General features: G+C 37.8%; 1 protein-coding gene across 1 annotated transcript; it reads left to right on the top strand.

The window, feature by feature from the left end:
- The first annotated feature begins 17,202 nt into the window (after positions 1-17,202).
- Positions 17,203-55,117, top strand: FHDC1 (FH2 domain containing 1). The gene is given in 12 exon segments (XM_026698156.2): positions 17,203-17,537; positions 17,540-17,805; positions 28,933-28,994; positions 29,646-29,745; positions 36,339-36,424; positions 36,511-36,611; positions 40,280-40,350; positions 40,458-40,565; positions 41,457-41,527; positions 42,071-42,188; positions 46,129-46,293; positions 51,101-55,117. Coding segments are annotated over 12 exon segments (3,330 nt in total). The 5' UTR covers positions 17,203-17,332; the 3' UTR covers positions 53,078-55,117.
- The last annotated feature ends 16,972 nt before the right edge of the window (positions 55,118-72,089 follow it).

The following is a 72,089-nucleotide window of genomic DNA, read 5'->3' as shown; positions in this document are numbered from 1 at the left end:
CCAATAAAAAAATGCACCATTAGTTGCTTTCTAAAAACTATTTCTACAAGTAAAACTAGTCTTAAGCTAGCATGTTGTACAAATCAAGAAAAATTGTTTAATTAATCAAAGTATGATTTTAAATATTGGTCATTTTAAATAACTTGGGTACAGTAATACATGGTGTATTGCATTGTTTGCATTGTGTCATGGGTTAGGTGCATCCTTTTAACTGAAATACTGAGCCGTGATGAGAATGCTTAGAGTTGTAATCCAAACAAATCTGCCAGCGGATCAATCACCTTTAGGAAGGTTGACAATAAACAGCCAGTTGCATTGAACAGCCCTGGATTCAGAAAAGTCACTACTACAGATGATTCAAATATGGCAGATGTGAGATTAAAATTATTCAAAATAAAATCCCTTTTGGTTGTACTCAAGTGTTATATTCAGTCCTACTTAATAAATCAGAGTTAGCTAGCTTTCTTCACAAATCAAAATAGTTGCATTTTACATAACACATAGGACAAAAACACATTAACAGTAAACATTGTCTTAATTTCCTAACCAGATCTCCATTGCCTTAGTTCTCTATATGCAATAAAGATTTATAAGGGTTTATAAGGATACTTATTAAGCATACAAATAGCCCCATTTGATAGTGATCCCCATCTGAAGGAAGAAAGGATGTTTTACTGCTTTTAGTAAGAATAATATTTATAAGTTTCCACATCAGAATAGTGAAGCCCCTGGTTTTCACACACTACACGCTACCAAAATCTCTTTCCCAAAATTCTCTTCCAAAGCTGTTATTAAGCAAGACCAAATCTCACATGAAGACAATGAAAGGAGAAAAAGAAAAAGAAGGTTAAGATGCAACAAAGGACAAATACTTAGTGAAAACAATGTTTGAAAACGGCAGGAAGAAAACCTCAGCCAGGAACAGAACTTGTACAATAGTCTGTTTCAGATCATCTTCGATGTAGACCCATAGACCGGTTGTAGTAGAAAAGTCTTCCTCTACAAGGAATTGGCCTCTGGCTCAAGTTTGTCTAATGATCCCTTTGTACAAGAGTAGCCAGTATATTTCAAAGGCATGTATTTTATGGATGTATAAATATGATCGAGTAAAAAGTGTGGAATGTCAGGAATGTAACTTAATTAGAATTTAAATTGTTGCTCAACTGCAGTATTAGCAGGTATCAAAAGACACAATCTTCACATTAGGCAATTTTTAATCTGTTATGTTTGTTTACTTTGGGGAAATTAATTTTTCTCCTTTACATTCAAATCCTTCCTTTTGAGTTTTTTTGCCTCTTTTGCTTTCTTCTTGTAGAGTAATTGTCACTTTTGCCTAGTTATTCTTAAATGCTGGACAGCTCAATGCCACAACTGGTTAGGGCATTTGAGAAGTTGAAAACCAATCCTGCTGGTGGCTACAAAAAAAATTTTTTTTCCTGATGAAAGTATTTCTTGGTATGTTTTCAAGAGTTGTCTTTTTGAAGTACCCATTAAAGAAAATTCAGCAGCAGTAATAGATTCATCTCTGTCTTATATGTACAAATAAGCAGAGTGGATTCTGACCATACAAATATGTAAAGAGGATGGTGGATTTCTTTTATTCATATCCAAATCGAGTCCAAATAGGTGCAAAATGGTTTATTATATCTGGGCCCTCAAATCAGAAGCTTTAATCTAGATTATCAGGTAAACTTTACTGCCCCTTGTGTGAATATAGTCCCTGTTTGCTTGGGGTGGGTAACCAATGTGACATGCTAACCATGGTTGCTTTAGCGTTATAGATACTACTACAGAATATTAGACTAGATGAGATAGAATATTTCTTAGATCGAGCATTGATTCAATTCAAATGGCTCTCCAGGCTCCTATGTTGCATTTATATTGCATTATTAAGCCATAATGTAATACATTTAGATTTGGCTTAGTGTAATATGTGATTCTATTTATTATGAATTGTTGAACAAGCCATTATTTTAACTGACCAGCAATTGGCTTTTTATATTACATCGAAGCAGTATTTTCACAAAATGTTAACCCTTAATAGCTGTTATTCCATGGAATTAAGCTGGTTCTGCAGGTAACTGAACCAAACCATTTAGGCTTAATATTAGGCTAAAGCCTGTGGCAAAAACAAACTTCATTATACCTTGGCATAACATGAGATTCCTGCCTATTGTCTATTACACAGTGCATTTAGAATAGAATAGTTTATTGGCAAAGTGTGATTGGACACACAAGAAATTTGTCTTGGTGTAAATGCTCTCCGTATACATAAAGAAAAGGTACATTCATTAAGAATCTAGAATCATAATGTACAACAATGAATGATAGTCACAGGGTACAATCAACAATCAAATCATACTAGGAAACAGTCAATATAAATCGTAAGGATACAAGCGACAAAGTTACAGTCTTACAATCACAAGTGGGAGAGGATGGGTGATAAGAAGTGATGAGAAGATTAACAGTAATAGTAGTGTACACTTTGTAAATAGCTGAACAGTGTTGAGGGCAAACAGTCCCACTAACCAAACAGCTGTGTTAGCATGTTGTGCAAATCCAGAATCTTTTAATATTAACTAAAGGGGGTCACAGAAGACTTGTTTTCCCAGAGAGACTTGATCTTTGTGTACTATTTTTTTGTATCCCCATCCCCCACCTCTTAGAGAAAGTTTAGATCAGGGGTCCCCAAACTTGGCAACTTTAAGACTTGTGGACTTTTACTCCCAGAATTCTCCAGCCAGCAGAGCTGGTGAATCTCCAGTCAGCTGGCTGGTGAATTCTGGGAGTTGAAGTCCACAAGTCTTAAAGTTGACAAGTTTGGAAATCTCTGGTTTAGATGAATGTTCACAAAAGGGATTTGAGGACACCCAGACTGTTCTCCAATCTTTGAGGTTCCAAGCCTGCTCTTTGTCCCAGGCCCTTTTAAAGGTTTAATGACAAGTTGTTCCTTGGTCTCACTTTATCCAACAGCACTTGCATATTATTCCCCCCCCCCCCATTTTTTTTTGTTTGTTCATGGAAGTCAGTGGTCCAGGAGCCGGGAGTCTGTGGGAAGGGGGGAAATATAAGATACTTAATAAATTCCTAGGAACTTAGTCTTACTGCCTTGAATAAAAAAAAATGCTTCATCAATTCCCTTAAAATATCAAAAAAACAGTTAACATGGGGATTCCTCCTCCCCGTATCTGCCAGGATCCACTTTGTTTTTTTTGTGCACATCACAGGCAGGCTGTGCATAACACAAAGGAATAAACCTTCCTCGCTTGGAACCAACTTACAACCACAATGGGCCCCAAAATGTATGTTGCCAAGTAAGAAATTGGTTGAGTTTTGCTCCATTTTATGACATTTCTCGCCACACTTGTTAAGTGACTCCCTGCCACTCTTAAATTAGTAACACGGTTGTTAAGTGATCTGGTTGTTAAGTAATCTGTTTTCCCCCCTTGACTTCGCTGGTCAGAAGGTTGCAAAAGGGGATCACATGACTGCAAGACACACAAAAGGGGAATCACACGACTGCGGGAGACCGCAACCGTCATAAATATGAGTTGGTTGTCAAGCATCCAAATGTAAATCAAAGCTATAGGGCCCTTTACACCAGAACAACTAGACCCAAGGACAGATTTTTCCCGAATGCCATCACTCTGCTAAACAACTAATTCCCACAACACTGTCAACATATTTACTAAGACTGTATTACTTTTTTATTATTAAATATTATTATTCTCATCCTTCGTAGTAACTATCTCTTCCCACTTATGACTATAACCGTGTTGCTTGTATCTTTACAATGTATATTGTTTTATTTGTTTCCTAGTATGATTTGATTGCTTATTAGTAACCTATGACTATCACTGTTATATCTTATGATTCTTGACCAATGTAATTATTTTTCCTTTATGTACACTGAGAGCATATGCCCCAAAGACAAATTCCTTGTGTGTCCAGTCACACTTGGCCAATAAAGAATAAAAAAAAACATTTAAAAAGACCATGGAGATGCTGCAGCCGCCATAAGTGTGAAACCTGGTCATCATAGGTCACTTTTTTTTCCAGTGCCATCGTCCGAACGGTCACTAAATGAGTTGTTGTAAGTGGAGGACTACCTGAGGGAGCGTGGGCGGGAGGGCAGGTGCAGTACAATTCTCGACGGGAAGCTCTTCGGGGTTTAATGGGATTACTCTCCAAGCGTCCGTGGTTGCTGCTGCTGGGAAAAGGCGCCGCCTGGGCTGATTCGGTACCTCCCAGCTCCTCGGTTCGCGGCGACAAGAGCGGGGAACGAAGGTAGAGGCCGTGAGGGGGGGCCGTGAGGCTCTAAAAACACCCCCAAACCTCGAGAGCGAAGGCGACCAGCTCTTCGCCTCTCCGCCTTAATTGCTACTTGGCGAGCAGGCTCGGGCCCCCGCCGCCGCTGCTGCTGCTGCTACCTGAAACAGCCCCGCCTAAAGCTGCGCCTGCGCAGCGCCTCCGCCTTGTCCAGGCTTAATCTTGGCAGCGAAAGAGGGTGGCGGGCGACGGCAGCAGCAGCAGCAGCAGCGGTGGCGTCCGGTGGGTTGAGGAATCTTGCCTGCTCGGCGTCCGGACGCTGCGGGTTCGCTCGCGGAGCCCCGGGTGGCAGGCAGGGAGGTAGGTTAGTCGATCCAAGTTTGTTTCTGGTTTTTCCGGACTCGGATTTAGCTTCCCTCGGCTCGGTGTGTGGTGAAAGTGCAACTCCCGGTGTTTCTATCTAGACCATGGGTCTTCCAACCTTGGCCACTTTAAGCCTGGAGGACTTCAACTGGCTGGGGAATTCTGGGAGTTGAAGTCCTCCAGGCTTAAAGTGGCCAAGGTTGGAAGACCCCTGGTCTAGACTACAGTTCCCACCAGGCGCAGCTGGAGCGGCTGCTGGCAGGGAGTCGCCGTCCTCCCAACAGGTCGGAGCTCTGGGTCAGATGGGCTTGATATTCTGGAGGTCAGCGAAGACTTTAGACGTCCCTTTCCTTCTTCGAGAGCCCAGCACTGGGATGTGGGGGCGGGGGGTTGTCCTCGGGCCGCGGCTCCCTTCGGCGTTTGCTTGGAGGGCAAAAGGGAGGCTGATTGGGAGAGGGACCCGCCAGCCGGCTTTCTCGGCATCCGATTTCCCTCTCTCTCCCCTCGCTTTGCCAGGCGTCCCTTCCAGTTAATAGAAAACGTCGCGCTCGGTACTCGTTTATCTACGCGTTGGACTACAGTTCCCATCCTCCGAGGCAGCAGGTGTAACTAACTAATGGGGGCCTTGGAAAGGATGTCCGGAGAGCCCTGTCTCGGGGAAAGCTAAGCCATTGGGAAGCGGAGGGCGGGGAAGGGAGGAATGGAAGTGGATTTCGGAAGGAAGAAGGCAGTTGTGTGTTTGTTTCGAATGAAAAGGGATCTAGGATCCATTGGCTTCGGTTAGATTTCTCCTCTCCCCCCACCGCCGGTGAAATTAAGACAAATTCTCGTCAGTCCGGCATCTTTTAGCATCTTTGCCTTTGTGTGTGTGTGTGTGTGTGTGTGTGTGTGTGTGTCGATAGATAGATAGATAGATAGATAGATAGATAGATAGATAGATAGATAGATAGATAGATAGATAGATAGATAGAAAGAATTATATTGAAAACCGGGAATTATTCTCTGAAACTCGCCTATTCTTCCATCTCTCTCTTTCTCTTCTCTCTCCCTCTTCTCTCTCTCCTCTCTCTCTCTCTCTCTCTCTCTCTCTCTCTCTTTCTGTCTCTCTCCTCTCTCTCTCCTCTCTCTCTCTCTTTTTCTCTCTCTCTTCTCTCTCTCTCTCTCTCTCACACACACACACAGAGGTTTTCAGGTAGACATTCACGACCTAACAGCCGGCGTCGTTTTCTTCTTCTTCTTCGGTGTGGCGGCTTCCGAAAGACTTGAATTCCCACAGAAGTTGTAGGTAGACTCACCTGGACCTTGGCCGAAGCGGTACTTAGGGCTTAGCCTGAGGGAGGGGGGGATGCCTGGGGGGGGGGAAGGAGCTGTGTCTGGTAAAGCGATGACTTCTCCCCCTCTCCCCGGGAGTACGGAGGAGGAAAGAAGAAGCGCCCTTCAGTCTCTCCTTTTCTCCTCACATATTCTAGGACAGGGGTCTCCAACCTTGGCCATTTTAAACCTGGCGGACTTCAACTCCCAGAATTCCCTAGCCAGAAGCTTCTGGCTGGGGAATTGTGGGAGTTAAAGTCCGCCAGGCTTAAAGTGGCCAAGGTTGGAGACCCCTGTATCTTAGGAAAAACCGAAGGGTAGATCTGGATCGCTAGGCTGAAGCCGAAAGGCAGCCTTAGCCCCTCTCTTGCTCCGGGAAAGTAAAAGCGGGGTTAGCAGGGAGGGTAAGGGAGGGAGGGAGGGAGCGGGGCGCTGAGTGCGAAAAAAAGCTTGGGGTGGGAATCGCTGGGTATCCCCGGATAGTTGGCCGCCGCCGCCGCCCCGTCAGCGTTCCCCTTGGACTGCGGGTGGAAACGGGCAACGCCGCCTCCTCCGATTACAAAGAGTGGCAGGAGCGTTAATAACCTTCCCGCCGTCACAGCAACCCCTCCCGGGAGGTGTCGCAAGGTGCCCGCGGGAGCCCCGAGCGCTTTCGGCGGAGACGGAGAGAGTCTCTTGTGGCAGCGGCCGAGAAGCAAGCGAAGCGCAGCCATGGAAACAATGGGCTTTCTTGGTGCCGAAGCTGCTCTGAGGGGGCCGGCCGGTGAGAGGGAAAGCGTGGCCTCGTGCCCCGCAGGAAGGAGGAGGCCGGGCAGGTGGGAGTCAGGGAAGGGGGTTGGGACCGGAGTCCTTCGAAAACGTCTCCTATTGTGTGGTGGGGGAAGAGACCCCTTATCGCCACATCCACCAACTCTGCTGCTGTTTCTGCCACTGCAGTCGGCAGGCGGGTGGCTCTGGCGTCAGAATCTGTCTCTCTCTCTCTCTCTCCTTTTGGGGCGGAGGAGGCGATCTTCGCTGCAGCCCACAGCGCCTCGCCCTTACGGTATCTAGAGGGACGACTGCCTCTGATCTCACTTCGACTCTGGCTGTGTTAGTCAGCTTGTTATTTTTTAATTGGTGGTCTCCCCATGTTTTTAGGATTTGTCCAGAAACAAAGCAAGCAGCTTAATAGGATGATGATGATGATGATGATGATGATGATGATAAAAAATACAGCAATAGCATCAGCTAGCTAGCGCCTAGGAGAGTGATAAAAGTGAGGGCATTTCACATTGTCACCATTGGTGTGAGATGGATATGCAACCTACAGGGACTATGTTCCTGCAGGATTCTCCGCATAGTTTCCTTTGGGGTCTTTTAATCAGACAGACTTCAACTATAAGATGCCTGCTATCTTAAGTTTTTAATTTCAAATAGAGTTAATCGAATGGGAACCAGAACAAATTTAGATTAACTTCTTTTTTAAATGATCAGCTTGCTGTAGCATAGGGGACAGCCCCCGCTTGGGTGGTCTCGTAAGCAGCAGGCACTTTTATTATTCCAAATTTACATGTGCCTACTCCCACATTTTTAAAAAAAAACTTAGGCAGCAAACCTCTTAAGCTTGGAAAATGAGGACTGGAAAAAAAAAAGATTGTTTTCCTAATCTGTAAAGAGTTTAAGGCTTTAAGGATATTTTAAAATTGCATTTTGGCTGTTAGTAGGGCATTAAGTTTAATTATCAAGATGCATTGTTGCATGCTTGGTTTAATTTATAAAAAATGTTCAGAAACAACTTTTTCATGTTCTGGTGAAATTTATCAAGCTTGTTCTAGATGACTAAAATTTCTCCTGCCTGAATGGCTGAGCACCGCTCTCCCTGTCAGGCACTAATGATACATAATTTAAATTCAGCCATAAAAGGAGAGAAATGGTTTAGCTTCTATCCAGTATTGACCATTCACTAGTTGGGATATAAGAGAGAGAGTGAGCCCAAAGTTTACAATTGTAAGATATGTGTCATTGTGGCTATCAAGTCGTAACTCGAAAAACAACAGAGTGCCCATTCCAGTCTCCTTGTATATATATATCCCTGCTTTATTTTCAGTTATGTTAGCTGATGTAAAAACAAGTTCTGTTTGGCAGAGAACCCAGTATTTTGATTTAAGGGCTGAAGAAATTGTAAGTCTCAGCAATGGATTGGATACTAGCTATGAATATTGTGATTACAAAGGAGAAGCAGCAAACTGCCACATTGCATGTTCTGCATTAAAGGGAAAGCTAATTCTTAGAAATAATTTAGGTTTCCTAAAAATATGAAAGGACTATGTTTTTGTGTTTCAAATACAATAAGCACCCATGTTTGCTTTGTTAAGGAAAGCAAAAGATCCTTTCGAATGCCTTCCACACACCAGAATTTGCTGCTGTAGTATTTGTGGTTAGTTGTTCAGTCTCCCCTTTTTGTAGGGGAATTACTGTATAGATATTAAAACATTTAATATCTGTGTGGATATTAAAACATTTGAGCATTGTGCTGAAAGCTTGTAGCATGTGAAAACTAGCAGCATCACTATTCTGATATAGAAATTTGTCTTAGAATGTGAATTCCAGTCAATTATATTTGTTATCCTTTTGTGATGATATCTGTTATTTTATTATCATGGATGTGAGTGTGGATTTCTTAGAAATGTACTGTTTTAGATAAGACTGGATTATTATAGTGTTACTTGTAAATTACTTGAATTTCTGAAAATTTCAAATAGTTAAACCATAGCAGCTACTGTATTATTTATATTTAGAAATATCTCTGTTTGCCTGTGGATCCCTGGTGGGCTTGTTGTTGGAGACTCCAGATGAATTTACACTTCAGCAGCTATTCTTGTGATTGTATTTCTAGAGACATTCTGATATTGTTTCTTCACCTTTCTGTTGGATTCACATTTTCGCAGAGAAAACATCAGGATGTGGAAAGGGCTGACTCTGTTTGTACTTCTGGTACATGCATAAAAAGATCTGTACCTCTCAAGGACTTTATACTGACACATCTACTTTTCTATGTAAAGTAACTTGCAGTGTTAGTTTGTGCACAACACAGGTGCATAGCTTATTTATACAATGGGGTTGTGAGAGTATGCCTTAGGCGTACACATTTATTCATTCACACCCTTTCTTGTGAATCAGGGTCTATCGGCAGCTCAGTGCCACACCCCATCCATACCCTGTGTAACTTGAACACCAAGATTGTGTGGGAACCGGCCCTAAGACCTCTTCAGATTAAAACACTAGTTTCCTTCAGACTAGTTGTTCAGGATGTAATCCCACATCCAGCAAAATGTGTGGTAATAGCCTCCAGTTTTATTCTTCCACTAAACTGGAGACATCTGCTGAAGCAAATTGAGCAATAGCTTTTCAGACACTCGTGTGATATGTCTTGTTTTAATAAGTAGGGACTGTATGTGAATATGCCTTAAAGGTGAGCTCTTGGTCAGAAGACAGCATCCAAAAAAGCCCATTTAATTTCTTTCCCAATTGTTGGGTTTCCATCCATTGCCAAGGTGAAGTGTACACCCTCGCTTGAAGCAGAGGCAATAAGAAGGGAGTAGATAGCTGAGGGGGAAGCGACAACGAACAACAGAAATTTCTTTCCCACAAAGAAACCTGTCCAACATAAAATTGACCTGAATTGAACTATAGTCTAAATAAAATTTGGAGTCCTACTGATTTGATGGCATTAAAACTATTCAATTCTTCCTTTTCCTATAAATGGGTATCTTAGTCTTTAATGTGAGAGGCAACGATACTCATCCCCCAAATTTTTATTGAGATTTTAATCTAGATTTAAAAATATATAATTTTTCTTCAAATTTGAAACATGCAAGTATGAAGCTGGCGTGATTTAGGGATCTAAAACTGGAAACATTAAACAAAGTTTAGTAATATTGATATTTAATCCCAGTGTTTGGATATTACATTATCATTGCTTAGAATTCTGACTGATTATCAGTAGCAATCTTGATAATCCATATAAGATTAAGTTATATATTCTAATTCACTTCTCTTTTGATGGCCATACCTCGTCATCAGCCATGGAGTCATGCCCAACCTTCGACCACTCTATGGAGCAGCATTCTCCAAGCTCCTCTGTCTCACACAGCCTCTTTCAGATCTGCCATAGTCATCCCAGTGTCATCCTTTATAGTGTCCAGCCAGAGGGTCCTAGGGCAGCCCCTTCTCCTTTTTTCCCCTGATCACTCCCAGCATGATTGACTTTTCAAGAGAGACATTTCTCATGACATGACTAAAGTGTGACATTCTCTGTTTGGCGATCTTGGCTTTAAGTGATATTTTTGGTGAGGCTCAGTCTAGGACTTCTTTGTTTCTTTTTGCAGTCCATGGGAATGTGTAATAGTCGCCTCCAGCACGACAGTTCAAAGGCTTCTGGAAAAAAAAAAAGGACAAAACATTTCCGGAAAATCATCATTTGTTTGTTGCAGGTGTCTGGTTAACCATTCTGGAAACAGAATGCTGGCTTAAATGGTCTTTGGGTTTATGCACCCTGATTCTTATTCAGTGTAAATGGTGATGTGGCACCCTGCTGAATCTCTGTAAGCCATGGAGCCTCTGTCAACTGGAACAAGTTTCTTGGTGCAAAGTTAGATGTGTTCATCTACACCTGAGATCTTCCTGAAATATTTTAATTCTGCAGTTAATATACAGAGAAAAAGGGTGATGGTGACAAGGCATTTTCCTGACAGTTATGCTTCTTTCCAATAACACTTAAGACCCCTTGGTGTGGTTTTCCTCTTTGTACATATTTTATCTCCTAGATGGGGAAGTGTATTGTTATAGGTGATATCTTTGGCTCTGTCTATTTTCTCATATTTTTGTGTTTAATTTTTCCTAAGTTCTCTTAATTTTTCTACACAGCTTTCCCAAACTCAGGACTTTGCACTTGTTTGGTCTTTGGCTCCTATCCCCTCAAACAGCATGGCTGTTTCTGATCCAGTTATTGTAAGATAGCTACACCTGTCCTTCCTGAGAGGCATCAGCCTGAGACAAGGTTGCTGTAGGCACAAAGTGATACTGACTTCAGCAGAATCTATTCACAGTTGTATTGATTACTTCTCATTTCACTTAAATCAGGACCACTTGCATGTATAAAATGTTTCACTTATCTTGCTTCACCCCTTCTTGAAGCAATTCTGCTAAAACAACTGTTCCATATCTCTTCTTTTCCTTATACGTCCACTCACTGTCCCCAAAAGGGTATTGCAAGAATGTATTAATCACTTCCTTTTGGGCCACTCATTACCTGCTTTCTTAACTGATGGCTAAAAGAGAGACCAGCTCGTAGCGTTCATGTTTACCTTGGATATAAGTGGCAATTTGGGATTACTGAGCTTTTGTGAATGTTATGCATGCACTTGGTGCGTTTGGAATTGTTACTTCCTAAGAAATATCTTCAGTGTTTTAAAACTGGTTGGTCCAGTGCACAAGAACTTCACATATACAGTTTTTCCTTTAGTAAGAAAATATATTTCAAATTAGATGTATTATTCTGAGCATGGGTTTATCGTCTCCTGAATAAGCTGTCAAACATACTTGTTTTTTTTTAAAGGTTTGTGATTAATTCAGTATCAGCTGGATCATAAACACCCAGTTTAATTATGTAAATTATATTCTGGAATTGGCATTTCTCTTGCTGTTAATTGCCAAGTTATTTGATCTATTGATACAACTAAAGTTCCTCTGCAACTAAAGTTCTTTTATTTTTTTATAATGCTGAAAACCAATTTGTTTATAATAAGAGAAAATATTGTTTTTTGAATTGCTTAATCAACATCAATCCATAATAAATGTCAATCTGCCACACTTTGGATAGCACTGTTCCTTGTCATGAAGATAGATAGTTAAACATTTCCTTTTCTAAGAACCGTATTTGAAAGCTTACTAGTCTTTGTATTTCTTTAACAAAAGGGTATATTGTTCTGACAATACAATTTAGTTGTATAATTTTCTCTGTCAGATTTTGTCACTGACTTTATTTGCCTTTCTGTGTTGCAATAGCTGCATTTTTTAATTCAGCACAATATGAATTTAATTGTAAACTTACACCTCTTCCTTAGGCAATACACACACACACACACACACACACACACACACATATATACATACACACACACACACACACACACACACACACACACACACATATCCATATCCATATCCATATCCATATTTCATTATATGTTGGATTTGAATGTTGGCTTTAATTCCATAGGACAGGGGTGTCAACGTGAATTTCTTCTAGGGCTAGATTAGCAATGTAGTTATCCTCTATGGGCTGGCTGCGGGGGGAGAGAGACGGGATGGTGGGAGATGGGACAGATTCCTCTGGCAACAACCTGCTGGCCAAAATGGGGCACGGGAGGGCCACAGGGAGCCACGTGTGTCCCATTTTCGGCCTGGATGGCGTCCTGCAACACACTACTCACCAAACCGGGGAGCACGTTTCCCCCAAGACCCCCCAAAATGTTGCCCCATTTTGGCCAACAGGGTGCTGCATGAGACCGTCCAGGCTGAAAATGGGGCATGTGTGGCCCCCTTGCAGCCCCCCGATTCCCATTTTGACTGGCAGGGTGCTGCAGGAGGCCGTCCAGGCCAAAAATAGGGCATGGGGGCCTCATGCAGAGGCACTGTGGGCTGGTCCTTTGCTATTTCCAGGCTGGCCCCACAGGCCAGATCTAAGCACCCCGTGGGCCGGATTCAGCCCATGGGCCTTAAGTTTGCCATAGGATAAGGACTCTAGCTATATTTTATTTCTTCAATATCATATTCCACTAAACTTCAAACAAGTTTCTTTTTTAAAAAATGTTTTGTTCACCCTATATTGTGAGCCACCCAAAGTTGTGTTTTAAGATAGGTTGCCATACAAATCTTTTAAATGAATGAATGAATGAACAAATGAATGAATGTTGATTTCAAGCTCCCTAATCCTTTGGGCAACATCAATTTGGAGAAAGCTTCCATATCATGTCTTCTTTCACATGAAGTTTTCCTTCAGGAAAACAAAATGAATAATGAAACTTGGAGAGTAAAGGGAAAAGAAAGAAATTGCTGTGATAACTTTTGATATTGATAGAAAAAGAGAGATGTATTAAAGATCTATAACTCAGCATTATAGGATCATGTAATAAAATTATTCTTGTGGTAGTTTGAATGAGTAGTTAATTTGATTTGTTATTGTCCCTATCTCAATATCTGCCAATAATAAAGCCAGAGGCCAATAAAGAACAAATGATTGAACAGAAGAATTAGCAAGAGAGAGCAATGTGGCTTTCTTTCAATTAAGTCAAAAAGTGTGTCTTCTACCTGAGATCAATGCTTAAGTTTTTACATGTTTCTCTTGATCTTTAATAGAAGTGTATCTTGAAGCCTTGACTACAACTTTAGGGTGTATGTGTAAATTATGTGATATCCATCATTCTGTATGTGTTACAACATATTCTAGCAAGAAAAAGCTCAGCTGTATCCAATATGTATAAATCTTTACTTTGCTAAAATCTCAGGACACTTATAAAATGTATTAGACTTTATGGAGTAGTGAAACTGATTGAAGTTCTTAGATGTCTCATACCTAAATCGGCTATATAATTTGATATTGTGCCATTAGGCTTCAATCCTAACCTCTCACTTTCTTAATCTTTCTTTTTACCATATACTGAGAGCAGAAATGATCTCTTGTCTTTTAAAATATGACTGGTCAATATATTCCACACATATGCTGATACCTATTTTTTTTCCTAAATAATTTTCTGTGCACTATTTTAAAAATTTGTGGGTTTTTTATGTTTTGTTATATTGTTTACAACTACCCTGTAATTTAGATGTGCCAGTTATAAAACTTTTTTTCTATTAATCATTTGAATCTAGCTAGGCTTTGCTGCAAGCACTTTAAAAAAAAACATTTGTTCACTTAGAACAGGGGTATCAAACTCAAGGCCTATGGGGTGTTTAGACTTGGCCTGCGGTGATGGCCTGGAAACAGCAAAGGACTGGCCCGCAATGTTCCTTGGCCAGCGAAAATGGAGCTTGAGCTCCGTTTTCACTGGCATAGGGCTGCAGGACATTGAGCTGGCCACGCCCACCCTGGCCATGCCCACTCAGCCCCCAAGGTCAAACACAACCCAGTGCGACCCTTAAAGAAATCAAGTTTGACACCTTGAGTGAGGTCTTGGTCAGGGGTTTTTAACTTAGATTTTGAAAACTGCATTTCAAAAAGTGATATCTGAAATAGTTGCTGTCTGTGTTGTATTTATTTACTGATGATAAAAATGCAATTATACAGTGGCTCTTCTAGCTTTTAAAGTACCCATCATCCCAGTATGAGATAATCTGGACATACCGGTTTGCCTATGTAAATACTTAGCTTTGCACATTTGCATAGTTATGCATCCTCTTCATTGTTTATGCTTGTTACAATACTAACCCAAGGAGTCCAACTTAAAGTATCTGTCTGTATTGCAACCAAAAGAAATGATGTTCTGACATATTTGGTAAACAAATTTAGTTTATATTTTCAAATTCTGTGATATAGATGAGATTAATTAGATGTTCTGAATCTTTTGATGTAAAATTAAAGTATATTTGATGTATTTATCAGCAATTTAAAAATTGCTTCAACTATGATGTTTAATGTTAAAGTTCCACAAAATGTGATAATTCAGTAAAAGTTTATATTAATTTTAGAGACTACAATTTGTGGTACTGCACATATGCACAGAAGAAGTACTTAAAGATATTTTTTTATATTCCACACAACTATCAGTTTGAAAAAATATATGACACATCACAATAAACCATGATGATGTCGGTGTGATTTAATGTGATATATGAAACACATTGGTTGTGCCTTATTAATTAATAAAGGCATTTGGTTAAGCCATCCAGAGTCACCTTGTGGGGGAGACGGTCAGCATAAAAAAAATTAAGAAATAAATAAAATAATTAAATGGGTGTGATTAAAATCAATATATTGAGTTTACATAGCATGCTTATTAATAATAAACATACTGTGTCATCACAATAGAGTAAACTGATTTTAATCTAGATTGCTCACATTTTATTTTTCTATTCTGATATAAGATATAAAATATTAATATCAAATAGCAGGTAGTGAATTTATTTATCAAATGTAGAGAATGTATTGATGGGTACATGCATAATTGTCTCCCAGCATAAAAGCCAAAGTAAACCAAACTAATAAAAAATATGGTTTGATTGAATGAGTTGTTTGGTACCATGCAAGTTGAAGGAAGAATTATGTGTTGTATTCCTTCAAACATAGCTACCTTTTAAAAAGACTTATGTCTCAATCTTGTTCAGAGGAACAAGCAGAGTTCCTGTTTCACACATAATATTGAATAAACAATGACTGGAACTATGAAGGATTGCTTAGCCATTAAAGTGAAATAATATAGGTCCACAATAAGTCAAAATTATTTATAATATAGTTAACGAACTATATCAAAGTAGCTACTGTTTTCTTTCGTCACTAACCTCCTATAGCAAACTTTTGAGAAGCAGTTGGGTGAATTTTAATTGTTTGTTTGTTTGTTTATTTGATTTGTCAATCGCTTACAAAATAATAGGTATAAGTATAAACATGAGTAAGAATACAGAAAATAGGTACGATTAAGTGGGGACAATAGGACAGAGACGGGAGACATGATGGTGCGCTTATACACGCCCCTTATTTTTTGTGTGTGCTACTCAGAATCATAGGCAAGTCAGATGGGAGGTGGGTTATATAAATTCAATAAATTGAATGTGTCATCAAGTACTTTTTGACTCCTAGTGTATAAAATTGAATTGAAGGGTAGAAATTAAAAATAGCACAAGATAATAAGTAAAGCATGTGTTGCTATGTATTCTGATGCTTACTGAGATAATGATAATCGATTTAATCTAAAGTCATGTAATGATACCAAAACTTGTGATGCAGCCCAAGTAAAATTTTAAATATTGGTGTGATTGATTTGGCCAGAAGCCTAAATCAAATGTTTTACATTGGCTCAATTTAAATCCTTTCTAGCCTTCACTTGCCTCCTATGCATAAATGAAGCTGACTTAAGAAACCCGTTTCTGGATTTCAACTCACTTCCTCAACTTTGTTCACCATGATGGCCTGATGTTCTAACAGATTTAACAGATAATCAGAGTTGGAAGGGACCTTGTAGGTCATCAAGTCCAACTCCCCGCCCAAGCGGGAGACCCTATACCATTTCTGACAAATGGCAGTCCGATCTCTTCTTGAAAGTCTCAAGTGATGGTGCTCCCACAACTTCTGGCTGGACCATAGTTAATTCTGCATCTTTCTTTCCTTCCCATATAGCAAAATATGTGCCAATTGCTTTCCCTTCTGCAGGCACATATTTGGAGACCTGGGGTGAAGGAAGTATTAATAGTTTTGCTCTACTCTCTGTCCCCTTGTCTTCAAGGGGAAACAACAAAATTCTTGCTGATTTCAGTTTTTCATCCTTCTGCTGAACCTATTATAAACAAGCAAAAAACAGCCAGCATTTCACGGTTCCACTATTAAACCTGGAACAAAATATAAAAACAAAATAAAGACCTATTCTTTCATGGCAGGCAGCCAAGCAGCCCAAGACAAAGGGTCATTGAAGTCACAGAATCGGGACTATTGGAATTGCCTGCCAGAATACACACACACACACACACACACACACACACACACACAAAGAGGCCACCTGGAGTGGAGTTGTGTAAGATGAAATGAGGTGCAGCAAGGGACTAGTTTGATTCATTAGCAGAGGAAAAGAAACCACTATTTTTGATGCAGACTAAGAATCCTCAGTTAGGGAACACTTTTTGAGATGCTTTGTGATGGGCTAATAAGGATGACACCATCCATTCCTGCCTTAGCAAAATTCTATCTTCACACTGGAGGTGTGGATCAGCCCTAGAAGTTATTCTTAGGTTGTCATTAAATTAGGTCTACAAGCAGGTAGTTCAGTTTTAAATACTTTGGGCATGATTATAAACAATGGCTTCTGACTATGTTGTTTACAAAGCTTACTCAGGTTGTATGTTGCATTGCAAGAGTTATAAAAAGGAGTTAGTAATTGGTATGTCTGGATTGGTGGAATTATTTGAATACAGACTGGTGCTCTGGCCATACCTTTTCCCATATTTGCAAAAACACTGACCTAGTCTTCTTGTTCTTCTGTTACAGATTTCAGCGGTGAACACGTTCAAAATCTCTTGAATTTCATTGATGGATGGTAAACCAAAATTTTGATGAGCAAGTCATATGTTGTTCAGCTGCTAATAAACATTATATGCACATCCACAGAACTAAGTCTGTCTCTCCACGGAGAGAGATTATAAAATGCATGTTATGAATTGTGTCTCCTTGGTCAATGATAAAGAAAATGGAGCAATTTCAGCCGAAGCTGGATTAATGATTGGTGATACCAACGAACCAGAAGACCGACCCCCTCCACCTCCACCTCTTCCTCCGCCATGCTTTTCCATAGAAGCTGGATTGTTGCCTTCATCATCAGGAGTGCCGCCACCGCCACCCCCTCCTCCCCCAATCTAAGCAGATCTTCAGTATCACAGCTGTTGAATGGACATGGCCACTTGAGCAGCAAAAAGAAACGAATACGTAGTTTCTTTTGGAAAACGATCCCTGAAGAACAAGTCCGTGGTAAAAACAATATCTGGACTATTGGTGCTAAGCAGAACTATCAGATTGACACAAAGACAATTGAGGAATTCTTTGGTCAGCAAGAAGAACCTGCGCCATTAGAATCTAGAAGCAGATCCTTAAGAAGGTCATTTAAAGATTCCAGACAAGAGGTAAGCATGAACGTGGAAAGAAGCATCTTATTTTTGAATTTTTTTTATTAAAGGCAGCCTATTGGCTAAGATATGAGCACATAATAGTTGTCTCCCATGCCTTCTAGAGGTGCTGGGTTGCCATTCTCATCATCATCAACTAGCCATGATTCTTGCTCGTCAGCAACGATTGGGGTGGTTGTACAACAGAGCTTAGAGGGCACACATTTGTGCAAGCTTGGTTTAATTACTTATGCTCATTTTAGCTTACTTGTAATATAATCTCATTCTGATGGAGAACAAAATGGACTTTATCTAAATGTAATGCATGTCAAATAACAGCAATAATCACACACAAAGTTTATGGCAATGAAGTAAGATGTTATGATTTGTGTAACTTTCTATTGTCTTCAGTAACCTTTTGAAAACATAACAGTAGAAGATTTTGTAGAGCATACAGGTAGCCAAATTTGTCTTTAATGTTTTTAAACTGAAGTGACATTCTCTATGTAAGAAAAAGTTGCCTTTTTTCAAGTTATCGGATGTTATTAATGTATAACTATTGCAAAATGTTTTGTTATCGCAAATTTTAAAGTGGTCATCTGTTTGCACACCCATACTGTAACTGGGCATTTGGGGGGAAAACATGCCTTTCATGTACTAGAAATATGCTCCCTATAATCTTTTTAGGACTATATTTAAACTTTTCTGCTGAACAAAATATTTGCAAGCTTAAAAGGTATCTTCCTGCTAAAAAGACAAGCTTCTAGTCCTCATGAGTGCAGAGACTGTTTTATGGAATTATTAGACCTTGCACTAGACCTTGCAAAGTAAAGAAAGAGTTTTGTCTTTGAACTGCCTGTTGCTACATCTCAGAAATGTAGAGTGATGTTATCAACATGAACTTTTCTGTCTGTAAGCTTGGGCTGAGATGCCAGAGAACAAACCCTTCAACAATATTTCCAAGTTAGGATAGGGGACGGTTTCTGCATTGTTTCTGTTTTCTAGTTTCCTTTATTAGAAGGCTGTTGAGCAAAGGTTTCTGTAGCCTGAATTCCAGCCTGGCCCAAATACAAACTAACTACACAATTCCATCTCTCCTTTTTAGCACTGTCTTGGAAATAGTTGGTATTGTTTTGTTGTTGCTTTGTCCAGCAAGCATAAAACCAAAATAAATCTCAAACACTATGATGTACAAGTCAAGTATAATTTTAAAATAAAAACCTCACTGGGTTTTCATTCTTTCTTGTCATTTTAATTGTAGTTAAGAAAAAGACCAGCCTTGTCTTGCTCACTAGAAACTGTCCTTCCGTTTTTTTCACATAAAGTAGAATAAGAATATGGCAACTGAATCCTGTTGTAGCCTTGCCTACAAAATTATCCTGTCTATATTCTTCTTTCTGTCCTTTTATTTCTTGCCCCATCATAGTGAAACTTGGCTTTTTAAAATGCAATACAGTGCTTATGCACTATGTATTAGATCTGGCATATCTTTTTATAGAGATACTGCTTTAATATGGACTTGGGTTTATTTTTAAATATTTTTATTTTTCTCTCTTAAATGACAATCCTAACTGATTGGATTCCTTTGAGCTCAGTGAATTTGCTTTCCAACTAAACACAATGAGGTTCTAATAACATGGAGGAAAATGGATATATCTAAAACATTAAATTTAATCACTTTAATCATCAAATAGATATAAAGCAATTTGAGATAAACATGTACATTTAAAAGACAAACACCAAAAACGTCCATTTTGGAAAGAGGGAAGAAGGGAATCCCAATGTGTTATCAAATGTGTTATCATAGATTTTTACCATAAATATTCATGGGAGCTATAAAAGATTTAAAAAACTAATATGTTTACACTGTACATTTTAAAGTTTTCCCTTCTTTCTATTTCAACATGATAGTAATGCTTGCATTTACCCTCTGCTAATGTTTTCTCAGGATTTGCATCTTCAGGAAACTGTTATCATGTGGTTTGGGAAAAGCATCCAAGATTGTGTGCAAGCATAATTTAAAAAAATATGTGGGTTCTTAGAAAAGGCATGTTTAAACATATAAGAATAAATGAGGGGAGTGCTTCTAAACCTAGAAGTATTTTTTTAAAAAAATTCAGAAGTAGTGATTGCTGATATATAGCAATTAATTATTAAAGGATAAAGGAATCAATATAGTTTAAGCTCATACTTTGGTTAAGACTGAGACATCAAAAAATTAATGTATAAGTATGCTGTCATTGAGATGTGTAAAACTTTCAACCACTATTTATTAAGAGACAGATACCTAAGTGCTTTTAATTGAGTTTAGGAAATACCATCAAAGTACTTAATTGTGGATTAGGTCTATAAATGTCATACAATATTATGTCAGTTGACTGTGTTATCTAGGGAATTATAAGTATTGACATTCAATGTCTCTGGAAAACATCAGATAGGAAAGCTGTATTCATATATGTGGACTGATTCATTGTATTGATATTTCAATTGTAATGTAAGAACTAAGCTATAAAAATGGTTGCATAATTGGCTGACTTAGTACAACACATTAAGAATGAACTTTGGCTCGCAATAATTCTATCTAAAGTAATGTCCTAATAATAGTTTACTGACTTAGCATTTCTCTGGTTGGAAATTGTAAGCCATGCTTTATATTGAAGGTGTTGAATTAACTTAGATAGTTACGGTTTATTGAAAAACATAAACCATGGCTTACCATGACTTTACTATAGCAATAGCACTTAGACTTATTGTATATACCACTTCACAGTGTTTTACAGCCCTCTCTAAGTTGTTTACAGAATCAGCATATTGCCCCAACAATCTGGGTCTCATTTTACCAACCTTGGAAGGATGGAAGGCTGAATCAACCTTGAGCCAATCAGGATCAAACTCCTGGCAGTAAGCAGAATTAGCAATATTGCATTCTAACTACTGGACCACCATGGCTCCTATAACTAGTATTTCAGGCTGTTTCTGAAATATCAAACCTTTGAGGCTAAAATAGAAGTTAGATGTATATTTCAATAGGTCTTTCTAGAAAGTATTTATATTGTACCTTAGCAGTCTGAGAAAAGCGGCTGCAACAGAATTCTGCTGGGCTTGGTCAGTCACAATCCTCCTTATTTCTGTTCCCTAGAAAATGTTTCTATAAGATAATAAATTCTATAAGATAATAAATATCTAGTGATATTTTAAATTCCTAGCTAAGAGTATTCTCATAGGAAAAGCTAGAACATTATAAAGGATGAACCAACCTGGCAAAAGGAAGAAACAAACAAACAAAAAATTATATAAGCTATCCTAAGAAGTAAAGTTTTTAAAATAGTGGCCTTATCCGTTGTTTATCCATTAAACTATGCTCAGTGATTAGTGAAGGTATGGTCCAAATTAAGGCTCCAAGAGTTTAATGAATTGATTACAACATAAGTTATATTTGTGCAGAAGAAGAAAACTTACCGTAATGAAGGTGTAATTAGGCTAACAATGAAATCTCACACTATTCTGATAAAAATGCGTACTGCACACGAGAAAGACTGCTGACAGATATCTTTTTTATGGAGAAATGCTATTTCAGATTTTGCTACCTGGGGAAATGCATGTTTGTATTCTGGAACTAAAGATCTGTCTTACAATTTTATGAAACACAGTTCTAAAGTGGCTCATGACAATGCAAAAAAACCCAGAAACACTAAAATAAAAAATACGGTCTCTAATCCTTCAAGCAAAGCAATTCTCAGACTCCAGCTGCAACTTATAAGGTGAAAACACATAAAGTGAAAAAACAGCCCTTTATGGGTTTCAAGAAGGGGGCTTATCAGATTCCAGGGGGGAAAGTGTTCCACATGACCAGAGCTCCTACAGAAAGGTGAACCCACTAGATTATAGTATTTAAGGGAAGGGACCCTACTTGACCTAGTATGGAGTTGGAGTGGGAGAGACAGTCCTACAAGTAAGGTCTTGAAGATAATTAGCAGTTTTAAAAGGCCTTAAAGAAGATAAATAGCACATCTAATTACCTGGTGAAAAAACTGGAAAGTCAGTGTAGTTTATGCAACAGTGGTGTGATATGGGCAAACTGAAAGGAGCGCAAAACACTGTACGTCATCACATTCTGGATCAGCTATAACTTCCAGGATGGTTTCCAAGAGTAGCCCCATGAGGAGCACATTGTAGTACTCCAACAGGATGTCCATAAGATGTATCTGAACAAGCCCTTTGCCATATTTGCCACCTGATCCTCCAGGAGCCACAACTGTGGAAGGATCACCATATTATGTACCTATTCTGGATAGTTCTTTCCTATCGATACTCAGAGAAAACACATCACCATTCCCAGGAGATCCAAAACCCAAAGCCACCTCTATCTTGCTTGGGTTGAGTTAGAGCTGGTTTGTCCACATCCAGACCACCACAGCCTCCAGGCCCTGGGTCAGCACTGAAGTAGCATCACCTGCTCAGCCATGGGTGGAGTAATATAACTGGGTATCATCAGCATACTGGTGATACTGCACTCCTTGCCGTTGAATGATCTCGCCCAGCAGTTTCATGTACATGTACAATGGTGAAAGACCTGAACCCCAAGGCACTCCACATTGCAAGATCCTAGGGCAAGGTCTCTGTCCCAACCTTCCAACACCTGCAACCAGCTACAGAAGAAAGAGGACAACCACTGCAAAACAGTGCCTCCCAGTCCCTGAAACTACTCTAGGGTGATGCTATGGTCAAGGGTAGCAAAAGCTGTCAACAGACCCAGAAAGCCCAGAGTGGTTGCACCACTTTTGAGCCCTCTAGAGTAATCCACAAGTGTGACCAATGCAGTCTCTATACTATACTGCGCTCTCCATATTTCAACCCAACCTGAACCCAGCTATAAAAAAATTAAAATAATTCATTCAAGGTTCTCTGCAGAAGAGCCACTCGTCTCTCAACAACCTTTCCTTGAAACTGGATGAAAATAATGTAACACTGTTGTGTTCATCGTTTCTTAAGAAGGGGGCACACTACTGTCTTGTTCAAGGCAAGCAGAACTGCATCCTCCTATAGAGAAGCATTAACTGCTGCTTGGACCAACCAAAAAACAATTCCCATTAGGCCTTGTGCAATTGGGGAGCAGGAGTGCAGAATACAGGTGGCTCAGCTCACAGCTAGAAGACCCCAGTCTATTTCCTTAAGCTCAACTGGCTGAGACTCTTCCCAGATAACTAATGTCAGGTGGTTATCAGAATGTAAGATGCTAGCAAGAAGCACATGAAATATGGCTCTTGGTAAATCAAAAAACTTTGGTGAATCAAAAGAGAAGATGAGTCCAACTTTTTAAGAAGTGGGAGAAGTGAAATCGGAACAGGTAGACTCTGAGTTTGGCTTTAAAAATACAGGAAAAGTGTAGTGGAAAACATAACTTGAATTTTCAGGCAGTGCATTTTCTCTGCCAGAAATTTAAAAAAGGGTTTGATGGATTAGTTGGCAGATTTAAGTAAAATCAAATTTTGCTTCATATTTAATAGACATGGCTGTTTGTTTGATATAATTTTATCTTGGTTCATTGTGCATGGTTTATTTAGAAGATAAAACATGCTTTAAAAACTGTTTCTGGACTTTAAATCATAGTTGTCAAGGAAGCTAAACAGAATTTCAACATAAATTCTGGCATCTATCTAAAAGGACAGATTATAATTGCTATATATTTTACAGGATAATTTAACAGGTTTTAATGTATGTCTTTGCTTGTCTCATTCTTTTCTCTGCTCCTTTAGGTTGGGTGCTTAGTGGTTCCCAACTTTTGCTATTTAATACTGGCAGTATTCAGACAGAATATTTGATGGTAGACTTTTTGTGGATAAGCAAAATAGTTACAAGTCCCCATTAGTGCAAGTGTGGTAAATATAATGGCTCCTTTTCTTCTTCTCCTCACATAAGTCTGTTGCCACTTTTTCATGATCAGATTATAGATACAAATTTACTAAAGAGAAGATGTACACACCAAAGTGAGTGTGAGAGGGAGAATGAAAAAAGAGAGAGATTGTGTGGTTATTTCTTTGCATGCATAAATGTTCTGCTACTTTTAAAATTTGCATTGAGTATTCCTACTTTTTAAATATTGGGCTCTGGTATTTTAATGAAATATTTTAATAGCTAACTTGTCTGGAGGGTGCATCTCTGTGATGGGGGTAGAGATATCCCAGGGAGATTCCCCTATGAATGTGCATGTTTTAGTGTGCTTTTCTACTCAAATATAGGCTTTGACTTACAACTATTCTTTCACTGATGGTTCAAAGATGGCTTTGAAAAAAATGATCTACAATCTGTCCTTGAAGTTATGACCATTGCACCACCTCCTTGGTCATGTGATTGCAATATGAGTGCTTACTAACCAACTTGCATTTATAATGGTTGCAGCATTATAATCGCAATTTGCAACTTTCCCAGCCAGTTTCTAAAAAGGAAAGTCAATTGGGGAAGCCAGATTCATTTAATGACAGTGATTTGACTTAATGACTGCAGTAAAAAATGGTTGTAAGATTGATACTGGTCATGTAGTGAGTCACTTAATGATTGTATCACTTAGTGACCAAACTTCTGGTCCTAATTGTGATTATATGTGGAAGACTACTTGTAGTTTTTACAAACTCTCACATAAATATTGCAACTAGGTTTTCATTGTAGTGCAAGGGATGATTTTCAAGAATAGATTAGTTCAAATTGCTGGTGGGAGAATTAGTTTCCTCATCCCTTAGTAGCAGCTGTCCTTAAAAAAAAGGTCCCCATATACATTCTGACCGAGGCTTTTAGAGAAACTATATATTAAAACCTTGAAGAGTTCTTCTGTCTATTCAGCCTCTTGAATGTAGATAAGGCTTACTTTCTTCTTAGGGGGAACTTTTCATCAGGAAGCAAAGGGCCTGGCTAAAGGGAACAGAGGGAGGGGAGGGAGGGAGCCCTGGAGAAAAATTCTGGCAGATAAAGCTCTGGTGCTATAAAGTTGATAAATGAAACTTCTCTGTCTCATTTTCTTACTATTATTAGTATTATTACTATTATTTCTATTGCTTACTGTTACCCTAAAAGAGGACCTGAACTGGGGTGCCCACATTGCAGCCCTGGTCAAAAGGGCCCAGCAGAGATTATACTACCTGAGTCTTCTCAAAAAACAACAACTGAATGAGAAACTGCTGGTGACCTTCTACCGCTACACCATAGGGAGCATTTTAACATACTGCACCTCTGTATGGTTTGCCAATTGCACAGTGGCAGATAGGAAAGCACTCCAGAGGGTTAATGTCATTGCCCGAAGATCATTGGTTGCTTCTCCCCTCTTTGGAAGAGCTTTATAACTCCTGCTGCCTTAAGAAAGTTCAAAACATCCTCGAAGATCCATCTCATCATGGGAAACCTTTTTTAAAACTATTACCATCTGGCAGACGGTGCAGAATAATTAAAACAAGGACAAATAGGCTGAAAAACAGCTTCTATCCCAGGGCAGTAGCTTTTTTGAATTCTGCTGTATTGGTGCAATATCAGGGGTTTTCAGTTCAATGTGTGGAGGGTGAAGGATGTGTGTTTGTGTTTATTTTCATGGTCATGATGTGCACTGAAGATGGTGTCCGATTTCATTGTACGAGGTGCAATGACAATAACAGTAAACTAAGCCAAACTAAACTATTATACAGAAAAGAAGCAGGCTACACACATAGCAGAGTTAGTGTTAAGACACAGGCATGATCTGAGGCCAGTCAAAGCTTGGGTCACTACTGAGCTAAAGGCTGCGGATGGGAAAGCCAGAAAACATGAAAGGATAAAGAAGACAACTTATTATTAGTCTCTAGGGTAGCTCCTGCTTTTATTTCAAAATGAAACCAAAGATTTGTTGCTTTTGAGGTTTTGCTCAGAATGAAGCAGCCTACAGCAGACATTTCTTAAGAAATATCAGAAAATTCTCATTGGAGGTTTTCAGCTACTTTATTGTATTTGAATGTATCAGTACTAAAGCCATGTTAAAGTTTACAAACATAGCTTACTTCCTGGTAACTTCGTAGGTATGTCCATGTAGTGGCATTGTGTGTTGTTGTTTTGTTGTTGTTTTTTGGCAACAATACAAAACTAGTTTGCATTGTTTTGGGGATGTAGTTTGGCTTCCAGACTATTATCTTGCTATTTCCTTATAATAATCTCCCATTCAAGTATTAACCAGAGTTTAGCTTTTTGAGACCAGCTAGGGAGAGCTACATGCCACCATCTTAGTGGACACTAAAACTAAAGATGTTAGGGTAGTGTCATGCCCCTGTTGGAATCTGATTCGGAGGGGGAGACCAAGCAGCTGACAAGGAGTGGGAATGTGGCTTTGTTGGCTATGGAAGAAACTGGGGAAAGGCAAAGGCCAGCTGGGCAGAGCAGGGAAGAGGTAGACCAAGGGAGAGGAAATTCGGAGGAAGACCCAGGCCCACCCCCTCTTCATCCTAGGGCATGCAAGGAGGAACGGAGAAGGGAGCAACATGAGTTGCGTGGGAGGAAAGGGCACTGATTCCCTTCATTAGCTGCAGCTGGGAACACAGTGTTTAAAAAGGAAGCTGCACTCAGCAAGTTGTTGGGAGCAAATTGTTGAGGCTTATCTGGGTTCCTGGCTTCTCCTCAACTGTGTGTGTTTTGCTGGGATTTTGAGTCTGCAATTCCTTCTCCTGCCCTGTCAAGTTAATTACTGTAGTGTGGTTTGTGTGGATGTTTATTTACAGTTTGTATGTACTTTGTTTTCGGACTGAATTTCCTCCACTTAAAGACTGTTCTTGGGAGAGTTTTTTTCCAGCTGATAGTAATCTGGACATTGGGGGCAAAGTTGGAAGAACAGTTCTTACTTATTTGACTGTGTTTGTGCCACACCCCAGGTCATCACAGGTAGATTCAATTCCTGGGGTAGTCCAGATGGATTTAGCTGGTTCCGTGTGCTTTAATTAACCATATAGAAGTGGTTGGCACAGCTGTTCCTGGAATGTTTTTTTAATTTCTAACTACTGCTTTGGGGTTTTCTGAAGATCTCATCAAGTGTTAACCAGGTCCAGCTCAGTTTTACTCTAAGCACAGGTCAGGCCTGTTCTGTCAATTGCTGAGATACTAAAGAATTAAGCAAACACAAGAACAATAGACATCATGCATAATGCTCTGGTCAGGATTCAGTTATTCTTGCCAAAACATTGGGTTGGTCAATGTATAAATACTCTTATGACTTAGTTGTCTGGGTTGTGACTTGATAATTCTCTGGGAAAAACAGATTTTAAATAATTTGTGGGAGAAGCATAATTCTCTTCTAAGTGCCTGGTGATTCTTCCTTAGGAAGAATCTTCCATGGCCACCTGACACTATTGAAGCACTATAATTCCATCCATTTATGCATTTGTTTATTCTTGATAGACTGATGTTAAAGATGTAATGGGGTTTAAAGAGACCCTTCGTTATAGTATTTCAAGACAGGTCTGTTTAAAGTTTATTGGGTAGAAGAGGAGAAAGAAAAATAGAAAGAAATGAATTTGGCATTTTCTTGTTTAAAAGCACTAACGTATTTTATTCACAAAAGTTACATAGCACACAATGACTTTCCAGGATGTTTTATAATAAGTTAAGTCTACTAGGCAGCTTATGTAGTTTGTGGCTCTTGGGCTGCCTGTAGCTTTCACCATAATAACAACTAGGTTTCAATTGTAATTATTCAGATCTCTGGGGCCAAAGGATCTCCATTTTCTCTCTTCTTGCTATCTAAATCTAGAAAAAACAAATGGGTTAGAAACAGGACAAAAGATTGACCAGTTGATTGATTATTTAGGCATGTCAAATTTTTCAATTTTCAAATGTTGGGGTGCTCAAAAGTTGTGACATGCCTTGGGGATTGTAAAGATATTTGGTTACTTTAATATAATTTAGATGTGCTTGGTAAGTAACTACAAAAATATCATAACTTTTTAAAATTTTGTTTATTTCATTTAGTTGTGATTGATTCTTAGCAACCACAAAGATAGTTTTTCTCCATAAAGCATGGTGGCACAGTGGTTAGAATGCAATATTGCAGGCTGACTCTGCCCATGCCAGGAATTCGATCTGACTGGCTCAAAGTAGACTGAGCCTTCCATCTTTCTGAGGTTGGTAAAATGAGGACCCAGATTGTTGGGGCAATTTGCCGACTCTATAAATCACTTAATGTTGTAAAGCACTATGAAGCAGTATATAAGTCTTAAGTGCTATTGCTATTGCTATGATCTGTCTCTAACCTGATCTTTTAGATCTTCTAACCGTGCACATGTCACCACTGTAACAGAGTTAGTCCACCTTGTTGCTGATCATCCTCTAGTTTCCTTCCACCTTTTCCAACATTAAAGGCTTTCCCAAAGGCAGACAGAGGGGAGGTGGAGGAAGCAGGTCAGAAAGAGAAGGAGAAAGATTTATCAAAGAATGGTAGCTTTCCCACTTACGCGTGACATTTACTGTACCCATGGGTGCGAAACTCGCCATAGCACGTTACTGTCACATGACGTAGTATGACTTTCCCCCCCCTTCTTGGAGCTGGGATAGGCATGGTCTGCATGTGACTCATCTGGCCCATGGGCCACCAGTTTGACACCCCTGCTGCAGCCAGTCCTTTCTTCTATATAGCCTACACTTGCTATGTAGCCTACAACATATTTCTCTGGATGAATTGCAATTCTAGACAGGAGAAGGGCTTTTAATTAAAAATAACATAATGTAGGAACCAGGTGAACCACAGGGGGTGGGGGCATGGGGTGTCATAATGATACAACAACTAAAGTGACTCCTAGCATCCACCTATTTTCCTCATTATACAGCCAGGGCAGATAATGAAATACTAGCACAATATTATTGTATATCCTTGTACAACTAAGCAGCCTAACTTATTTTCACCAACTGAAATTTCTGAATTGTTGTCCTTATAGTGATCTGAGAGTTGACAGGAACAATTTTGTCCATATTTTTTTCTCAGCAGAACTGTATTATTATTTGGACGTATGTGTACCTTGTTATGATATTTAGAATTATCCTTATTTTTTCTATGCAGAATAGTTTTATTCTATCCATAATGACTTAAAATAACCATTGAGATCATTTTGCTCTGTCTGGAATAATGCCTTTTGTTACCTTTTGCAGATTAATATTTTGGATGCCAAAAGAAGTATGAATCTTGGGATTTTTCTCAAACAGTTTAAAAAGTAAGTTATACTCCTGCTATTGTAATTATTAGATTGATGATAACATAACATTAAGAAAAGACATATATATTCAACCACAAAGAGTATAATTACAAACTTAATTTAGCTTGAAAATATATTCAAGCATTTAATAACCTTATCTTATACCTGGGTTAACCTTACATTTTCCTTTTAAGCAATAGTTTTGAAATTTTAATATATAATATACAATATTAGAGATAATTTTAAAGTAAGCTACTGACTTTTAAATTATAACTTATTTTTCTTAAAGGCTGTATTTTTTAATAATATGAAAATGTCATGAAAGTAAGGACAATATTTTGATATTAATGTCTTTTTAAGAAGAAAGTTGTGTTTATTTCAGATGAACTTGCTCAGAGGAAGCTGTACATTTAACTATTTTTTGGTATTGAAAATTCTTTTGGAACAGCGCATGATATTTGTTTAAAAAAAATCTTTTTTCCTAAACAGTGCATCCAGATGTGCTGGGTTTCTTCCCATAATTTCTAACCAATATTAGATGTACTGGCTGAGAATTCTAAAACCTGAAAAATCGAAGCCCTATGTATAAGGTTGATAAAGTCTGTTTTAAAACATAGAAATCCTATGTTCCTAAACTAAAATGTATTTTTATTCTATTGTCTCATTAAGATCACTTGACTCTATAATTGAAGATCTTCACATTGGAAGAGATGTCTATAGCTCTGAGACCCTCCGTGAGCTTCTTAAATTGTTGCCAGAAGCTGAGGAGGTAAGAATAAGATTGTCTGTTTTTGAAAGCCACTTGGAAACTTTGATTGGATCAGAATGCAACAGCATAGGCAAGGATAGGCATGTCCCTGTATGCCTGTGTGATACTTCTGCTATATAAGCTGCACTGATTGCCGGTGCAATTCACTATAAAGCATGACATGGCATTTGGTTAGGTTATTTTGTACCACCCATCTCCTAGTACATGCTGGCAGAGTTGGTGTATACCAAACTCTAATTAAAGAGTCAGGATCCACAACACCACTCTTCACTGTCACAGCACCTGCCCTCTGGATTGTGGTTCTATCTGAGTTCTACATGGCTTCCACCCAGTTGATTTACTGTTAGACCTTGAAAGACCCAGGTTGTTCTCTAAACATCTTTACTGAAAGTGTTTTTGTTTTTATTGTTTATTATACTGAGTTGCCTACAGTTGGTTTGGAATTAGGTAGCACCTAAATAGCATGAAATAAATAACAAAATAAACCCACAGTTCTATTTCTGGAGAGAGAAGAAAAACTGAAACTCTTAAAATTATAGCATAGAATTAAAAAGAAAATGTACCAGCCATGATACATTTGTCTTGTCTAGCTAGTTTCACTCTTAGTTTTGCAAAGACATTATGTGTTGAACTACAGATTAAGTAATCTTGTTTAGGAGATTAACTATGTGGGTGACAAAATAAGATGCAAGCAAAAAACTCAATCTGAGAAGAACAAGGACCAAGAAAGCCTATTTAAAGTATAGGAATTTCAGATACAGAAATGGGAAGACTGTTCTAGGGAGAAGGAAAAAACATTTTTAAAAAGTTCCATAGACTTATCAAGAAATTAACTTTTTAAAAAATGTGGCAGAGTTATAAATACAGTACAAACCATAGTAAGGGACAACCAACAGTCCTCAAGACCATGAACAGTAGCTCCAAAACGGAAATGAGTGGAATCTTTGAGATGTAGTAAAACAAAAAAGGCAGTATAGTAGCTTTTCTTGTAAATGGGGTGAGGAGGAAGGGGTTGAACTGGAAATATTGCTAAGAAAGCATGCTTCGAGGAATGAAGAGATATAAGTTTCCCTATGGTAGCACGGCAGTGAAGATCCTCAGTTTCCCCATGGTAGTTTCTCTCTCTCTCTCTCCCTCCCTCCCTCCCTCTCCCCCCTCTTTTTCTCTCCTTACTTTTTATGAAGAAAGAAAAGTTGAAACTTCCATATTTAATTTGAGATATAATAGGAAGAAACACTCAGAAAGAAATATCAGCCTAAATGTTGTAAAAATAAACGCAAAAGATGTATCTGAAAGAAGTATAAAATACTTAAGTAGATCCAGGACTATATAACATACAATTACTATATAATAAACATTATATAACATTTTAGAATTTTGGAGTGGTATTTTAGAAGTTGAACTCCCATAAACGTGAAGGGTACTAGATTGGATAAAAAAGGTAGCTTAAGAAGTTGGATTGCTAAAACTCTTTTACCATCAAATGAGACTTATTTGATGTATGTGAAGGAGAAAGAGAAAGCCAATGTGCAAAGAACAAGGATGAGAGAAAACTTCAATTTAGCAAGACTGCAAGTAAATATGTATGGTGTCGTGAATGTTTTTCTTTTAACTTAAAATTAACATGCTTGAACTTGAACACACCATTGCAATATGAAAGTATTCACATTGAAATCTCTCTTCAACAACATTTTGCTTTGATACAAACTTATATATATATATTTAAGTTAAAAAATGAGCAAAGTAAACACTGGCATGTTAATAATCAAGCTAAGGCTGCTGTTAAGACGCCATATAGGACAAGGCAATTTTTAAATGTCTCAAACTCTAAAGGAGGGAAAAAAAATCTTATGTTAACATTTAACTATATGGTTTTTCCACTCGGTGTCACACTTTTGGAGAAAGCAAATTTTGTGTAACTCAAACTTTGCCATAAAACTAAACCACCAGTCTCAACTCATAAGGCGGGAATAAATGATTCTACTAAAAAGAGAGTCTTGTCTTGGACCCAGTACTCTATGGGGAAGAGGAATATTTTTAAAAATATAGCATAAAGTCAAATATTAAACCTTTCTCCTCTTCCCATTTTAAGCTCAGGGTGGTGGCAAGGTCTTGACTGCCCTTTCAAGCACAGAAAGTAAGAGTTAGGATAGGAAGGGTTACTAAAAAAGTAGCCAGGCAGTTCCCATGGTGATTACATTTGTGAACTGTTGTTTATGCACACTACTTTGGTTTACATTGACACAGGTTTTTTCATTTAGAGTAAGTCATTGAATTGCCTAGTTTACAGCTTAAATCCTTGAAATATTTCCTATGTTTAAGTAGAAAGCTTGATTCTCATGTTTCAAGTAGCTGTTCTGTACAGCATCTGCTTAAGTAACAAAGTCTCTTTCATTAGTGATCTGTGAAGTTGAGGATTGGGTACTCAATGACTCTTCATCTCCCAGTTGTTTTAAGAAGTACTGAAATTGGCGTACAAGAAAGCTGGGAATGTTTAGAAGTCAAACACAATGGCTTTGTTCACACACCATGCTAAGTGACATGCACTGTTTCAACAAGATTGCTAAATAAGCTAGAATTGGATTTGGAGATGAACATAATTCTGGGTTGTCTGACCAATTCCTGGTTTCTCCCCACTCTTTTTTTATAGCTATCTTGCATTACTAGATGATTAGAAATTTATTTGGGTGCAAAATCAAACTAGAATGAGCCAGGAAATGTCAAACAAGTCATCTTTCTCATTTGAAGCATTATGCTAAATCACATTTGCAATAGATATACCTCTTACTTATGGTTATTATGATGTTTGAATCTGGTCTTTGGATTTAGTCAACAAATCATAATGAAAACAAACTTTAATTTGCCTGATATGTGAATTCAACACTATCAGTTGAACATGGTGAGCTCCCACAGTTATTCTTGAGTCAATAATAAACAATATTAAATAGTCATGTAACACAGGGTATTAGTGAAAGAAAAATGTTGTATTGTATTGTACTGAATGGCAGAACATAGAAATTCTTTGAATGTGACATAATCTTGTATTATTTAAGTGGGCTATTTCATAATTTCCCCTCCCTTTAGACTACTGTCTGCCTTCCTGGCTGATCTATCTAATGTTTCAGTCATACTTCCTATGCTAAACAACATACAAAGTAAAACTTGTATGATTACACTTTTTTGAAATCAGAAAGCGAAGAGAAAAATTCCTGTTTGAAAATCATTAACCTTGCATGTATTTTCATATCTTTAATGATGAACCTTCTACATTCCAAATACTTAACTGACATATTACATGTATAATATGATTGCAACTGTGGATGGTTCCAATGCCGTTTCAATAATATATGGATTTTTATACGACAGTAGATGCTACATCAATATCACTAGCTAAAAATGAAATGCATTTGTTTTGTGATATAGGTAACATTTTTGAAAAGCTCCAGTGTTTTACTGAAGTTTTATAAAGCAAATATGGATTTGACTTCAAATACTTGGGGGAAAGGAAGTGTTGCTACAAGGTTGCTGAAGCTTTGAAAATATTTTTTAAATAATATTTAAAAGTATTAGATGTATACTTTTTTAAATAAAGATTTTTTTTGTATTGGCAATTAAGTATAGGCTCTTTAAAGTATTTAATTATTTAAATTTATTGGACACTAATTTCCAGTGGACTGTGAGCTATGCACAAAACTAAGGCATAACAACTGCTGAAAATATTATAAGAAGCAGCCCTCTACTAGTAACAAACTAGACAGCCCTGCTCTAGTAACAAAATCCATGAAACAAATCACAGGCAATTAAACAAATAACAAAAGGGAACTAATGCCCTTGAAGCTTATGTTTGATTGCAGGAGGATCATCTTGAAGTACTTCCGTCTTTTCTTGTAACGCACCAAATTTTCACAGCTTTAGAAATCCTCATTACATGCACAAAATGTATATGGTGAAACTAGTTTGTGTGTAAGAAGCTGTAGAACAGGGGTGTCAAACTCAAGGCCTGTGAGGCGGATGCAGCCTATATGATGCTTAGATCTGGCCTGTGGGGCCGCCCTGGAAACCGCGAAGGACCAGCCCATGGTGCCTCTACCCTCTCAAGCTCCGTTTCATTGGCAGAAGGTTACAGGAGGCTGTCCCAGCCGAAAACAGAGCTCAGGAGCCATTTTCGCTGGCAGAACTCTTGGGCCACCACAGGCGCCCCCAACACGAGTGACATCAAGCTGGCCATGCCCATCCCAGCCCCCAGGGCCCCAACCCTGATGCAGCCCTCGGTGAAATCGAGTTTGACACCTCTGCTGTAGAACAATGAAAATTGATAATATTTTGTTTCATACCTGCACCTTACACCTTTTGAAACTATCCATAAACTATTAGGACTGTGACCTGCTATTTTATTAGAGCTTTATCTAAGCCCAATTAATAGGATTAAACAAACAATACTCAAACATTGTAGTATGTCATGTCTTCATTGATAAATTCAGTCTTTGTTGAAAGAGTAGATGAAGCCCTAGGATAATCAGCTCTCTTAGGGAAGTAAGTTGATCAACAAGATATCAATCAAGTATCACAGATCAATCCACTGTCAGGAAAATAGTACATAGATGGACAAAATACAACACCTTCCCCAAATGGTCATCCAACAAAATCAACCCCTTAGAATATATAATCCTAAAGTCATAGGCTCTGTAGAATTCTTCTATATTATATTAATGGTCACAAGGAAAACACTGCAATGGTGAGCATGACAGGTAGCACTATTGTCCAAAAAGCATGTTGTTGCACATTTTAAACTTACAAGAGACCAGCAGCTTTTGGAACAACACTCTGTTCCAGATGAGATGGAAGTGAAATGTTTTGATACTGATGGAAAAATATTATATTTGGAAAAATACTGGTTTCCAACTAAAGAACTCACCTCAGCCATGAAGCATTGCAATGGGAGTGTTTTGGGTTATTTGGAACTTAAATGGCTGTCAATCTTTGACATAACAGCAAATTCTACAAGAGTGCATCTAGATCAGTAACCTAAGTTCAAATGAATGTAGGTCATGTAATATGACAGCAGTCCTGAACAGCGAAGTAAATCTTATTACACAGTGGATGAAACAGAATAAAATTCTCCTTTTGAAATGGCTGGATCAAATCTCTGATCTTGACCCAAATGAAATACATATATTGTGGCACGACCCATAGTTAGAGATTCATGTAAGACAATCTAAAAACGTTAATGTGTTAAAGCAGTTCTGTAGAGAGGAATGGATAAAAATACCTCTAACTGCTAATCAGTGACAAGGATGATAGAAAGGTTCGCAAACTTTCTCTCATCGCTGTTGTCAGCTGCAATTGAAATTTTTCTTCACAAAAATGATAACCTTGTTTTTAGCAAGTGAATTGTTTTTACAGTGCCATATATGTAGAGGATTTGTATATTCAGATGAGTGTCATAAATACTTACACATAATATGTTTGCATTCATTTACATAGTATGTGGGAGTGGTTTTGTTATTGTCTCTGTGGCATAGTAATTGTTAATTGCTACAGATTTTTTTTAATGTGCTGTAAATTTAGAAATCTCTTTTAAGCCAGATAGTCTTCTTCAATCTGATGCTCTTTAAATGTTTGAATTACAGATCCCATTATTTGTAATATGTTTCAGGCAAATACCGTGGTGTATGACAGATCTTCCCTTAAATGGCTAGCAATATCTATTGAGCAAAGCCACCTACAAATTGTGGAATTTTATTTGGTTTAAAAATAGTTTTCTCTCCATGTTGAACCCACCCTTAGACTCTAAACTATCTCAAGGGAAAAAAATCCTTAATGAAAGAAACATCTCATATGAACAGAGGCCAAGAATTGCCCTCCTAAAGGAGAAATGTAGAGAGAGAAATGAGACACAACTTGTTTTTTAATTATTTATGTGCTAATAAGTTGGCAAGTTGTCATGCTATTTCATAGCATTGAATGCTGCTAACTCCAGGTGTGTGTACATTATTCTGCATTTGGGCGAAGATTTTGAAGACTTCTGTATATCTGATGCTTACTAAACAGAGTTTTTCAGTGATTATAAGAAGTTATTTATTGTAAAAAATCAGGCTGTGTTTTTCCTAGAAGGACAGATGCTTGTTTTGAACTTTCACACAATAATATTTTCATGGATTTGACGACATAAGACTGGGGAAGTTAGTTTACTTAGCACAGATAATATTGGGGAATGCTATAATGATTTGTAACAATATTAAATAAAGCATCCTGAGCTGGAATTAGATGTTACAGCAAAATGTAGGAAGCAAAAATCGGATATATCACCTCTTTTTTCTGCCCTGGAAACTTCTTGACAAAAAAAATGTATTCAAGGTATTATTTCTTTTCCCCTTAATAATAGACGAGAAATTTAGAAGTTTTTAGATAATAGTATCTCATAACATATTTTCCAATCTGAATATTATTAAATAGTGTGGACATGGCAAATACATTATTTTCATATTAACTTCAAAATAATATATTTTACTGTGGTGGTGACTCTTAAATTCAGTGTTTAACATTTTGCCTCGATTCTGATTTATTTATTTTCTTTATTTCACCCACCCCAGGTAAAGAAATTAAAGGATTTCAGTGGCGATCTATCAAAACTGTGTCAAGCAGATTCATTTATGTATATGCTAATCCAGGTGCCAAAGTAAGGAAATATTCAATTCTTGTTATTTATCCTAAATTCACTATTTCTTGCATCACAATTCTAAAACTTACTTTGTTTATTTTCAGCTATTCCCTGCGCATTGAAGCAATGGTGTTAAAAAAAGAATTTTCTCCGTCATGTACTTCGCTGCAGAAAAACATGACAATTATAAAAATGGCTACAAAGGGTAATTAAACATGCTGTAGCATGCATTAGGATCTTGTTTTTCTTAGCAGGTTAATCAACTAACTAGAGAGATGAGATCTGGAATTTCAGGTACCTATTAGCTATTTAAAGAAGGAAGCTAGCTCTGACACATTCCATAAGGGTGTGTGTCGCCATGTACATATGTTATCAATCAAGCGTGTATGTTTGTGTATAAACAATTCTTGATGTATTCTGAAGTTGGTAGGATCGTTTTCCCTTTTTTCTATTTTCCTGAATTCTGACTTTGCTTTTCTTAACACCACATAATTTTCAATCTTTTCCAAAACTTTGCACAACAGTGACTTTTCTAATATTCTTATTAAATCTTGGGAATAGCACAAATGTGCATTCATTTTTCCCTTATGCATTATTTATTGTTGTACTGCTATTATGACTGACTAATGGTGCTTAATTTATTGAATGAAAATCATTGCGTTGTGCAGTTTGCGTTGTGGCTTTAGACTAATACTAAAGCTACAGTACATTTAGTCATGGTATATTGAATAACTTCATGACATTGCCTCCTAGTCCTGATAGTGACTAAGTTAAAAGAAGCTGGATTCAGAAATAGTTAAACCATACTTTGCAAATCACAGCAATTGCCAAATCTTGTGCCATGTAAATCACAGTATGAATTAGAAAAACATATGAAACCACCCATTGATTCTTAAGATCTAATTGTGTTGCATTTCTCTTATCTCTGCTGCTGATTGGCAAAAATACTTACCCTGGCTTAAATCTGTTGTGCTACTTAGACATTTATTGGTCTGAGGAATGATTCTGTCTGTCCATTAGCCATGCAGAAACATATAAATGCATAGGGGTTCCTCAGGTAATCAGCTTCTGGCAATTTCCAATATGTTGGTCCTCCAACTATAAAATACATAATCTCACTCAGAACAGAACTTTCCCATTAGCAGTTAGGCCTCTTGACATCTGAACTAAATGGACTGTGGTGTGTCATAACTCATTATTCCTTCTGCATATCCCTTCATACATGGAATTCATTGTAGCCCAGATTGATGAATATTGTTATAGGGGAATAAATATTTAATCCAGGGAAATAAATTAATATTGTAACATCTACAATGCATCTACATCTATTTCCACACATCTACTTAAAAGGAGCATTTGCACAAATTCAGACAGATTCAGTATGGTATTTCTAATTATTGCATATTTGTTTACAAAGCTATATGCTACGCAAAACTGTGGTGTTAGATGAGCAATTTATGTTTCCATTTTTCCAATATTCATTTAAGCCTAATTTATGAGATTACCATGAAGGAATACAGTATAAATAGTCTGAATTTTTTGAAGTGGGAAAGCCTTGCATTTTGTCCTATTTGTGACCAGAACAACACAATATTATTGTAACTTGAAAACATTTGTAAAATATAATGGCCCTTTCTTGTAAGACACACTAGCAGATACTGTCTAATTACTAGATTTTCTTTCAGGTTTCCAACACACGGCCCATGTTTCACTTCCTTTTATAGTTTCTGGTCACTTTGATTTGCAATGTAGGTGGTTGCTTTTCAAGTTCTGCCCAAAATCTTTTAATCCATGCCATGGATGAAAAGCACTTCACGAACATAAAACAGTGGCTGTGTTCATGAAAATGAACTGGGGCAACTTGCTACACTTAGCTGAACCTTAGTTCTTTCGGTGAGGATTATCAGATCGTGGAAGTTTAGGATTTTTAGTTTATGTCAATTCAAGGTGTTGTTATCACCTTTAAAGCCCTTCATGGCATGAGACAAGGGTATTTGAGGAATTGTCTTGCCCCATTTATGGCTACCTTGGAAACATATAGGTAGTTTCAAAGAAAAGAGTGCAAAATTATAATTATTTAAATTTATTACTTTGTAAAATGTATTAGCACCCATCTCCAGTGGACTCTATAAGGGCTTACTAAACTAAATGTAATTAAAATGACAAGAACATTAAATCAACAATCATCATCCCAGAATAAAATATTCTTCTAACAAAAGCATTACCTCAGCTCTGAAACCAAAGCCAGGTTTTTAAGGCTTTCTGGAACCCCATATGAGAGAATGCCATCCTAATCTCTGGAAGAGAGATGTTCCAGAGGGTGGGGGCCACAACAGAGAAGGTATGCTTCCTAGGATCTACAACAAGGGTGTGAAACTCACGTCATGGCGATGTCACATGACGTATTGGGATTTTTTCCCCCTCTTCGCTAAACTGGGGGTAGGGGTAGCCAGCACGTGATGCATCTGGCCTACGGGCCGGGAGTTTGATTGCCCTGATCTACAAGATGGAAGTACTTAATACAGAAGACCTGGAGTCCACCCACTCTGATGGAATGTACTGGGCAGGCAGAAACAATTGGAGATAAGCAGTCTCTCAGGTATCTAGGCCCTATGCATAGAAGGCTTTATAGGTAACAACCAGCACCTTGAATTGCTCTTAAAAACCAACCACCAGCAAGTGCAACATACATAACAGTGACAACACATGGGCACACTGAAGGGCACTTCTTGCACCAATGCATTTTGGTGCTCCTGGGTGATCAAGGGCAGCCTCATGTAGAGTGCACTGCAATAATCCAGGTGTGGAAAATGACTATGGCAAGAATGACTTTCTGATGGTTGTCCTGATTGAGGAAAGGGCTCAACTGTGCAAAGGCCCTTCTGACCATGGCTGCCACTTGTTCTTTGAGCAGTAGCTGCTCAGCCAGGACCTCTGAGTTGCACACCAGTGTTGAGTGGGGAAATGCAGCTCCATCCGAGACCCAAAGATGTTAACATCCTTGACCTAGGGAGGTGCCCAAACAACCACAGCTACTCAGCCCTGTTAGGATGGAACTGAAATCTGTTCCACCCCATACAGACCTTAACAGCTTCAGGACACTGGGTGAAGGCATTGATGGCTTCAACTTTGTCACTTGGTTTGAGAGGTAGAGCTGGGTATTATGACCTTGCATGCTAATGATACCACACCCTAAGCTGGTGGAAGACCTCACCCAGTAGTTTCATATAGATGTTGAACAGGACAGGGGAGGACATTGAGCCATGAGCCATCCTGACATGAGAGTCCTTGAATGCGAGTCTCCTGTTTTTCCATCATCAAACAACTGCTGGACACAGTGCTTCCCATTCCCAGTCTCCACAACTAGTTTAGAAGATTACTGTGGCCACAGTATCAAATAAAATATCAAAAAATGAAGTTGAGTTACTCATTTTCTTTCCATAGAACCGTCCAAAACCCCTGCTTACCTTTCAAATCCTCATATTTAGAAGACTCTGTTAAATGGCATAAGCTGTAGCAAAGAAGATTGAACCTGCAGAGGTCCATGTTATAGAGTATAGCCTCAGAGTTCAGAAGAAACTTAAAATAAAACCTATTAGCCAAGGATGGACCAAAGAAGGCTGCTGCTAAGGTTTTCCTTAGCCCCAGCTAAAAAAATAGATTTGTTTATTACATTTATTTTTTCCCCAGGAATTAGATTTATATTCCCTCCCTAAATTAGCCCTAAATTTTTATTCTTAGCATAGCTTCCTCTAAGAAAAATAAGGTAAACTGAATGTGAAATATATCTATCTATCTATCTATCTATCTATCTATCTATCTATCTTCTTAAGCAAATGCCCATTGGATAATATTCCTTGTGTCTTTTTCCAGAGCTGATGTGCTGTGAAGAGTTGCATGCCATATTGCACCTTGTGCTTCAGGCTGGGAATATTATGAATGCAGTAAGTGGATTAGCCTCTTTGCAGATGGCGAGTAGGGCAAAGAATTTCAAGCATTGTGGATTGACCTCCCATATCTCTTCTGCCTCCCCCTCCGCTCTTCTGCATAGGGAGGCTGCGCTGGCAATGCAGTTGGCTTCAAGCTATCCTCATTACTCAAGTTGGCAGATACAAAAGCAAACAAGCCTGGGATGAATCTGCTTCATTTTGTTGCTTTGGTATGTAAATTGCCATTCTGAGATAACAGACTATAGACATCTAAGCAGAAGGAATAGGTAAGGGATAGGATACTATGGGACAGATAGAGGGTACAGAATTGAGGAGCAAATTGTTTTTCCTAATCCTTGCTCAGTTTGCTATATGCTTCTGAGAATCTAAAATTTAGCATTCATTTTAATGATTTTGTTAATATTCCTGTACACTGGTAGCTAATTTGAAATGTCCAGAGGAAGGGCAAAAAAGAGATTAAGCAAGAAATATTGTACAGACAGTCCTCAATTTACAACAATTCATTTAGTGACTGTTCAAAATTACAACAGCACTGAAAAAAGCGATTTGTGACGTTTTTCATACTTACAGCCATTGCAGCAATCTCATAGTCACGTGATCAAAATTCAGCCGCTTGGCAACTGATTCATATTTATGAGAGTTGCAGTGTCTGGGGAGTCATGTGATCACCTTTTGTGACCTTCCAATAAGCAACTTAACAACTGCAGTGATTCACTTAACAACTGTTGCAAGACAGGTCTTAACATGGGACAAAATTCATCTAACAAGTGTCTTAGCAACAGAAATTTTGGGGTTAATTGTGGTCGTAAGTTCAAATACAGGACTATCTGAATTCATTTTCAGAAAAGACATTAGTATGCAACCTTTATCTAATGGTCTTCCCTACTGCAATTTGATTGTATTCAGTGGTAGACTATTGCTCAGTCTTTCTAAAAATGTCCACAATTAAGATTGAACCTTATCAGTTTTATTAAATGAGGTTTTGAAAAAACACAGTCCAGAGGTTTAAAGCAGAAAACCTCTTAACTGCTGTGGTGATACATCCACATTGATTGCTGTTGAATGAAATGAAATGTGACTGGGATTTTTGTCTGTTTCAGGAAGCCCAAAAGAAAGATAAAGTTCTTCTAACCTTTTCAGAAAAATTGCACCACGTTCATGAGGCAGCAAGGTAAGCAAGAAAACTGTAAACATTGGGCTATTCTCTTCACGGAACATTTAAACTGATATGCAGAATTTGGGCATGAAAACTGAGTTCTAAGGAAATATTTACTGTAGGCTCTGTTTTCATTTTCACAGCAAAAAGTATTATGTATGTGCAGCTTTCCTGTTTAGAGGTTGAATTCAGCAAATTTTTAAGGGGGAGTTGTGGCAGTTAACTTACTAAAGCTTACTGGGTTATACTTATTAACTAATTGAATGGACTGATTAAAGTTAGGTTTAGTGTAACAATCATATTATTTAACAGTTTGCCACCACTGTATCCTTCCACTTAAGAATCAAAATCGTAACATTCATGTGACATTAATGCAAATACATTGACTTGTGTAGCAATGTATCATGGTGCAACTTAATGTTGACTGTTGATTTGCTTAATTGGATTCTGTCTGTTCACTAATGTGACCTATTAGCAAATAATATGTTTTAAGTTGTTCACATTACAGTGGGGAAATGCTCTTTTCCAAAGTAGATTGAAATTACTGTTTTTCTGTAGGATATCCCTAGAAAATATTGAAACTGAACTTCACTCCCTGTCATCAAAGACAAAATCCCTAAAGGATAGTATTCGCCGGGACACAGAACTCTTTCGGCAGATGGAAGGATTCCTTCAGGTTAGTCACAGATTGATATATCCGTTCTTTATATACGTATATATTGAGTTGCATAATTTAAATTCAGTTGGTGTGCTTAACAGATAATAAATCCTTTGTTTCTCTTAAAAATCCTTTTCAGTGATAATCTTGCTAAAATTCTGTAGGCATTTTAAGAGGTTGCTTTTCACAGTCAAAGGGACTTAATTGTTAATTGTTGTCCTGCAAGGGTATGCTTCCTTGATTTGTGTGAAATGGTTGTGTCAAGTGCTTATTATTTAAGCAGTGCTAACTGGTTGATCAATGGTATTTCCTGCCCACCCACTTTCCTCTGCTTGCGGAAAAAATAATGCTTTAAAAGGGTTTCTTTTCTTAACAAATATTACCACTTCAGTGTGGAAGCTGACATTTGTGCTTTTTTCAGTAGCTTTGAGCTGATGTAGTCTGAAATTCAGTAGAAACATTTAATTGTGCCACTGTTTCAATTTGATGAAAGCCAAGTAGTATAATGCTTAAGGCAATTGAACCTATCTGTTTGCCTTTATGCTGGTGATCAAAGCATTCTTTCTTACAATCTCAGATTTTATTTGTTAAAAGTTCTTCCATTATAGACAATTTTAAACATCCTGGTTTCTGTTTAGTATTTTATTCATTATTTCTACAGAAAGGACAGAATAGGTGAACAACAAGAATTAGCGTCTTCTTAGTTTTGTAAATTAGTAATTAGAGTAATGCTTCTCTAATGTGTGTCAGATAAGATATTGCATTTTCTAATATTCATTAGTATACTCTAATCAGTCTGATGTCCAATTGGATTTTATAAATATTTTTATAATTGACATTATGCTTCTCAGATTAGTCTTATAGAATGAGGCTTTCTGAGATAAAGAATTAATTTATTTCTAGGAGAATGAAGCACTGGTTTTAGTCTATAACTTTTTATGAATAATATTTTTATGAATGCTTTGTTTTGCTGTTTTATGGGTAAAATTATTACATTGGATAGCTTTGATTCTTATGTGTCTTTTCTGTCCTTCATGTAGTTGCATTTGTTACTTACAATGTTCAGATATATAAAGTAATATCTACTTAGAGCCTTTGTCTTAATTAAGATCTCGTGTTATCTAGTGATATTATAGTTAGGGACATGATTTTATGACCATTTTACTATAGCTGTTAAGTGAATCCAGCTTTCCCAACTGACTTTGCTTCTTGGCAAAGGGATGCAGGGAAGGTCACAAAATTATGATCACATGCACACAAGATGTTGCAATCATCATAAATGTGAGTTAGTTATCAAGCACTCAAATTGTGACTTATGGGGGTTATGCAACAGTTGTGACTTTGAGAACAGGTCATAACTAACTTTTTATGAGGTTGTCATTATTTGAATTGTCATTAATGAATAGTCATAAGTGAAAGACCACCTGTAATTAATTGAAACACCCTTTGTTAGATATTCTGTTTGTGTAGGTCCAATAAGAGGCGTACATTCATGTCTGGGTGGTGTTTACATTTACACATAACACATTAAATATACACATTAAGTAAAGATTCTGAAAGTATTCTAAATAATATGAGAAAGTAAAATTTTAAAAAGTTGACAATACTTATTATTATAAAGTGGATAAATAGGAAATTATTTAGAGTAAACTTTTGTTTTATCAAATTAATGGTTTGCAACTTTCCCTGTTTCCCTTTGCCAAGAGGCAGTCAATTGGGAAAGCTGGATTCACTTAACAGCTACAGTAAAAATGGTCACAAAATTGGGTCCCCAACTATAATATCACTAGACTATAATATCACTAGATACAGGAGATCTTAAGACAAAAGCTTTAAGTAAGCATTATCATCTATATCTGAACATTGTAAACAACAAATGCAATTATATAGAGCAGAGAAAAAGTACGTCAGTGTCAAACCTATCCAGACTGACATGTTATTGTTTAGCCTTTGAATATTAGGTATTATAGTTTACATTGATGACAACTGCCAACTGTCATTACATACTCCTGTATTTCGTTGGTAATAATTACTACTAAAAATGATTTTGTATCACCTATTCAGTATTGAGAAATGTTTAAGTTTTCCCAATGTCCTTGTAAATCTTTTGTTGGCATCCTGAGTTTGACGTGTAGTTGATAAGAACTTGAATTGATCCCTGAATGGAAGAGACTTTTACCTTTGCAAAGCAGCTTCTTTGCCCACACAAAAGTGTGAATCACTAAATAATTCAGGCAAAGCAAAGGGCATCAAGTCTCTTTATAAAGTAGAGAAAGAAACAAAGCATTCTGTATATTCAGTATATGTAATATGTCAGAAAACAAGCGATCAAACAATAAAAGAGATAGATTACATGTGAGACTTGAACAATAGAAAGTGTTGATTCTAGATAACAGCAAATTTATTCTTTTCCAGCCGACTTTGTATTTTTTTAAAAAATTTGCAAGTGTATTCAAGGACTTTCAGAATACACTATTTATTGCTTAGTACTGAAAAGATGGGTTTTTGCATACAAAAAATAAATAGCCTTGACCTAGAAGAAAAATACATGTTTTCCTGATTTAAAAAGAAGCCTAGACTGCCATATTAAAAGTGCTAATATCACCTTTTAAAATGCTAATATTGAAGGCTAAAATTTGAGGCAACAAACATACAATTTTCATATTAATTTTAATTAGAGTAATTCCAGGTTTGGGCCTCCCTTTATTTTAAAAATGCGTCTAATATATCCTTTCCTTAAAATGCTGAATGAATAACCTGATTTAGAAATCTACTTTCATTGTGACTCATAAACAACCTGTTTAATAAGAATGGTGGAGCCAATTTTTCATACGCCTTCTTAGGTTATCTTCATAACTGCTTTGCTGAGTGAAATAGCTTTTTCCCCTTTTTGGATAACTGATGACTTTAAGATAATCTACCTTTCTTAGAACAGCATTTATATATTATCTCCATGCCTTTTAACCTTCAGGCTTTCCCTTTCATTTTGTAAGCAAAGTCATCAGGAAAATAAAGCTTAATATATGTGGCACTGACAGCACATTTTTAAAGAATGTTCTTTTAGGGAAGGAAGGAAGGAATGAAGTTCTGAAGGCATCTCCTTTATTTCTGTTGCATGGTTTTTAAAAAGAAAAATAAATAAAAGGTATTGGAAAAAAAATCCAGTTTAATTTTCTTGAAATGCATGATAGTAGCATCTTACCTTGATCAAATATCCATTACTGGTTATCTGTTAAATAGGATTTGAGTTTGAAACCCAGTGTTCCAAAGGGCTATATTAATTGCAAGAACATATAGGAGGGTGTTATCAGTTCATATACCTCAGGGATAATTTCAGATGAGATTTCATGGTGGGATATCTTCTGCATCATTGTAGATAAAATGAAATATTCCGCAGGAAAATAATGAGCATGTTCTGTACTCCATTCCATTCACAGAGAAATATTCTGTAATGGAATACTAGTGCTTTCAATCAGTAATTAAAATTCTTTATATGGCAAGATTCAATATATTTGTTGCTTATTTCGCTGTTTGGGGTTTTTCTCCTCTCTTTATCATTTCACTGAACTAAGGGGAAGGAGGAAGGCAAGTCTTTGAGGATTTGTGTTTTGTGAAAAGAGGTATAATGTAATATTCATTTCTGAATGTTGAATCCTGGTGGCATAATGATATTATTGCCCATGAAGTGCCCACTAATTCTACTACTGGTTTGTGTAAACTTGTATCGCAGGTTTGTGCCTCAATTAAAAAAAAAAAACCTGCAAAACCTGTTTGACTGGAAGGATAAAAAATTATATGTAGACCAAGGTGAACACAGCAACCGTTGTGCCAGTGCTATAGTCTATATAGTCTCTTGCTGCAGGTGACACTCTGGATTTCACTAGTTTTGAAATTAGCAACTGCATGCATAGCACATGAGAAATAATCATTAATCAATGTATTTTGCTTTTATTTAAAGTTTGCTGTTAAAGAATTAAAAGAGCTCGACCATTGGAAAAGGGATCTGATGAAAGAAGCACACGCCCTCATAGACTTTTTGTGCGAAGACAAAGAAACTATGAAACTGGAAGAATGCTTCCAGATCTTTCGAGATTTTTGTTTAAGATTCAACAAAGCTGTTAAGGTAACAACAACTCCAAGACTCAGAAATATCTATTGGCTTTGAGTAATAACGCTGCTTTATTACTATGTTATCTCAGGCGATCCTTTGAGTCAAATAATGCATGACACCCTTTGGGTTATACTTCTTATCCTTGCCCAATTCCTGAAAGAGCTATTTCTACAAAACTTAAGATCATAAAGTTCTTGGAGTACATAATCAAATATGTGTCCATACAAATATGTGCAGCTATGATTATGGTTCCTGATAAAACCCATCAGGTGACCAGGAAGCTATATATATAAAAGTGAAATACCACTCACTCATCATCATAAAATCTCCAGAACCGTAAAGCCTACAAACTTGAACTTTGGCATGTATGTTCTTCTTGGCTCCAAGGTGCTCACTAAGAAAGGATTTTTTGAAATGACCATCAGAGCATCAGTATTTCCTATATTATTATTAACATGCTCTGGTGCTAAGGAGTTCTACTGTTCCTCCCCACCTGAAAAGAAATTTGTTCCAAATGCAAAACACAAGCAGAGGAGAGGAGTTTCAGTTTCAGTTTCAGAGTGCCAACCAGCTTTAGTACAGAACAGTTGAGCTAAGCCACGCCCAGGCTCCTTGCTGTCTCCTTCTTGCTCACACAGCAAATATCATTTCAGCTTCCAAACAGCCCTCAACTCTCTCACACACTGACAGGACGCTAGCCAGATGAATACTGATGGATGCTGGTTGGAGAGGCAGAATTTTTTCACCCTTATTTTCCTCCCCCAAAACTAAGCCCGATCACATAGTTTTGTAGCGAAGCATGGGTATTCAGCTAGTAATGTATATTTTATAAAGTATTGTTTCTTTATTCATTCATTCATTTATTAACTTATATTGCTATCCAGTCATGAAAACCATAAACAGACAAAAACAGCATCTATTTTTTTAAAAAAAAAACATATTGTACATGAGACAATTTTATCCATCCAAAGCAGGAAAAAAACCAGACAATCTTTGGATGGAACGGTGTAGAGTTTCCTCCAAAGTCCCTTCCAACTCTGTTATTCTGTTATTCACTCACAAAAACTCCCTACCTGGAAGAAAAGTCAGCGATTCATGGCTTTCCAAAAGGCAGGTAGAATTGTGGCTATCTGGATGTCTTGGATGAAGCTGTGCCTTGCAATATGTGCAGCAGTAAACAAGGCAAGATAGGATTCTTACATGATGGGACCTGGAGCATGCCAATCCTATCAAATCTTATCAGTCAGTCAGGAGTAATTGGAGAAAGGTGTTGTAGGTCACAATCGACACCTTCAAACACATGCTGGAAGTATATGATAACCAGCAGGTCGTGGACTATTATATGGACACATTGACTTGAGTAAGACCTTGTGGCCCAGGAATGAGCACAACTGGCATACAAGATACATTTGTGCAAAGGTTTTCACGAGTACAGCTATTGCCTGTTCTTCAAGCAGGACCCATTTTTAAGGAAACCCCCAGATTGCACTTTGTATCTATCTAGGGCAGGGGTTCCCAACCTGGGGTGCTCGCATGCCCTGGGGGTGCGACACCATATTCCAGAGGGTGCGAGAAAAGTCCAGGTAAATAATAGGATATTGGCTATATGTTGGCATTTTTATTTATTATGCAATGGATTAACTTTGTTTTCATTTTAGAGTTAAGTATCGTTATTTAGTGGCCGTCACATACATAGCTGAACAGATTCAATCCTACCATATATTTAACGCGTTCAGCAGTTCCTAAAGTCTAAATTTCAGGGGGTGCGAGGTTCGAGTGAAATTTCTTTAGGGGTGCGGGGCGAAAAAAAGGTTGGGAACCACTGATCTAGGGCAACATAACCCCATCCAGAATCAAAAGTAGAAATTCCAGGTGGTCCTAAAATCATCATTCATTCGGTTTTGCTGGGGTTGAACTTGAACCTGTTTCCCCCTGTCTAGATTCCCATGACCTCCAGTCACTGAGATGTAAGTTCAGAAGCATTGCTTGAATGGCCAAGCATTTAAATGTATTACTGGGAATTTATATGTATGGCTGATAATACCTAACCACTTGCCAATACCTGGGCAGGTATTAAGAACATTCTAGAGTTTATAGAACTTTGTTTGGTGGTAGCCCTGTAAAAAAATTGTCGTGTGGCTGGGCATAGTTCCTGTTGAACGCCATTTGTTTATTCTTGACCTCCAGAGCAGTAACACATTCACCTTTGAGTTCCTTGTTCCATCAGACTTGTATTATAATTTTATTGTATTTACTTTGTTTCATTGTTACTCATGATCTCAATTCTCACGGATGCAGGGAGATTGGCTGTGTCTTTCATTGATGTGGATATTCAGCCTTAGGGTCTTCTCAGCACTGCAGGAATAATATATTTATACAATTTATGGGCTGCCCAATGACTCTGAGCAGCTTACAATTAAATGTTCTCTTCTAATTGACTGCACTGATGACCCTGCTACCTCAGTTTACCTTCATGTGAACTAGGGAATGACTTGTCTGAAATATTTTCTCAAGGTGTCTTGGAGAAAGGGGCTCATAGCCTATTTATCTCAGCTTTTCATTGGTTAGCTTCTTCCCGTCCTTCAAGGACCTTCTGTCTTCTTACAGCCATACTTCGTAGATTATATCAGACAGTTCTGCAGCAGTCCAGTACAAAAACAATCAAGATAACACAAAATATGCCCCTTTTCTGTACCTGATGCTACCGATATACTATGTCACATCACTAAATCCATTTTCAACCCATTTCAACCCATTTTCAATCCATTTTCCACCCACCTGCCAGGCCAGATCCATATTATATGTTTCTGATCATTCTTATGCTGACTAGACTCCTAGTAAAAATCAGCAAGTCAAAATGAATTCTTGCCATACCTTAGTAGTTTGGACAGTCTTGGTTCACCCCATTGTTTCGTGTCACCTCTGAAGAGTAGCTCCATCTGCCAAACTGCCCTTGCCTATTCTTCACTGTCAAGATCAAGTCTTCTGCCAGATTTTATTTCGTCCTCTTTTCAGTTTAGAGATTTATTTTATTTCAATCCCTCTTCAGTGAGATTGTACAAGTTATTCTGCCATCTTATAACATTTCCACCAGGGCTTTCTGGGAATTTTTGTAGACATCATTCATAGACAGCAGATCAACCCTTTACAATATCATGGGATATTTTGGCTTTTCTTCTCCAAGTAAAACAGCTGTTTGGCTTTTCCATCAGTAAAATATATATTTGGCTGCTGTTTTTTAAAAAATTGTAAGGAAGTAGTTACCATTTTTTAAACACTCAGATTTAAATGTTTGGTGAAAGGCTTAGCATAGTTCTATCTTCCAGCTACCCCACTTCTGACATGGAGCTGCTCCTTCATTCTCCATGTTAGTGTCAGAACCATCTGATCATATAGCTACCAGTTTATCTTATTTCACGCTTGTTATGTTGACAATCAATCCTTAATCCATTTATTTAATGTCTTCCAAAATCAGTTCCTGCTTTTTGGTTAAATTAGACATAACACATCTACCTTTTACTAACCTCTAATCTCCTTTGGAAACATAATTTTATTCATTAGAGGTCTGTCATGCCTTTATTGAATAATATGGAAATGTTCCCACACTTTTTAATGGCACCTAAAAACTGTGACCTTTTGCCTCAGTATTTTTCCAAATGATAATCATAATCAGCTATCCAAAATTGCTTCTTAACAGCATGTCAATATCAGCAGCATTCTTCCAGGGTGTTGGGTGTTCCCTTTATGTTACATGGATATATGGGCTCAGCCTCCTTCATCATCCAGTACTATAGGTTGCATCTTTGATCTCAAGAGTAGCAGTCTCCTGAAAGCAGCCCCTCTTCAGTTACTTTATGGCACCAAACTCCCTTTCAAGAAAGGCACTTGCCTATGTCTGTGTATCACAGACATAATGATGAAGAACTACAATTCTTTGAATGGTTATAAATGCATTCACACATTTTATCCTCCAATTGACTTGGTTTCAAAAGATATCTCAGATCTACTGTTTCAGTCTTAGAATCTAAAGAGGTTCAATGGGAGTTTTATGTATGGAATAGAGCATCTATCAGATGTTTTTATAAGGTGTAGAATATTTTAAATGTGCAAATATGTACTCACATGTGTGGATAACCCAACGACCACTATCAAACCTGCAGCTACATGAGATCAATTATCAATTCTTTCCAATCTGATCTGTGTGAAGTGTAGACTGGTGAAAGAGCATTGTTTTACTTGCAAGTGATAGTTTTCATTACAGTGTTTTTATGGCACAGAAAACCCAGGGTTTTTTTTAAAGGCAAGAATCACATTGTCATAAAACATTAAAAGAATTTAAATGCTTTATAAAAGAAAACAATATGGAAACAATGCTAAGTATACTGAGCATTATTACCCTACCTTGTACTTAAAATGTGTTCACATTCATAGAAAACATATTCAAATCTGGACATGAATTTTACTGTTTGCTTTGACTGGTTTGCTTATGTTTTCTTATACATTAAATGACAACTTTAGAATTCTGGAGAATATTATGACTGAGTTGAATGTTTAAATAATGTTTGAGCATAATGGAATAAAATTTGAGGAGCATATAATAACCTTCTTGCAGTTAGGCCTACGAACTTATAATGAGACATCCACAAAATATGTATTACTCCATTTCATATTCTGACAGAAAATTATTACAGTGCTACTTCGCTTTAAAAAAAAAATCAAGGATAAAGATGGGGTACAGGTAAGGAAGATTAATATAAGGGAAAATGTAATGTAAGTAAGTAAGTAATTCCATGATTATAAATATGTGTTTTCTGTACAGGAAAACAAAGAAAGAGAAGCTCAACAACTTCAGCAGCTACAGCGACTGAAAGAGCTGGAGGACAAACGCCGGTCATGGGTTGCTGCGGATATCAGTGCTTTTGGCAGGAGCAGTAGTGAAAATGATGTTGGTACACTAACAAAGCGAGGACTTGAAGAATTTTTACCCATTTTTCAACAAAGACCCCGAAGTCCTTCTTACAGAAATACCAGCGCAAGACGCTCTCGACATTCCTTGGGCGTGACTGCAGAAAGAGAACTCTTTACATTCCTGGGTACCTCAAAAGGAGAAGATCCGAACAGGTTCAACAGTCTCCCTCGTGAACATCCTTGTCCAACGAGACCAAATGTAGCATGGTCAGAAAATAAGGAGCCTGTGGATGTCAGTTTCACCCATTTGCGCTTAGACCAAGATTCCAGAAACAAGGACCACAGCTACCAGTTTTTCCCATCTCAGGCTCAACATGTGGAAGATACTGCCCATGATAACCTCTATAGCAATCAGGAGGGGTCAAATAATGACAAGTATAGGTTCAATGTGCCTTGTGTGGAATCCAGCGATGCAGTTCCTTGGGACCTATCTTTGGAAGAACATGAACATATTCCAAGATTGCATAAGTTTGACTCTCATGAAACAAATGATGTAGACGATTCATCTCCAACTCATTTTGTGGCTGGAATGCAAGGCTTAGATGCTCAGGGTAGTCCATTACACTCTCCTGGCATTACAGGAAATCCATCCAATAGAGAAAAGACTCATTATAAAATTGAACATTCTGCCAAAATGATGAGTTATGTTAATGAAGCTCTGGAACCTGATAACAATAGCCCCATATCTTCAGACGGTAGCATTTCAGGAACTAAAACTCAAGGACCAGTTTTCTTTGAATCAGATTTTGAATGTTCATTGACACTTGATAGCTCAGAAGAAAACAGTTCAAAGCTAGGTGTCAATAAAATAGATAACAAAAGTGGTGCTAACTCCCCTTATATGAATGATCTGCAAACTGGTGATAATGCCATCTTTTCTAACGATAAATCTGACTGTAGCAATAAGCCTAATTTTCCAAAGGAGAAATCGGTAAGAAGCAAAGACACGTTAGGACCAAAGAGAAATTCCTTGAAAGAGAAAACTTCAGGTACCACAAAACCTAGCACTGCCTCTCCAAATCATCCCAGACCTGTGAGAACTCTGAATTCATCAGAAAATGCAAGCATGAGGAAAGTTGTACCCATTTCCAGGTCCACTAAACCAGCATCTCCTAGTTGCCCCAAAAAACCAGAGGCTAAGCCTGCATCTCGAGACATGGCTGTTGCTGAAACACGTCTGTCACGTCGTAACTCCGTCCGGGGTATTGTAGACACAGCACCAAAACCTCAGTATCGGCAGAGTATATCAGTAGAAGAGCCAAAATTTCAGCATGGCACTACAAATTCAAGCGGTGGCCATTTTGAGAAGGAGCAGCTTCAGCATAAAGGCTCTTTCAAAAAGCCAAGCTGCAAACCAGTCAGGTATGTTCCCAAGTCAAAAACGGATGAAACCAAAATGTGCCGCTCCTTGAATAAATCTCAGGGCCCTGTGGATGCTAACAAAAGCACATCTGCCATAGCTCCCAAAGCACCAGCCCCTGTTCCGAGTTTTGCAAGAAACACAGTAGCCTCTTCGTCAAAATGCGCAAAGGTAGATTTGCCCCCCTCTTCCAGACCTCTGCCTCTCACAAGGTCTTTGTCTCAAAGACTACCTAGAATGAAAGTAACAGCCACTTCTGACGATTCTAACCCAAAGGAAAACAATGGAAGCACACTGAAAAGAGCCAACAGTGCTAAAATTATCAAAAGAAACATGGACAACAGTGACCTTCTTAGTGTTAAAGCAGAGCCTGTGCCGAGAGAACAAATAATAATGGAAAAATCAGGATCCTTTAAATGCAAAGATGGGAATCAAACTACAATTGGGAAACTATTCAATCACTTCTAAAACTTAAAAGCATTTGTATCATCTGGCAATATGGAATGTGAAAATCGGGTTTCTCAGTGCTAACTATTTTTGTTATGAAAGATTCTAAACAGTCATGCTGTATTTTGTTATTGGATAGAAACTAAGGTACCTTGTGCAAATCCTGAGGGATGCCTGAATTGAATGTATTTCAAAACTACTGTGATGGAATAGCTGTAACTAAGACTCCTTGTCTTGGGGAGATAGTGCCTCTTCAGGAATTTTGCATGCTAAAACTGATTTCCTCAACTTAGTGTTCTGCCAGACAAGACCTCATCTCCAAGTTAGCTGACTTGAGATGAGATGAATTAGAGTTAATTACATGTAAAAAAAATAAGTTGGGGAAGATTCTGTTAACAATTTTTTTCATGCAATGAAAGACAGGGAATTCAGAATTAGGAATTATGGCCAGTTGTTGCATTGTCACTGCTTTTCTGAGAATGCACTCCAGTTTTGTTTTTTTTGTTGCAAAAAGTATGAAAAATACACACAGATCATTTTAAACACTTGGGTTCAAGAATAATTGTGTGTATTGCAGAGTCCATTGCTGGCAATTGGACACATGGAATTTCTGGCCTACTAAATGATAAAAATTGAACACTGCTGGCTTTGGAAGGGGTATGAGCATAACTTCATCTAAAGAATATACAGCATGTCTTCAGTTGTATGTGTGACTTTTGGAAGGAGGGAAAACTCTGCTGGGCAGAATTTTTATTCTCCGTGAGTGTAACAGAGCTGAATGATTGGTGTTGAAATTAGTTGGTTAGCTGGAAGCCATGGCTCTCAGAAACCACAAATAGTAGTTAGAAAAATGTTTGTGGTTGATCTGGCTTGTCTCAGTCATGTGCAAACTTGCCAGCTTTAGGTATACATAAGTGCCATATTTATGATACCTATCACAAATGCTGCAGCTTGAAACCTGCAAGGGATGTAACCTTTTGCAGAGCACTTTTCCTATCAGTTCTGGTTTCCACTGATTTTTAACTATGCCACTTACTTGAATTGCTGCTCCAGTTAGGAAAAGCCTTCTGTTTCCTGATGCCATTTTCTTTTAAAAAACAAGTAGGCTTGAAATGTACAAATTATCTTTAAGTAGGACAAAAGGCTCTTTTGCCTCAAGTGTGGGTTTTAACATTCCTTTTTAAACTTCACTTATAGGGGCGGACGGGTGTGTTTGTGTGTGTGTGTGTGTGTGTGTGTATGTTAGTGTTAGAGAAATAGTTCACTGCATGAGAAATAATATAAGGTCAAGCTAAGATACAGAGAATGAGGAAAAACCTGTTAATGTATAGTTTGCATTCTCTTTGGTTGTTTTCCAAATAACTATTGGGCAGTGAGGTGAGGTTTATAGGGAAAGTGGTTATTCAGCCTCTTCATTTAAGCAGCTGCCATTTTATTCATTGATGAAATATTGTGAAAACTCAATAATATTAATATTTGGGCAAATAACCTTAGTTATCAAGCCATGCTTTTAGCATTTTTAGCATTCCCTCTTTCTTCTATGTGTACATCAGTCCTATGTAATTTGCCCAGACACTGAACGATTGAAAAGAATAATTTTACAATTTTAGCTCACGATATTGTGTTTTTCTGTGACTGAATTATTTTTTTCTCCCCAGCTTGTTTGCCAAAATGCCTTCAAGTGTATAGTTGAGCCACCACTTCAGTAATGGCTGGCCAAACTTCCTTATGGTAAATGCTCTTTGAATGGTATCACTACTTTTGATTTTAGCAGGTTCTTGAGTTCTCCTTCCACCATAGATAAAATGCAGTAATCTTTCCCTTTGGCTTTACTCACATCATTTTATACTCATCTGCAAAAGCAGGTGGTGGATTTTTATTACCTTTTGATGGTAGTGATCTTGAAAAGAAAAAATAATTTAAATGTTACATGTTTGGAAGCTGTAAGTAAATTTCTATATAAAAGTATATGTAAAAATGAACTGGATGTATTTAATGGACCATTTATACATTTCTGAGTTTACCTTGCTAGTTTAATAAAGTTCCCATTTATGGGATTTGTGCTATATGTTTCCATTCTTCCACTGTAATTTTGCTTAGCATTTTAGTTGGTGTTTCAGTTAAGAACCATGGTGGGAAGATTAATCATAAAATGCCTTGAAAAAAATAGATATGATTAAGTGATAAATTGACCATTTTACATTCAGCATTTTAGCTGATGTCCAAGGCAAGAGTGCCCAATGCCTGTCTTCTGAGCCTAAGGAACAGCCATCTTAGACTATCCAATGTTCCTGCTTCTTGCAAGCCACCAGTGCTCCTGTGGAAGGATCCCTGGAAGGATATAAGAGCAACTATCCATAACTGAAAACCGAAAATTTAAGTGGTTCTCAAACTTATTTTCTTATATGGTTCTTATACTATTCAAGACATCATATTCTTTTAGGGAAATTATAGTGTGCTTGGGATATTTTCCCTTCTAGTTTGAGGCTTAGGTTGCCTTATGAATATGTAAAAACTGACAGGTCTGAATTTGTCTTTGCATTTGTTTGTATTCACTTAGAATATTTTATCTATTGCTACATAATTTCAAAAAGGGGAATTACACACTTGTTTAGACAGGATTGGGACCAGCATATGACACAGATTTGGTTGCCCTTTTATAAAGAGAAATAATCCGAAATGCAAGTTAAAAACACAGTTGTCTTATAAACAAGCACACAGAAAAATGGTATCACAAAGTAACAACAGCCGAATCCAGTGTATCCGGCACAAAAACACTGCAATTGGAAACACCAACAACTGATGAACAAAGTCAAACAGCCACAAGCTCTTTTAAAGAAGGTAGAGTTGTGCTCCAAGTCTGCCTTTCTACTGCACATACTGGTGTGGTACATACAGTTTGTTAACGCCAAAAAGTTTTTGACATAGAGTGTTGCACGGACCCAACCAATTGTCGTTTGTTTTATGAATTATTTTAAGAAATCATGGTTTAATACAGTATGTCAGCCCCACAAATTACTTTGTTAATTAAAACTGGTACAGAAATTTAACAGGATCTTTACAAATTTTATAATAAATAATTATATAGAATAATTATGTAGAAATTGTCAAAAACTTTAAAATCTATGATATTCAGATATTTTCCTTGTCATCAGTTGTTTTGGTTTGGAGACATGTCAGTGTTCTCATTGCTAAACTGCTGCATAATATTGATTACATTTTTAAGAGTTTTGTATTATTTTCTTAAAACATCAAGTCTGCCTTTAACTCAGAGCAGGGGTGTCAAACTCATATTATCACAGTGCCGTCACGTGAGGAAGCAAGACTTTTTCCCTCTTGGCTAAACTGGGTGGGGGTGGGGGTGAGCGTGGCATGACACATCTGGCCCGGGGGCTGTGAGTTTGACACCCCTGTTCCAGGGATGGGATTCAAATTTCTTAACAACCAGTTCTGTGTTCTGTGGCCTAATTTGTGGGTGTGCCTTGGTGTTCATGTGACCGGCTGGGCATGGCTTGTATATAAATATTATAAATATTTATGTTAATATTGAATTTTTCTATTAAAAAAAGAGCAACTTTTACCCAAAAACAGGCAAAGCAGGCAGGCAGATTGAGTTGCTCACAGAATCACAGATTCACTCAGAGATCTATCTTTCTGCAATCTGCTACCTGAGTCTGCACTGAAAAATAGAAGCTTCAATCCTAAAGAAAGGTTCAGCTCTGCTTTTAGATTAGCTAGAAAGCAAGAAATACAATGATTTCCTGCTTTCTAGCTAATCTAAATCTCCCGGCACAGCAGAACAGCTGATGGTTAGGGGGGGAAAAAAAGGAAAAATAGCAACTTAGCAGGCAAGTTTGATGGCGTGCAAGCCAAGTAAGGAGTGAGTTGGCGAGGCCAACCAGTGACACGATTTGCCGGTTCTCCGAACTGGGCAGAATCATAACCGGTTCTATAGAACCAGTCCGACCAGGTAGAATCCCACCCCTGCCTGCTCTAAAGATTTCAGATATTGTTAATATATTTTTGGAAATTTCATGTATTCCATCCTGAGAAATCTGCCACAGAAGATTTCTTGAAATGCTTAACTAGCATCTTCCATATGATGACTGAATGCCATAACAGATTATATATTTTTAAAAATGTTGCTCTTTGGGGAAAAAAGCCCCAATTATCAACTTTTTACTAATTGCCTAATTGTGTTCTTGTTCTTTGATAACATTTTATGATCCTATGTAAATACATATAGATATAAACATACATACACACACACATTCATATTCTTCTTTGAGTATTTTATTTATATAATTTATATGCTGTCCATCTCATATATGGGCAGATTAAGACAGCAATATAAAAAATTAAAACATTAAAAGTTAGCAAAAAAAAATAGATTAAAGGAACCAATACATAAACAAGGTAAAATGTGATCTTAGTATGCAGAAATATAGGCCAAAACTGCAACAAAATTAGTCCCATTGATCAGATTTTTTAAGTAGCATTCTTAGTTATTTTTTTAAACTTTAACTATATGAGAAAATATAAAAGACAGCTGTCACTCACCATGGGAAACAGATTCCAGCAAAAAATAAAAAAAGCAAAAATGTTTCTCTGATCTGCTAACTTCCTTTCATGCACTTAGTTTATTGATTTTACTTCAAAGATAAGATAACCATTAGCATAATGACTTCATTTTGGGAGAGGCCTTGCAGATGCAGAATCATCTTTTAGCAAGGGTAGAGTTTTCAGGTGGATAGCAGTTGCGTCAGCTTGTTAGCTAAGATTTACTCCATAGCAAAGAGTGTGGGATAATCCCATTTCAATGCTAATGCATCCTTAGAAGAAACATAACTGCATATTCATCCTTGGAGTGTTGCATAGGCTCCCGATATTGGCCATCCTACCTGTTTTAAGATTATTTTCAAGTAATCTGAGCTAAGTGAGACAGGTGATAAAGCACAGGCAGTCCTCAACTTAGAATGCAGGTGAGCCCAGAATTTCCACTGCTAAGCAAGACAGTTATTTTTGCCCCCATTTATGCCAATGTTACATGAATCACTATAGTTGTGAAGGTAGTAACACTGTTGTTAGGTGAACCTGGCTTGCCCATTGACTTTGCTTATCAGAAGGTCACAAAAGTTGATCACATGACCTAGGATATTGCAACCATCGTAAATATGAGCCAGTTGCCAACCTTTTGAACTTTACTACAATCATTAGTCCCTTTTTTCAGTGCTGTTGTAATTACGAACTCTCACTATAAAATGATTGTTGAGTTGAGGACTACCGCTTGTCCATTTTAAAGGTACTTTTGAATCCAAGCCAACTCAAACTCTGCATTTGCAAATATCGGGAGGAAATAAAACCCAAATTCAAAACTTCATGATAATGGCAAGATGAACTAATTACAGTTACCTTGTAAAATAAAAACAGAAGGGAGAATATAATTTTGACCAGAATATAATCTATTCTCTTTTGGTGATAAGGATGTTTTGGAACAGAGGATGATACTGACAATCACTTCTAGTCTTCAACTCATTTTCAGTAAAGAAAGAGAAAGATTATTATATAAATGGAAAAGCAACCACACACTGACTTTCTGTGAAGGCTGCATTTGCATGACATGCCGGCTCTCACCACAATACTTTTAATTGGATGGGAGGAAACTTTAATGTGTTGTGGGAGGACCAAAGAAGGGTCATTCAAGAAACTAAATTTAGTCTGACCTATTTCCACATATGATAAAATTGTCCTGTTACAGGAGCACTTAAAGGTAAATTCGTCTGAATGTCACCTAACTGCTAAGGACAACATAGAGTTATCCATATTGCTTTCTTGGCAGAAGTACAGAGTTGTATACCATTGCCTCTTTCTGGAATGTTCTTTTCCACTCTCTAGCCTGCAACCCAGGTTTTTTATCAGTTTCCCATTCCAGTATTAAGCAGATTAGAACTTGTTTGTTTGTTTTTTCATCTCTACGATCAGCAGAATTAGCTAGGTGCAACCACAAATCAACAACACTCTAACCCAATAGGATTTCAGATGGAATCTGGGATATTCTTATTGTGGCATAGTTTAGCCAAAGTCTGTTGCTGCTTGGGATGAGCATGCAGCTAGGTACTGGTTATATGAAATTATCTATGCAGACTGTCTTTGTTTGTGGATCCCAGAGGTTCCCCTCATTTCCAAAGGTACTTCAAGAGATGAGGAAGCACAAGAGATGCTTAGAAAGCTGCTGGAGAAAGCTAGCAAGAATTTATGAAGGGCTGTCTTGGGATAACTATGACTACAACTACTTATTTTTCTGCTTTTGTTACACACAGGGATACTCAGCTAGTGGACTTTGTTTTGGATCATTCAGTCCCTTCTAGATACTGCAGAGTGGGAAAACCCTTGCAAGCCACTGTGAGAACGTTTTTGTGTTGCTTGGATCCTCATGGAGTTGGATTCTTGTTGTGCGGGTCCTATCTTGTTTGATTATCTGGAAGGAATTCAAGCCTATTAGTCTTGATAAAGGGTCCTTGGGCTCTGTGTTCTGTCTCTTGTGTCACAGATTCAGGTTGCACCTGACTGATCAAAGTCATTTGAAAGATGACATGTGGTTGAAAGCAGGTAGTGATGAATAGGTCTCTGATTTGAAAGAAGTGATGATGCACCCTCACCTCAAAAGGCCATCACTGGCTCCAACTGACTTTGGCAATTTTCATTCAGTCTCTATTTTTTTGTTCTTGGAGAAGCTTGTTGAGAAGATAGTAGGCATACAGCTGCTTACAGAAGCAGATTATCTGGAAATATTTCTGCTGGGTTTTAGTCTGGGTTACAATACTAAGATAGCATTGATCACATTTACAGATAGCCTCTGATGGCTTGGATGGAGTAGTGTGCCCTCCTTGATTTCGCAATGGCTTTCTATACCATTTATTATGATATGCTCCTAGGGTGGAGGGGAGTATCGAACACTCTTGTGGTTGGGTTTTTTCCCCCTTACTGTTGTGATGGGTTCCTATCATTGGTGAGGAAGTCCTGCCCTAGACTCCTTCATTACAGAATGCCTCAGGGTTTAATTCTTTCCCCACTCCTATTTAGCATCTACCCACAGGAAGCTACTAGGTGAGGTCATTCAGTACCATTAGTATGCTGATGATTTTGAGCTATACGTTTCTGCCCCGAGGCTGCCTAAATCATGCGGTCAGGCTTCTTTGTCAGTGCCTGAAGGTTGTTGTGGTCTGGATGGGGAAGAAGACTCTGCATGGAGTTGTATTCTCTCAGATACTGTTGATACATAAGGGGTGGGGGGTGGGGGAGTGGGATTTCCTTCTGGGTTGATGACTCATTCTCCAAGATCAAGTGATGGGTGTAACCAGCAAGGCCTTTACACAAATTATCTAGTGAGTCAATTATGCCCATTCTGGAACTTCTGGTCACAGCACTACCTTGCTGGATTACTTCAATGACTCTTCAGGGGGCAACCCTTGAAGAGATGTACAAGTCGCTGCTTGTCTAGGGCGCAGTGGCACTGGCAGATCAATCAGTACATGGGTCTCTAGGACAATTCACCATGGCCAATTCACTGCAGGACAACTCACCATGGCCAACTTGTCATGGGGCAACTCATCATGGGATAAGAGTTACACTAATATCATAGAAATAGTGGAATAGAATAACTAAAGGATTCCGAAGAAGGGATAAAATGAAATGTGAACAACAAAAGTTAAAATAACTTTTTAATTCTTTTAAATAATTAAACATAATTGTTTATTTGTCCCACGGTGAGTTGGCCATGGCAAGTTATCCCATTCTGTCACTCCATGAGCTACTCTCACTTTCACTCACTTCTGGGTCACTTTAAGGTGCTTATGGTCATCTCTAAAGCCCTGCATGGCACAGGATCAGGTTATTTGCAGAACTATCTGTTCAGTTGTGTCCAATCACCCCACCAAATCTAACAGCAAAGAATAGTCACAGAGACTCTGAAAAAAACCACCATTCCCACTATCTAATTATATTAAGACGTTTGGGGCACACAATCCTGCTACAAAGAAGCTCATGGAATTCCAGGGAAATTGAATGAGTATTCTCAAAAATGGTGAGTATTGCCATATGCACTGCCAGAACCACTGGTAAGGCAATTTCACTGGGCCAGTCAGGTTAAATGGATTATGGGGAAAAAATACAGTGAACTAATCACATCCCAATGGATTTTAATTCACCCATCTAAATAAAATCATTCAGTGAGATTTCTCACTGAGGCTAATTTAACACATTGACCATTTCTCAAAATAAAAACATCTTCACAAATAAATCAAGTCAATTAAGGCACTCAAGACTCATGGAACAAGATATTTCATGACTGGTTTAACTTCCTAAATGTTTCTCCTCCTTCAACCAGGAAAAGGTGTTCCCCCACTAGATACTTATAAATGGGCTGGCTGGTATGAGAAGATTCACTGTTATTTTCCTATATATCCACACCCATGCTAACAAAGCTGCAAATGTTTTCATATTAATTTCCTCTTCCTGTTAAAGAGAGAGGAGTAACTGCAAATGTACATTGTGTGAAAGATACAGATGTCTACTTAATGAAGAACAGAAATAAAATACCAGTAGGACTTTTTTTAGCAGACATGGGATGGTAGAACAATTTGTAAATTAGTGAAATAATAAAATAGCTGTACAATTTACATGGGATCACCTATGAGCCAATAATTGATTTAGGTAGCCTAAATATACTGTTTCTTTTTTCTTTTTCTCCTTTGTGCTGCTCATTCCTGGTGACGCTACTACTTGATTATGTTATCTCTTGCTTCAAATCCTAATCTATCCTTGCACAACAAATTAGGTCATTCCCTCTACAGGAAATAAGCTAAATCCATATAAGTGAAATAACTTCATATTGTTCCTTTGGCTTTTTGATGACTATGATTGTGCTGGCTGGAGAAGTTACATTGTCAGGTTGTCAAGGTTGAGAAACATTGGTTTAAACTGCAGTGTGAAAAGATCCTAACCCAGCAACTAACTGGCAGCTATCATCATCCATCCCACTGCAGGCCTGGATATGAACTTTTCAAATATAAAATTGCTACATGTTCTATTTAAATATTGTTTTTCCATTCTCAAATTCAGAAATCCTATAGCTATATTTTAGGTTATATTTTTCCCCTCTGATATTTTCATTTACTTTTCTCCTATTCCAACCCTTCCTTTAATTTTGTCTAGAGTAATTTCCTCCCACTCCCATTCCATATATTGTCTTTTCTCCACCCTATCCTAACAAGCTGTGTTATAATTTGTTCTTCCTTTTTTGTTGTTCATATTGGAATGCTGTTTTCATTCCCCTTTCATTAGTTACTCTTCATTTGTTAAAAAAATTAGTATAGCCAGATCTTCAAATTTCAAATCTCTGAAACTAATTTTCTTCTTATAATCCTAGGGGATGAGAGAATATTGAGAAAATCTTTTTAACAATCTTACAGCTGTGACAGAGTTCACTAGTATTGTAGCATTTTGACAGGAAAAAACTACAAAGAAATGGCCAAACCACTCATTTTCACAGGTGTGAATTTCTTTTAAAAATTAAGATTATTTGTCATGTTATGTCTGCCTAAAGAAAAATTCCACAGATGCCATGTAGTCATGTAGATGCAGGGATAGGGGAAGATTTATACATTAAATATTTCCTTCTGACAGAGCAAAAAAGACTTTTGAAAATAACATTCCAAAGAGTTCACATATTTCTTCAAATGCAGGTTAACTCCCTGAAAAGATACTCAAATGTGTATTTCCTTAAAAGTTCTAGATTTTGTTTAGGACTGTGGAAAAACCACCTTTTGTATCAAAGGAAACTGTTTGCCCATCAAAGAACATTCCTCTCAGGGAAGTGGTGTTGTTTCTCTCTCCCTGAGAATCTTTCCCTATTAATGAATAAAAAGGCTCTCCTTCTAACCTTGATCCTGCCTTGAACAATGTCAGCATAATATTTGCTATCTTGTTACTAATTTCTGTTCAGCTCCATGGTATTATTATTGAATTATTGGTTTTTTAAAAAGTTGCCTAGTTATAAATAAGTTGATTTCTTTAATGGATTCCAGCTGTCACAGCTAGTCACTAGTTTCCAATCAGGTCTGTGCAAGGCTGACTGTTCCCAACACTTATTCTAGGCTGCTTTTTCCTTATATCCTTCTTTCTTTATATCATTAGAACATCTTTCAAATTTAAATAAATGTAAACAAAGGAAATCATATAAAAAGGCACCAAATCAGAAATAACACCAAAGTGAAGGAGATGGGTTCTGCCATGATTTACAGCTAGCTAGATATTGTAAGGAAGAAATTCAGTAACCTTCTAACAGTTGGACAGCCAGTGTCTTATGTTTTTATATGCTAGAATGGGTAGAGGGTGAATGACTGAAGCTAATAAATACAGGAAAAATAGTATGTAAGAAGAAATATGCCCCCTATTCTCCAAATGTAGTAGTAGAGGTCTGTTCTTGTCTTGACTGATTATGTGCCATCAAGCTGAGGTAATCTCTAACTTTCTCCCAGAAGACTTTGACAGTTGAAAGCCTAGGTAGAAGTTGATATCAAAAATGGCCTATGGGGGGAGAGAGATAATAAATCTGAATAGATCTCTTCTCAAAAATGGGACAGGAGATAATAGATCTGAAGGAAACTTGGAAAATAAAGTCCTAATGATTAGAGTAAAAACCTGAAGAAAAAACTGTGAGGAGAAAGCTAGCTGGTGAGATGAGAGGATGCCCGTCAGTCACCTAATATGTTCAAATACATCTAATGTCATCTATTGAACATCTGACCTCTCTTGTATGTAACAGCTCCTTTGTGTCCTATGTCTTTGGCATCTACATAGTTGTAAAAAAAAGTGCAGTGACAATTATGCAGTCAAAGTTGTGTTCCTTTTTTACCTATGCCATAAATGTGCAATAGCATAAAAAGATACAAAATTCAATAACCTAGTTATGGCTACCGTCTTGATTTTTCTAACTGCTTTGCTGACATTCCTACCTGTCAATTCCTAGTATCTCATATTGCTCTCTCTCTTTCACACCACCCTGTCTTTACCCCATTTTCCATTCCTCCCACCCACTCCTCTCTCTCTCTCTCTCTCTCCCTCCCTCCCTCCCCCCCCCCTCTCCTCAGGCAATTTTACATTACAGATCAGAAGTGCCACCAAAGACAATAAAATGCTCTATATTTTTGTATGTTATTCTACAATTCTATAGATATTAAAAGTTTGTTTGCTGCCATGTTTTAATGTTATATGGAAATGACCTTGGAAGGCAGAAGAAGAGCTACAGCCTAGACAACTGTCTCATAACAACACCTGAATCTGAAGGAGGGCTGGGGCTGGAGAAAGCATCTCAGAAGGTATACACCCTAGTTTTTAGGCGAGTAAAAGTAAGGCAGGGGAGATTTGCAAGATTCCATTACTGTAACCATACAATACAATGTTGGTATTTGTGGTTGGCACTTCTTGTCTGGGTTACCTTAAACACCTGACACATATAGCCTGTTGTGTTTGATAAAAAAAATCTGCATTTTTATCTCAGACTACCTAGACAGGTGTTCTATTATGGTATTGCCACATCTGACTTTCAGTAATACAGTAAAAAGGAGTAATACAGTAAAAAGGAGAGTTTTCTGTATCACTTTGCTGCTATTGTAATGGTATCCTATAAGCGACTGACAGCTGCCAATTGATACCTGGATTCTGGCTATATAAATAATGGAATAGATTTTTAAGAAATAAAAAATTGTGTACAGTTGGGGAGAATTATTGTTGAAGTAGATAGAAGAATCTAAAACTATAGTAAATAATTGCTAACATGTACAAATAAGTGGGATCATATCCTTGGACATTGTTGTTAGTCGCGAAGTTGTGTCCGACCCATCGTGACCACATGAACAACATTCCTCCAGGCTTCCTGTGCACCATCCCCCGGAGTTCATTTAAACTCATGCCGACTGCTTCTTCTTGGACATAAGGAAATCTAATTTGATTAGTTATTCTTTTAATTATTGGCATATAATGAAGTCCACATAACAAACATATTTTATTGCCTAAAACATATTTACCCTTCTCAGTTTATTAACAGTTTAATCAGTTTATCTAACAAAAAAAAATAGAAATTAAATGTATAAACTTCTCTATAGTGCCAAAATATCAAAACAATCCTCTAAACAAGATCTCAGGCATTAAAATATTTGCTTAACATTATTAATATGACAACTATTAACAACAATATTAGCTTTTTATAAGACTCAACTTCATTAATATGATTTCTATGTCTTAATGTTTATTTAGCATAAAACCACTAAACAGAATGATGTCTTTCACATCACAGTCATTGTCAGGGCTGCTGATTTCTTATATTGTTATTTCTTATGTAGTTGCTACAGTCATTTTGATTTAGCGGTTAGAGCAACACAGTAGAAAGTGGGAGGCTGTGAGGTACAGTCCTGCCTCGGTTATGAAAAGCAGTTAAAATGACTTTGGGCCAGCCACACTCTCAGCCCAACTTATCACACAGGGTCGTTGTTTTGTGGAAAATAGGAGGAAATGTGGTGGATATTTTTACTGCCTTGAATTATTTGTAAAAATAACAAAGGTGGGATACAAATAAATAAAAATAATAATGTTTAGCTACTACAAGTAGATTGCATAGTCTGACTACAAATAACAGCATGACAAAATAGCAACAGCGGTACATTGGAAGATCTATAAGAAATACCATTTGTCTGCAAACAAGAATTGATGGGACCACAAAATAGAGAAAGTAATTGAAAAATGAAAAGGCTGAATTGCTCTGCCTGGCGACAGCAGAACAGAAGAGAAAGAATTGGAGAAGATGACAAAATACCAAGACCTGCAAATGGAAATAGGACAACTGTGGCAAAATAAAACAAAAATAGCACTACTACTAATAGGGCCTTGGGTACAATCCCAAAACAACCTGAACACTATTAGCATTGACAAAATCACCATTGGCCAATTTCAGAAGGCAGTTTTACTTGGAAACAGCTATCATTTTGTGATAATATCTTTAATACCATCAAACATAAACCTGTCTCATCAACCTATCTCAGATCCTAGGGAAGGATTTAACAGGTAGATAGAAATGCCAAATCCAGTCACAATCCCTACTCACAGTCACTCGTGTCCTAGTCACTTCCAGTCTTGACTATTGCAGCATGCTCTATATGGGGCTTCCCTTGAAGAGCATCATGAAGCTCCAGTTGGTATAAAATGCAGTAACCCACATGGTTTTGTGAAGACCTTGGTGTGCACATGTATCACCTCTCCTGCAGGAGCTGCATTGGTTGCCGATTTGCTTCCAGGTGCAATTCAAGGTACTGGTTGTCACCTTTAATGCCCTTCGTAGCTTGGGATCAGCTTATCTGAGGGACCGTCCCTTGCCAGTCACATCTACGTGACCCACCAGAGTGGGGAGGCAAGGAATGTTGCAGGTCCCATCCCCGAGGGAGATACACCTGGTGGGACACCGCCATGATGACACGAGTTTGACACCCCTGCCATAGCACATTGGATTTAGTTCCAAAAAGGTGCTTCTGAATACACAGTGACCCAAATAGAGCGCTAATCTACTTCTTAGCTTTGTTTTTATGAGTTTGCCTGCATGATCCAAAAAAGGATTCAGCTGCTTTAAAGAATTGCAAAGAGTTGAAATATTCATGATCTTTAGGTACCACACCTTTTTCCAGTTGTATCCCAAGAGTTTATAACACATGTAAGGAATGGAAAAGATTCCTCTACAAATGTCTTGCCAAGTCTACCCTCCAGATGTGATGATCCACAATTTCAAAGCTTTGCAGCCAACACAGCCAGGCTCAAATTCCAAGAATGATGAATTTGGGGACTGTAAGAAGGTCATTAAGTTGAAGAAGATCACTTTATAAGTGATAATAAGCCCGTATCTTCAGCATCTTATTTGAAGTATTAGGAAAGAAAATATGTGGATTTCTTCTTAGAGATCATCTTTTATATTGATATGACTTGTTATTAAAATCAATTTTGGATTAAGCTAATTTAAGACATTATGGCAAAAAGTAGACAAAGGTCCATAGATGTTTATGTGAAATGGGTATGTAAAGGGCTTTAAATCTGTTGAAAACAGAAACATCAAGTAATATGTGGCATTACTAAATGCAACAGAACCTGGAATAGTCAAATGCAACAGCTGTCAGAATGGAATCTTAACCTGAGGCTGTTCATGAAGAGTGCAAGCCCCTTGATGTCTTTTTCCTTTCTCTGCTAGGATCAACAGGAAGAGTACCTGTTATGTTGCCTCATCTTTCAGAACAAAGTAACTGCAGTTTTGTAAATTCTCCAAGTTTTATAGGCTTCTATAATTAGCAGACACTGTCCAAAAGATGAACTAATTATTATCTTGTTAATAAACCAGATGGATTATCTTATTCTTTCCTGTTATGGGTGAATACATGTAGCGTTGAACTATATTGGTTAGGCCCAAGTGAAGGACTTGAAAATTATCTTGTCAGTTTTAACTCTAGCTTCTTGGTACTAATCCCCCACATTGATATTCATATTCTAATAAATTCTAATTTATCTTAGAAAAGAACCATTATTAAAAAGTCTTATGTACTAATCAGCATGCATTAAAATGAAATTTTGTTGCATTCAGTTTTCAAAAGATAATCATTATGCACATACGCAGTTCGTGGTCTGTTTCTATTAGAAGGAGGTTTTGAAGTATCTATAGCAGGACTACCAGATTCTGTAAAAGCTTTGTTCCTTATGCCATCTGTCTTGTAAATTCACAGGATTCTTTTTCCCCGCCATCATTAGACTGTGATGTTTCTCTGTGTCATATAGAATAAAGTAGAGTAGAGTAGAATAGAAAATATCTCTTCATCCAAATCATTGATGAAGGTATTGAAGAGTATTGGTCCTAAAACAGAGCCTTGAGGTACCCCACTGCATACTTTACTCCATGTAGATGCAGTTCCCTTGAGGGCTACTTATTGAGTGTGCTTGGTCAGCCAGTTATGAATCCATCTGGTGGTGATGTTGTCTAACCCACATTTTTCTCCTATCAAATAGTAGATTGTAGTCTACTTTGTCAAATGCCTTGCTGAAATCCAAGTAACTTCTATCCACAGCATTCCTCTGGTCCACTAATTTGGTCACCTTGTCAAAGAACACAATAAGATTTGTCTGTCGTGATCTGTTTTTGACACGCCCATGTTGGCTTTTCATGCCAACATATGTGGGGGATATGCATCTTTTGAGAGCTTAATACAACAAAATTTCATTTTAATGTATGCTGATTAGGTTTATTTAAAATGACAATGAAGTTCTATTCTATTCTGTTCTGTTCTATTCTCAACCTCAACCATTTTAAGATGCATAGGTTTCAGCTCCCAGAATTCCCCATCCAGTATGTTGGGGTGAGAACATATTATGTGGCTTCTGACTCAATCTGTTTCCTCGGTTACTGTTTTCTGCAACTCATGTAAGCAGGACTGGGAGCTCAGAAATGGGACAGCAAAGACGACAAGGAATGATCAGGACACCACACTAATTGCTATTTTGGAAGGCCTTGGCTTTGGTAAACATTCTGTACTAGCCCATTTCACTGCTAACACAATTTTATATCCATGTGTTTATTCAAGTGTGCGATGAGTAATAAGAGTGGCTTTCTTCACTAGAACCACACCAGGCATATTCAGAGTGACTCACTGCTGCTTGAGAGGACTTGTACTATTTCCTGGGCTACAAGAAAGATGATATAATTATCACTCAGTGATGGAACACGTGCCTGATCACATGTATGAGCACCTTGACAAGCGGTATTCCAGAAGGCAGATTTTGCATGTAATCTAGATAGAATGCAGTCTGCATTTTGCCAAACACCAAGCTAACCCCATTGTAAGAGAAATTGGATTTGGGTAAGAAATGGAAGAAGTGTGAAATTGGGTAACTGCAGACAGGTATGTATCTTCTACATCACTATGAACAGTGATGGTATTCTACTGGTTCGGCCCGGTTCTGCTGAGCCGGAGTGCCAATGAGCAATGGAGACTGAACCAGTTCTCTCCACCTCTCTGCTGTTGGCCTACCCACCCACCCAGGCTCCCATACTCACCTTTATTCTCTGCTTTTGAAGTGCAGCTGCTTTGCACGGCACAGCAGAGTGTTGCATGGCAGCTGCTGAAGTGACAGGGAGAGTGCAGGCTTGCAGGAGGTGAGTTGCAATGCCTCCACACCTGTGCAAATGCCTCCATGCCTGCACAAAATGCACATTTGGCGCATGTGCACTCATACAAAGTGTGTGTATGCACACAAAGTGCGCCCACCAAGCCATACCCCCTGAACCGTGGTAAAAATCTTTGAACCCCACCACTGGCTATGAAGTATTGCCTGCAATATCCTGGAGAATTGAAACATGTAAATCCTAGCTGGGTCCCTGGACCAAATTCAATGTATCAAGGTTGATAATATATGGTGTGGTCTCACAAACCAACCTGTAAAGTGCTTTATAAAAGAATTCCAACTTTATTTTGTTTGCAAGAAAATCAGTTCCCATGTTTTGCAGTGACAACTGTAAGTATGCACCTAAGTGAAATAAATAAAAGTTTTGGCTGGGTGGAAATCAGGCTGGGGATAAGGAGCTAAATATGTGAATATGGTCTTGCTCATATTAAGATTTTTCAATACTGAATGTAAGATTTCCTGTGATCGAGCTAATCCACATAAAGCTTTCAGCAAACTTCCCATATGTTAATCAGCCAATGTCCCATGAAGGATCAATAAGTCTTGACACTCAAAATCCTGCTGGGAAGACCTAATAGGCTGGTGCTTCTGGATATTTTAAAACTGGCAGATACGGTGTATCCCAGGTGATTCTGCAGTGCTGATTTCACCAAGGTTTGCAAACTATCCTTGGATGCTAATGAATATCTATTATCCTAACTGCAGAATCTAGCTCTGCAAAACCTCCTAAAATTATGTTTTCCTATTCCCTTGCTGTAATAGTTACACAGGAAGTGGGTCCTATTTCCACAGATGTTAGCAAGATGATAATCTCACATTGTTTATGAAGTAGATCAGCATTTCTCATATTTGGCAACTTTAAGATGTGAGGACTTCAGTTCCCATGCTGACTAGGGAATTTTGAAAGCTAAAATCTGCACATCTTGAATTTGCCTGTTTGAGAGATACTGAAGTAAATTATAAATACTACTACACTGGAGTGTTTACTTCTGGTTCGTTCTAATGCTTTTGATATAAAGTATTAGGTCCTTCACTTAGAATAAGATTAGGACCAACTGTATCTTAACCATCAAATCAAGTTCTTTCTGAAATTCTAATAAAAAGTAAATATGCTGCAAAAATATCGAAGGAGATTCTAAGTCATCCAGGTCATGGTTGTCCCAATGATTAGAGCTGAAGAAGCTTCTTGGATGAGAAGCAAAATGCCTTCAAAGAAAAAAATAGAAAGTCCAGTTGCCTCTTGAGAAAGCACCTTTGCTGCAAAGTACAATTGTACCTCAACCATATTATGTAACAAAAGAGAAAATTCTGTTCCAGATATTTTGAAATAATTTATTTCCTATCTGGTCTAAAGTGCAGCAGTAAATCGGTGGTCTAAAGCTGATCTTCTGCCAAGACACGAGGAAACATCCTGACTGAGTGCAACAAAATATTGAGAAGTTTGGGTGGAGTCCAACAAGACAGAAGTGGAGATCAAGAATATCAGGAATAGAGTCCTCCCATTCTTCTGCCTATGCTTCAGATTGCAGTGCTTTGCTCACTGTAATATCCAATGGGCTTTATTCCTACTCTGGTTCTTCCGCTACTTGGCCTAAGTTTGAGATTTAGGCATAGACTTGATCTCTTTTAAAGGAACTTCCAAGAAGAGGCTTGGTCAGGTCTGCAACTTCCTATCAGGTCATAATGACATTACTCATAATCTAGCTAAATTTTGCCTTGTTGCCGTGAGGATAAGGCAGCAAGAAAATTGCATTTGTTTGATATTCAAAATGTTATTCTTTCCCATCCCTTGTTCTGTTTAACACCTTTAATAAATATTTTTATGATCTATATAGAACTTTATGTACACATCCAAACTTGTCCATTTAGTTACTGACCTTAGTAAAGGTTACCTACCAAGCAAAGTTGGAATATTTTTAATAAGCACCCTGTAGATTCCAGAACACTAAATGAAAATGTCTATTGTCTTATGATTTATGATTATTTACACAATAGTCTTCTTGGTTTACCTTTGTTAATACAGGTAGCCTTCAACTTATGTCAACAATTGAGCCCCAAATTTCGGTTGCTAAGTGAGACAGTTAAGTGGCCCTTGCTCCGCATTACGATCTTTTTTATCATGGTTGTTAAATGAATCACTGTACTTATTAAGTTGCTAAGTTTGCTTTTCATATGGTCACTTGACCCAAGGACAGTGAAACTATCATAAATATAAGTCAGTTGCCAACTGTATGAATTCTGCTCCCATGTCCATAGGGATGCTGCAACAGTCAGAAGCGTGAAAAATGGTCATAGTTACTTTTTAAGTGCCATTATAACTTTGAATGGTCACTAAATGAACTTTTGTAAGTTGGGCACTAACCCTCTTATGTTTAGTTGCAAAATCCTTGTGTACAGAAACCCACAGTTTGGCAGTAACCCATATTTACAAAGTCTGCATTACTATTATTATTAATCCTTCCATCCTTCCTTTCACCCACCTCCTCCCACTTATGACTGTATAATTGTAACCTTGTTGCTTGTATCCTTACGATTATATTGACTGTTTCTTAGTATGATTTGATTGCTTATTGTACCCTATGACTATTATTAAGTGTTGTACCTTATGATTCTTGACTCTCTGATTCTTGACAAATGTATCTTTTTTTTATGTACACGGAGAACATATGCATCAAGACAAATTCCTTGTGTGTCCAATCACACTTGGCCAATAAAGAATTCTTCATATTGTCCTGAGCTAGAACACAGCACAACCTTCTACAAGCTA

The sequence above is a fragment of the Pseudonaja textilis genome, chromosome 6 (genome assembly GCF_049901715.1).
Source record: "Pseudonaja textilis isolate UNSWEBS1 chromosome 6, rPseTex1.2, whole genome shotgun sequence".
NCBI lineage: Eukaryota > Metazoa > Chordata > Lepidosauria > Squamata > Elapidae > Pseudonaja > Pseudonaja textilis.
Note: the sequence above shows the minus strand (reverse complement) of the source record. Positions and strands in the feature narration are given on the sequence as shown.